Source organism: Agelaius tricolor, unplaced genomic scaffold (assembly GCF_023055355.1).
Source record: "Agelaius tricolor isolate 1412-34295 unplaced genomic scaffold, bAgeTri1.0.p SCAF_48, whole genome shotgun sequence".
NCBI lineage: Eukaryota > Metazoa > Chordata > Aves > Passeriformes > Icteridae > Agelaius > Agelaius tricolor.
Genome location: NW_027269308.1, coordinates 2336753 through 2391562, shown reverse-complemented (window position 1 = coordinate 2391562; position 54810 = coordinate 2336753). Strand labels below are relative to the sequence as shown.

Below are 54810 nucleotides of genomic sequence, written 5' to 3'. Positions count from 1 at the left end.
AGGAGGAATGGCCACCAGCAGATCTAGGCCTTGCCGTAGAGAAAATGATTCGGGAGATCAGGAGGTCCCTGTCTGAAAGATCTCCCTCTGCTCGGGTAATTCCATTGGATGGGGATCAAAGGGGCTGGACTGAGAGCTTTTGAACCTTGTGACACGGTTGAGAAGCAAAGGCTTCTTTAATTGAACTTCATTATTATTTACTTATTGAATTATTTTTGGTTAAGAAAGATTTTTAAAAGAGGGGATGAAGAAGAAACGAAGAGGTTTTACTTGCTGGGAAAGAGGAGAAGAGTGTTATGGGAATTGGCACTGAAGGCCAAGTGTCCCGTGCAGGGAGGGGCATGCCAGAGGTGCCTCTGTCCCAGCTGCAGCAGATGTGGGCTGTGCCTCTTTTGGGTGGGAAGGCCAAGGCAAAGCAAGGGCTGGGCTGCAGCTGCTGCTGCTGTTGTTAGCGTTCAAAAACACACAATCACATAAGCGATTATATGCGGTGCTTTTTATTTAAGAGCTCTGGGAATCGGGGTAGTTTCCACCCAAATCTGATTCTGACCATACATTCGAGGCGAACGTGTTTTATACTCTATCGTTATATAACTTTCATGTTAATTATTAAACTTATATTGTTCTATTGTATGCACAGATTTCAGCTAAACATAGCTTCTCATGGTTCCCCCTTAAATTTCTAACATAGTTTCTCCTGATTCTTCTTATGATTATACAATAATTATATTTACTTCCTAAACAATCATCACATCTAACAATTATATCATTTATCCTACTGCTTACGCAGGTGCAGTGATCTGAGAAAACACAAAGCCCAACATTTTCAAAGTCTATCTTTAACATTTTCCAGGGCTCCACTATCACTGTGTGAGCCCTGCCGTGCGTGTAGGCGCTCCCAGAGCCGTGGCTGGGGCTGGGCTGCAGCTGCAGCTCTCTGTCCTTTTGCAGATTATGACATGTGTTGGCCAAAGAATGTCTCTCTTTCTGTTGATGTGCTGACCCATTGCCTGCAGTACATTTGTGATTATGACTCAAGGGGGAGAGTGGGATTTTTTGGATTTACCAGTACCTTATTCTCAAGTGGCATGACTTTTGTCTTCTGTAAAGTCACAAATAGTTTAGAGAAGCATTTTATTCCATACTAAAAGGAAACATTGCAGGCTCTGAACCATCTTTAGAATCTTTAGTGTTCTGATGGATGAGCTATGGCAGAAGAGATGAATATTCTGGAACTGGTCATAGTGAGAATATCTTTGTGTCCAAAGGTAATTTGCTTCACTGTGGACATTTACTTCCTCAGTGGAATAGAAACACTACTTGGTTGTCTGGCTTTTCCTGTCTTTTGGGTTGTTTTTTTTCCCTACCCTAACGATGTACAGATTTCTGCCACTGATCCCAAATGTGATCCTGGCAATACCCAGGGTGCATAAATGTTTGCCTGGATGACACCCGTGGGGCAGCAGCAGAGGGCTCCGAGAAGCAGCACCTTGTGATGGGTTGTGTGAGCGGTTGGCTGGGGGTGCTGAGACTCCCAGGCAGAAATGTGTGCTTTGCCTGTGGGTTTGCAGCACACAGCCCTGGGCAGGGCTGGGAGCGAGCTCTGCCCTTGCTGGCAGCCGTGCTGGCAGCAAGGAGAGCCCCTGGCTTTGTGCTGGCTGATTTCTCACAGCTCTGGGATAAGGCAGGCTCAGAGCGTGGGGGCACGTCCCCTCACTTGGTGTCTTCTGGTTTGCTGTGTTCATGTTTTGTCTCAAAGGTCATTTTGGAAGAGCTTCAGTTTCACCTTGGCCCCCTGAATCCTGAGTTTAAAAGGCTTGTCATGTGAACCGTGGGGGCAGTGTTCCCTCCTCTGTGCTCCATGTCCTTTGGGAGTGGAGAAGGAGAGTTATTGTATCCCTGATATGATTCCAGCAAAATAGTCAGTGATCTTTGGGTTCCTTTCTTTCTGTTTTTCTGCTCAGGACAATGTTGGTGCTGCCCCTGATTCTTCAGGAGGGGAGCCTGTGGACAGAGCTGCAGCAGAGGAAGCTTCATCTGGCACCGAGAGCTGCAGGAACAGTTCCCAGGAGCCCCAGGAGCCTGGTAAGGACAGAGCCCACACTGATTTAGAGAGCTGTGAGATGGCTGCTCTGAGCAGGGTTGGTGCTTCCTGGTGCCTTGAGTTCAAATCCTGCACTGGCACAACCTCCCTGAGCCCTGCCCTCCACGCTTCTCCAGAGGCTCTGACACTGAGTCCTCTGCTGTGGCAAGAGAGCAGGGAATAAACCTGACCTTGTGGGAGTTGTGTCACCAAGCCGGGTGTCCCAGTTTTGTGCTGAAGTGGGTGGATAAATTTGCTGCAGGGTGCCAGGGGAGGCCAGGCTGAGCGACTCTTGAAGGAACAGGGGGAAAAAAGAGCAAAAAGTCAGGGTAGAAGTCCAAATCACTGACTAAATGTAATACCAGTCTGCTGGTATTGGGCCTGACCCACAAGAAAAACAAGGAGCACAACATCAGAGGCCAACCAATAGAAAAATCACAGTAACTCCAGTATCAGAAGGAAAAGCTGGAATGACCCCTGATTAGGGAGGCCTAAGAGGAGAGAGGGAGCACTGTGGATCCATTCCTTAGCCAAGCTGGTGCAGCCTGCAGGCCTTGTAGGGAGCTCTGTCCCTCCCAGCCCTTCCTGCCAGAGCTGATGGTCGAGTTGGAGCAGCTGCTGCTCACTGCAGAGGGCAGTTTGTAGATGCCAGGTAATGGAGCTGGTTCATGACTCAGCTCCCAGCACCTTCAGCTTCAGCCATTTCAGTGAAGACTGAGGTCTCTCTGTCAGCTCAGAGAAAGAACAAGGCTGGGCTTCCTTGTGGCAGCTGGGACTGTCTGTGTTTCAAGCTCTCCTGGGTGCCCTTTGCACTGCGGGGGCTGAGACTTTATCAAGATACTTCAGTGTTTTGAAACACACTTTTGAACACTTGGAATGGTCCCTGTTCTTTTAAGGGCAGATTGCTTCAAATTGCCAAGTGAGAGTCTGCCTTTCAGGCCATCTTGGACAGCCTCTGGTCGAAGGACAATTGCTGCCCAAGGGAAAGGTGCAGAAGGGCCAATATTGACTGAGCGTTGCCTTTGCTTCCCAGATGCCATCTGACCAACATCTCCAGGAGGGCTGCCCTGCATGGCAGGAAGAGACAGGGGAGAGCCTGTGACCATCGGGCAGGTAGAACTCCTCTGTTTGTAGATATGTTTATAGATTTCTATGGTTCTATTTATTAGTGGGTATAGTTCCATTTATAGATGATAGTGTTCTATTTATATGGACATAGCTTGATAGATCTGTATAGTTAAATGTGGATATGTATATCGTTATAGATATGATATAATTATATTTTATGATATATTTAAATTTATAGATTTTTAGAGTTAGTTTTTTATATGTGTAGAGTAAAATATTTTTATATATATATACATATGTATGAAGTTACATTTATGAATGTGTATAGTTATCTAGTAAGAGGAATAGGAATGTTTAGGTGGAGAGATGGATGGATAGATTGCTGTTTGTGTAGGCCTAGGCTGCATTTTTAGCTCTTTGCCCCCTCGGCTGCCTTTTTCACCTCTTGCTTTTGCCCCGGTGCCCCCTGTGTCCCCTGTCCCTGTGCTGGCTCCGAGCTGGCGGCCGGGCCGGGCGGAGCAGCACTTCCAGCCCCGGCTGTCCCTGGAGCGGTGGGAGCTGCCGCTGGCCCCAGGCACTGTCCCCTGAGGAGCTGCTGAAGGACGGTGAGACAGAGGGGGCTCAGGGGGCTCAGGGGGCGCTGAAGGGACGGTGACCCTGAGCTGCTGCTGGGGCTGAGGGCTGTGGGGCAGCCGAGGGCCATGGTGGCACTGAGGTGACAGGCAAGTGGCACAGGCTGGCAGGGTGGTGGGTCTCAGGGGACGGGATGGGTCAGAAGGGACTGAGGGGGGTGAGAGGACTGGGAGGGGCTGAAGAAACTGAAGGGGGCTGGGGCTTCACCGAGAGCATGGCGGGGCTGAGGGGATGGAGGGGGCCAGCAGGGAGCACAGAGGGCTCTGGGACTGCAGCTCTGCCAGGCCTTGGAAGCAATTCCAGAGCCTCCACTTTTGCCACAGCTGCCATGAAGACCTTGAGGACAGCCAGAGACTGACGGGAGCCAGCAGGGAGGAGCTGAAGGCCAGCAGCAAGAGCAGTGAACGGGGACCTGCTGCTGCCAGCCTGGAGAGAGCCCGGGTGAGGCCACAGGCCCGGGGAGGCAGGTGGGGCTGAGGGTGCCGTGGGCTGTGGCCGTGGGCACTGCCCGGCGGGGCAGGAGCAGGCCCTGCCCGTGCTGGGGCTGCTCAGCGCAGCTGCCCCGGCCGGCACAGGGGCTGTCCTTGGGCAAGGCAGCTGTGCCGGCAGGGCCGGGAGCTGTGCCGGCTCTGCCGGGGCTGCGGGACAGTCCCGCCGCGGCTGCGCTCACCACAGCCTGGCCCGCTCGGCTGCTTTCTCTTTCTGACCCCCCTGGGAGGCTCTGACATTTCCTCTTCCCTGATGGAAGTGCAGCTGCTGCCAAGGGAAACGTCCCCATACTCACTCCGTGTTCCCTTTGCTTGCCAGGTGTTCCATCTGCTGTCGCTGTCCAGGAGAGCTGCTCTGCACGGGAGGAGGAGACCGAGCGAGAGGCTTTGAAGATGGGGCAGCTGGGGTCCCTCTGCTTCGAGTGCTCTTTAAAGATACACAGACTCGAACGTAGCCACAGTTTATTATATGTGTATTTCTATATGTGGACTGCTATTTGTATGTGTTAATTTCCATGTGTATATTCTTATATTTATGTATATTTATTTTGTTATGAATGTATGCTATGTATATATATATATATATATATTTGAAATTACATATCTGTGTATAAATTTATCTATGTAGACATGGATATTGTTATATCTGTGTTAATTTCTGTTTCCTGTGGGTAAAGTTGTGTAGGTATCTCTTTTGATACAATTTTTTTTATATGGCTTTTAAAATAGGAATACTGGTATTTGTATAGGTATATGGGTCTATTTTTAAATGCATACTTATCTGTTTCTGGATGTAATTCTATTTACATATCTATGGAGATATTTTTGTATTCCTAGATGGGCTTAATCCTTGTAGCAATATGTAATAAATTAAGCTGTTAAACACCTAATTGATCTTTGTGTATAGTGCGTTGTTGTGGAGGTTGGCAATAAAGTAACTGAAGTTGGTATTTGTATATTATTACATAGAAAGGTTGTAATAATAGAATAAATTCCCGTTTTTAACCTAAATTGAGATTTGTATAGTTCTGTATTGTCGGCGTGGGTGTAGCACGTTGTAATAAATGACATTTTTCAGCTGCAATTGATTCTCGTGTATTTGTGGATCAGCAGTGCGGCTGTAGCAATCTGCAAGAAATGCCATTTGTCAGCTGCGATGGGTGTTGTGTGATTTGTGCTACCCAAAGCCATGAGCAGATGGAAATGCTGGAGGATTTTGGCCATGCAAGTCTCCGGCCATGCCCAGCACATGCCCCACCTGCACTCAGGCTGGGCAGGGGAAGCGCAGATTTGGGCTGGCAGCAGAGCCCCACCTTGGCTCAGAACTCGCTGCAGAGGCCTGCTGAGAAAATTCCGGGGCTCCACTGAGAGCAGAACTCCAAGCAGGAGCAACCCTGGCAGGAGAAATCATTCACAATGAAAAAAAGAGAGAAAATGTGGCCAAGCAGATGTGGGGATACTCTGTGAGGCTGATAAAATGCTCTGAATCACCCCTGCCTGGGCACGTCTTCTGCAAAAATGTTTTGTTAAAAACTGAACACCTCCCATGAAATACAGATTGCACTTTCCCCTTCACTTACCTTGCTGAGTGAGTGGAGACACTCTCTCCTTAGCACTGAGAATTTTTGCCCTTCAGCACCTCACATTTAATCAAAGATGGTGTACTACCACTTGGCACCATCAATGAAAACAGCCCTGCCCTCGTGGCAGCGTTTGCAAAGTCTTCCCTCCTCCTGTCCCCACATCTGACAGACGGAACCATCCCCTCCTGTCCCAACTGTGCCTGAGCTGAGTGAGGGCTCCAGGAGCTCAGGAGGCTGCAAGAGCACCGCACGTGGGAAGGTTTTGCAAAGCTTCCTAAGCACCAGTAACCTCTGGGTTTGCCAGTCTTCCCCTGCAATATTGTCCTACTCAAGAATGATCCTGGAGGACACTGTGCCTCCAGCTCACTCAAGTGAAGTTTGTTTTCTTCAAGGCTTGAAAAGAGGAAAATGAAACTTGTGGTTTTTAGAGTGAAATTTGGGGGTTGGTGCGGCTGGGTTTGCTCCACTATTTGCTGTGGAAAGTAGGGTAAAAGCTTTAAATTCCCAGCAGAAGCTGACTACCAGCCCACACAGAGCTGAATGAGGCCCAGGTGGGCTTGCTGCATGCTGGGCCAAGGGAAAAGCTGGAACAAAGTCCCCTTTTATTGCAGATGGAGTCTGTACTGGTGTCTCCAGGGCTGTCTGTGGTAAGACACAGCAATCCAGCCAGAAACTGTGGATAGGAGAGTTCCAACAGCAACCTGCTTCTCCAGGGTGAGGGACGAGGCCAGCCCAAAAGCCTGGAAGGTGCTCTGGGCACTGGAGAAGGCCAGGCTGTCCTTGTGCAGGGACGGCCTTCAAAGGGCACCTCACACCTAGTGCTGCTGACCAAGGGCAGCTGGTGGCCTTCCACAAAATGCTTCTTTTGTCCAGCTCTTGGAAAAGTTCCAGCCAGCAACAATTCCTGCTGCTCACACCAGCCCTTTCCAAGCAGGAGGAATTTCAGCAGCAGCCTGACAGCTTAGTGGCAGGAGAATAAAATAACTGAGCGTTATCAACTCTCTGTCAGAAGCCACATCCTCAGCCCCTCATCTCCTCCAGTTGTCTCAGACGTGGAGGAAGCAGCAGGAAATCTCTGATCCTGGAAGGGAAAGCAGAAGGAGGAGAGCCAGTGGCTGGTCCCTGGGGCCTTGGGAGCAGTGAGAGCCATCCAAAACAGGATCTCTGCTGGGCTGTGGAGATAAGAGTGACCAACCAGCAATGCTCTGTGCGAGACTGGAGCCAGATTACCAGAAGCAGTTACACTGATTATTGACCTCCACAATTAGAAATGCACAACAACCACTTAGGTGACTTCATCTGGCCATGATCTTTAGCTGCAATGCCAAAATCTCATCAAATATGTTGCTATCCTTTAAACAAGGAAGGAGAGCACAAATACCAACAATTCTCATCAGCCTTCTGGCTTAGAAAGACCATTTAATTTATGCTCCCTTAGCTGTCAGCCTAAACTCTGCTGTGCAAACCTTAGGTCTCTGTTGGACCTCATAAACTTCTTGAGCATCAACTTAGGTACAAACCTGCTACAAAACCCTTCAGGCACCACACTGATTTAGAGTGGCAGGACTTCACTGTTCCAGCAGAGAATTTTATTCACTTGCTCCTGCAAGTCATTTCCAGAGTGGAACTGAAATCAGTGCCTTGCTATCTGGATGTGATAGGATTTTCCTCCTGTCCCAAGAGACAACAGGGGAAAAGATTTGTTTCTATTATACCATTACATCTAAATCTTTGGTTTGAGAGCAAACGGAAAACGTTCCTTTAAGAAGTAAGTTCTGCCTGGGCTTTTTGGCATGAGGACAAACTGGGGTGTGCTGGCAGGAGCAGCACTGTCCCTGTGGGTGCAAACCCCCTGAAGGATGAACAGGCTGCTGTCACAGGGGCCACACCTGCAGCATGAAAAGCCACCGTGCCATTAACTCGATGCAAACTAAACACAAGTGACACAGCTCTGCATCCTCAGCAAGGACTTGCCTCTGCAGAGATGTTGCTGACAGACTCAGCTCTTGTGTGCAAGTGCTGTTAAATTGTCACACAAATCAACCACCCCTCCCTCTCTTGTCCTTCTTGGCGTCCGGCTGCTGAGCTGCTGCTGAGAAAGAAGAGGCAGAGTCCTTCAGGGCAAATGGGGACTTTGCAATGGGCAGAAACTTCCTCCTTCCTTTTGTTTTCAGTGACAACAGAGGGGTTTGTCTTCAGTCCCTGTGTCAGCAGGGAAATTGTGCCTGCCCGTCACACCTAGGATCTGAACAACCTGGATTTTTATTGGTGGAAAACCCACAGTGACCTGACCTTCTGCAGGAATATGGAGAGAAGAGTCAAAAGAGATTCCTGGAATGTTGCAATAAGCAGATAGTGGTCTTAAACATATATAGAGAAAAATGCATAAAAGCTCATAAAAGCATATGGAACTGATGCAAACCTAATAAAAAGTAGCATTTCATTGTAATAAAGAGTGAGGGTTGCAGACCACAGTGTGAGAAATAGCTACTCACTTTTCATAGTTTAGGAAGGTTTATTAAACCTTATCAAAAATACAACAGAAGACTGAATAAAGAAAAAAGGTTACAGCACCGGCAGCAAAAGATTTTCCTCGCCATGTGCTCAGCCCCCTCGCGCTGGAGGCTTTCCCTTTTGAACCCTTTAAGCCCTCCCAAAGTTCTGTCCATCAACCCCTTCTTCGCTGTCCAGTGGTGGAGATCTCTTCCTCAAATTCTGATTGGGGCTCAGGTGTCGCCATAGTGACAAGCCAGCCCTCCCAGATGTCCCAGCCCCAGTTTTCCCTTGATAACCAGGGCATGGGGTGCAGCATAACTATAAATCTATAAAACTTTCCTTAAGTTATATACATGATATTTGTCTATTAATTGTGAGAGTCAATCATCACATTACTCATCTGTCACAACAGGAAAGGAAGTTTCTGGTGGGAGGAACACTGGTTTTCAAGGTAGGACCAGCTGTTGAGGTTTGATTTGTTCCCTCTTTAGATTACAAGGAAGTCATGGTGTTCCAGAGTAGAAGCTGGTGCCAAAAGTTTGAGAACAGGGTGTGATAAGATCACCAGAGTATTTTATCTGTATCTAGGAAGAAGCCCTGCAGAGCTTCTCTTTGGCTTGGACTGAAAGTAGAAGTCCTGTTTTTTCCAAGAATTTTGATCTCTTGGTGTTTTGGAGAAAGAAAAAGAAAGCCCCAAACCACCTGAAGTCTGCATTGAGGTGAGGTGTATCACAGAGGGCTGAGGGCTCAGCAAGGCAAGAGCCCCTCCTGTAATTTAAACTGTTCTTTCAATAATAACAAGAATTTCTCAGGACATGTTGATTTCAGCAGGCACCAGATTCCCTCTTCTTGTTCTGGCCTTTCACATATCACTAAGGAAAGGTGAGGCTGTGTCATTCCCATTTGGATTTTTAATTCTTCAGAAGTCAAAACTGAATTCAAGTCAGGTTCATTAACACTGGAATTTACATACTTCTAAAATCTTGTAGTCTTTTATATTTGCCTGGAGATTTCAGCTTGTTCCTTGACAAGAAGAAAAGACTACATATGGTAATAATCCTTTTTTGTTATGAAACAGTTTTCAACAGAAAACAGGGAAAAATGGCATTGAACACATCATGACTTGGAAGAAAGGTGGCTGCTGCAGCAAATACTTACCAGGATAAAAAGGCATGAGCTGTCATTCTTTATGTTATTGTGTGTGAATGAAATACTGTTACTAAGCCTCTGTTTTCAAGAGTATAAAACACACAGTGCAATGAGAATCTCTATTTAATCTCCTCACCAGTACAACTTGTGCTGGATACTGAGAGCCCTGTTTAATTACTTTAATGCTTTGACCATTCCTGTCAATGTTCAAAAGCCATTAACCATAGCATTCAGTCTCTGGCAGATATTTGGTCTTTTGACCAACTTTTGACTAATTCTTTTCCTCTCTCTTTTAAAACTCACTGGGCTCAGTTAATATCAAGAGCTAGAAAGCCAAAGCCTGTGGGAAAGCACTATTTATTGTAGCAAACATCTATGTTGTCAGAAAATGTCCTTTAGATCAAATCAGAATTTCCAAGGCCTCGATCCTCTCCCTCTCTCCCTTTCTCTTTCCTTTTCCTCTTTTTTGACCTTTCCCTTCCCCTTTCTCATTCCCTCCTCACTCCTATTGTCTCTTCTTTTCACAGAGAGAGGTTTTTATGACCCGTCCCCTTCAGAGGGATTTACCAGCCCTTCATTAACTCTGCCAGATGCTGTTCTAAGGTGTTCTCTGCGTTCTCTGAGAGGCATCTCTGCACCATCCTGCCCCTGCAGATGCTCTTGCTTGGTGGCAGAGGCTGCCACAGCAGTGCCAACAGCAACTGTGCAGCCAGAGCTGCAGAATTTGTCATTGCTGGCCTGAAAGTGCCAGCCCTGGATGGAAATATCAGTAGGAGCTCACGCTCTGCCTCCCCATGCTGACAAATCCCTGGGATCCCTCCTGCTGGGCTCTGTGGCAGCACTGCCAGGGGAGGCAGAGGATGTGACAAATCCTCAGGGACCCCTCGGGCTGGCTCTGGGCAGCAGCACCTTCCCTTGGCCCATGGTCAGTTCTGCAGGCAGGTGCGGCCCCGCTCCTCAAAACACTCCTTGCTTTTTGGGGGAAATCCCTTCAGCTTCAGTCATTCAAGGCTCTGAAAGGGCCCAAAGACTCAACCCTCTTTTTCTGAAAAAGCAGATGATGGGCAGTTCTTCTGCCCATGGAATTAAAAAGAAATTCTTTTGACCCAAGTAGCCTCCAAGCACATATTTTGTGAGGGAATTACTTTGCCACACATGGTGCACTTTCCCTCTTTCACTGCTAACAAGATCCCAGTGTTTGATGCAAACAGCCCCAGAGTATTTTCATGAATAGCTCACAAAATTGCTCACAATCAACCTCTGGAGAAAAGCAAAGTGTGTTTTCTAATGTAACCAATTAGTTTGAGTTTTGAATGTTTTGCATTTGCAGCTGAGGCCCTGTAAGCAATTCTAATTGTTGTCAGTAGGTGAGGTACTTCTCAACAAAGAAATAAGTTTTACATGGCATTTCCTAATGGATAATGGTCATAAAAAAGAATGGATGTTTGGAGAGTCTGTTAGTATAATGGGGTATGTTCAAGGTGTCACACACACACACACACTACAACATCTCTTCTTTATACTTCTGTTTTATAAATACATAGGCCTAAGAATTTATAACTTTTATTTGGCTTAAAAGGTCAAAGACTCAGTAGTAAACACCTGTCTCGCCTCCTGGACCTCCGTTCTGGCCATCCAGGGCCATAGGGTGCCACTTCAAAAGGTATTTTCCAGTCAACAGTAGCAGACATAGGCCCCAAGGCACCAACCTGCCCTCTTTGTGTATCATCAGCAATAGAAATTAGTGCCTTCCAGTTCCCAAATGTCAAAATGTATGTATTTTTGCATGGAAACTATGATGACTTTTGCTGATGTTTGTAACATTTCACAGGGCCAAAGATGATTAAGATTTCTGAAGTTTTACAAAAGAGAGATGCAAATGTCACAGCAAGCATAGCAAGGATGAAGGTTTAATCAGCCTGAAAAAACCCTCTCTTGCTGAAGTCTCCATAGAATCACAGCTTGATGCAGAGTGCACGGGTACCACCTCACCCTGTCCATGGGCCATCCTGGAAATGCAGAGATGCCAGCCCCAAGTCTGGTCCTGTGCCCGTTCTTATGCACAATTGTTTCCAAAATCTGCAGCAGCATGTTAGGAAAATTAATCCACAAACACCAGAGGTTTATGTCTAAAAAAGGAGACAGAGGAGTCCTTTTACTTTATTTGAATAAAGGGAGAGGCCATGGGGCATTCCCCTGGGATCTCTCGAATTTTTGGAGGACACAGCCTCCTTTTTATCCCAATTTCCTGGCCCCATTTCCCTTCTCTCTTTCCCCACTGGCTGAGGTACTTGAGAGGGACAGACTCCCCAATATGCCTGATACTGAAGATTTCCCTCTGATGTATAACCCTTCCTTTTCATTTTTAATTCTTATGGAATGGAGGGGTTTTTCTTCCCCATTGTTTCTTTCATCTTTCAATGTCCAGTTTCATTTATCAGCAAACCTAAAGTTTATTTGTAAAAGCAAATCTCTTTTTCCATTCACCAATCAGTGGAACCCTTCCCATTGTTAGTTTTATCTCCCAGCAGACCCACAGCTTGTCTGTAAAGACAAATGCACTATTCCTCTCACTAGCTATCCCATAACTTGCCTTTCTGTGCAAACACAGAGGTTTCAGTTGCCCACCTTTCAGAGACTGGAGCCTGCCAGACCAGGTTGAGCATTCAGCAATGTCTACTTGAATTATCTGAAGTTTTCAATCCAGAAGCCCAAGCTTATGAAGTGTGATTCCTCATTTAATTTCCTATATTCAAAACTGATTTTCCAGATCTACTCATGAGATTGTTCTCAAGGTCTGCTGAGGAAATGGAATGGTTTGGAAAGCAAACTAAGGAACAAGGCACAAAAAAAAATGTTACAGGGCCAGGGAGAAAATGCTAAGGGGGGAAAAGGGCAATTGTGTTTTTATTGCACTGTTATTAGCTTGCAACTATATATATATATATATATATATATATATATATATATATATATATGAATATATAACTTGCAAGTACTGTGGGGTACTCAACAGTTTATTCAGGTTGAGAACCTAAGTCAAAAGTTTATTACTTCATTCCTGAAGCCGCACACTTGAAATTCTTCAAGTTTGTACATCCCCAGTGAATCCTGTATGCAAAATACTTGAAAACACATTCTTTATCTGAAAGGAAAAATAGATTTAGGCATCATTGCAAGCATTTTGAAAATTCATAGATTCTCAAAGTACTAGGTTAATTCCTGAGACTATTTTTATCTTTTGCTCTTGTGCTTTTTGTTGTCTTATTTCATATTCTGTTACTACCTGTAACCTACATTAATCCTATCTCACTTCAGTGCAGTAATAAAGCAAATTATTACTGCAAGGGATGAAGAATCTATTCCTCACTTTCTTGCATAAGGATGAAAATGGAACATTTCAGGGACATCAACAAGTCATTTCTCTTAATAGTACCCAAAAAAACCTGCCCCTCAAAAAAAGCAGCAAGCTTTAAACACTCCACAAATTCTGGCTGAAGTAAGAAGCTCACAAAGGGCACTAAGCCAGGGAGACGTGCACACCATCACCTCATCTGACAAAAATGAACCTGTTCCTCACCACCAGCCAGTTCATAGACCCAAACTCCATCCCCAGCCCATGTGGAAGCAGTGCCAAGGCACAGGAACCGGGAAGTGTCCCAGGATGCAGAGATAATGCTGCCAGCAGCACTGGCTCAAGCACATTGAAGTTAAGCTGCTGCTGTACAGCAGTTTCTTCAGACTGCTCGGTTCCATGGTCCTGGCTGCATTGTTCACAACAGCCACTTCAGTACAGGACCTGGTGTAGTGAAAAGTTCTGGAGTTCTCTTTCCTGTCTCGTAAATTCCTATTTCTCTTCTTCTTTAAGACACCCGCAACTTGAGACACCTCAGGAGGCAACACTTAATTGCAACCAGTTCCCAAAGTGAGCTTGTAAATTATGCTCTATGTTTACATTATCTACTATGGGGATTTCAAAACTCGAAGCTGTTATTTTTTTCAGTTAAAAATGCCTGCCAATAAAAAGCTGAAACTTGGCCAGCTTTAACTCCAGAGGAGAATACTCTCTGTCCCAGACCACCATCCAAACACACCCTTGCTTGGGTACATACAGCTCTGGTACCTTTTGGGTATCCTGAGTGCAGAATTAAAAGATCCAAGAACAGGGGTACAAATACAAGCACTTGTGTAAACAACTAGAAGCAACTAGGAAATTGTTGGGTTGTTTAAATTTTATAGGAAGAATTAACACAGCAGTAGTAGAAATCACCTTTCTACAGAAGCAGCTCTCACAACTAGCACGCTTAAGACTGCACCACAAGTAGTTACTAGGGGTGAAATCCAGTTGTTACATGCCACCAATAGCATGTGGAACTGCTGTAGGAAAATACCACAGACACATTTTCTTCTCTTTTTCTTTCAGTTCCAAAGAGAGTCATAAAACCTGTCTGGCTCCCTGGGTAGCTGTGTTAACACTAAAAATACTGACCAGCAGAAATGATTGCAATCACACTCTATTAAATGATCAATCAAAATCCAAATTATCAAAAATGAGAAAAGATTTATTTATCTTTTTCTGTGACCAAAATACGGTCCTCAAAACCACCACAGCCAAAGAGACAGCGTCGAGCCCGGGGTGGGCGCTGGGTGAACCTGGATCCCACCTCTATCGCATCGGACCCTGCCCCGTTCATTGCTCATGAGAGCCACTTCTTGCAGGGATGCTTTGTACAGTTTATTATGCCCGAGGCGAAGGAGTCCCAGTTTCTTTTGTAACTCTGCATATTCATAGTTGGTTCTTTCCCTGTGCAGAGCTGGACCATCGCCATTTCCTTGTTGATAGCCAGCGCTGATGGATCAGGGAAGTCGGGTATTCACATGGACCTTTCTGGCGACTTTGGCCATCTTGATCGATGTTATCAACAGGGCAATGATCGCTCTGAGGTGTCTTCCCATGACTGGGATAATGGTGATCATTGTGCTGGGTGCTCTATTCATAAGCTAAGTGCTGATTGTTCTCCTGCTGCCTTCAGGAATTTCGGAATCAGAATAGACGTCTGCCTCTGGGCTGCTTGTGGTAAGAGACTTGTTTGGATTTCACAATCTTGATGAAATACATGCTTTTAGAGCATGAATTATTTCCCAACATATATTACAACACCACTACAATCTTTCACAGAAGAAGGCAATCATACAGATCAGTGTATGGTCAAATTGCCCCCTAATTCTCATAAAGTCCATCTACTCTGGATACCCTTACTTTGTATTTTTGTTTCTCGGTCATCACAGAACTGAGAGCTGCAAGAAAAAGAGAAAGAAATATGAACACTCCTTGGGTAAGGGAAATACTGGACTGTCAAGAAACTAAAAATAGTTGATAGCATCTGTACCAGGCAATTTCTTTTACTCTCTACCAGTTTCCATTTCAGGCATCCTGTTAGCATGACTAAGAATTTTGCAGCTAAATGCAATGGGCTGCAATTTGAGAGGCCTACAAGGAAAAAACCTTATCAGACTTTTCTTCCCCTCAAGTGACAGGTGCAAATGACAAAATGAAAGGGCCTACAGAAATTTCAAATTTTCTAATTTTAGAAAAATATAGTATTAGCATCAGATTCCAAGGGGATAGAGATATAGGAGCAGCAAGGAAATGCTCCCAGAAACGGTTCCTAGCCTGAAGAGACAAGCTAGCCACAGGAACAGGAGAGAGCCACTTCTTTTAAAATGTGTGAATTACTGAATGCAAGAGCCATTGGCCCTTTCAGCTTCTGTTTTTAACAAAAAGTAAGCTATTAACTTGTGTTTATGAAGACTTTATTTGGACTTTAATGTTTTTGAGACAGCTTCTGAGCAAAATACAAAGAAATTACATTACATATTAGTAAATGCAGCATTTAGAATAGCAACTAAATAGTCCTATCTCATAGTTCAATGTTCAGTTCTTCATAAATTGTGATCAAGTCCATGAAATGCAGTACCTAATCCAGTTAAATGCCACCTACACCTCAGATTTGCTTGTGTAACTAATATTTTCCACTCCACTCCCTATCCCTTCTTTCCCCACAGTCCTCAAGCCCTCAGCCAGGCACAAGCCAACTTCTCACCTCAACTGCTGTTAGCAATTACCAAGCACCTGTTGGTAATTACCTGAGCACCTGCCCCACCCACAGCAGCTGTAGGTCCCTGGCTGCTGGGAGAACAGGTCTGAAGTGCAGACCCGAACACCACCAACCCCCCACCAAAAAAAAAAAAAAAATTTACAACTTTTCTAAATAATTTGAGACTAGTAAAAGATCAGGACATGGAGGGACTTGTTTATCCCCTTTAGGCCAATCAAGAAAAAGTTTATATCCTTCTCTGGAAAGGGAAGACAGGGGTTTTTCTTGAAGCAGAAGCATGTTTTATCAGCCCCCTTCCTCATTTGTCCCTGCTCCCCAGGAGGCCATTCACTAGGCATATATAGAAATATCTATGTCTGAAAACACATCTACATGAGTGCATGACTTGCCCTGGTGCAATTTAAAGCATAGATTTTATTGCACCAAGATGCAGAAATCTGTTCCAGAAGAGGCACATCTTGTGGAGCTGTAAGGACCCTGCCAGCACATCTGCTCCCAAAGCAACAATTCCTGCTCTGCAGTGGCTTAAGCAGGTTGAGATGGAAGTGTTTCTTCATCAATGCACAAACCACAACAAAGCAGTGGTGACAAGCCTTTTTTCCAAGTCTGACTGATGGTTTGGGAAGCAGGTTTGCCTGCAGAGGGCACACAGAAGCACGACACGTTTGCCTACTGTGCACCTCCAATTTCCACACCATCATATCACTCACTGCTCGGTCACTGAGCAAGCTGACAGTGTATGACAGGTTATCCATCCTGCACAGAAAGTCACAGAAAGAAGAAGAGAGGAAGAAAACACGGAAGATGACAATGCAAAAGAAGTTGAAGAAGTGTGGCAAGGATTGAGCATTAAGGGACAGAAATAAGAAGAGACCATACCCTTGAACTGTAAAATCCTGACAGGAAACTGCAAGTGCTTGCATCTATGAGTTCACCACCCGGACTTGCATGCTTCTCCACATTACCATTCTTTCAAAAATTTTGCTTCCAGGACAAGCTGCCAGGTCTCCAGTACCAGTCCTACCTCCCTTCCAGCAGTCTGCATCTGAGCAGAGAGTTGAAAATAGATCAGGGATTACCTGTTACGCTGTAAGCATTCAAGATAGCTAAAGAACTTTGAGGAAAAAGGCCATACTGAGTGCCCAGGACAAAGAGATCTTAAGAAATTGGAAGAAGGAAGTATTGATTGAGGGTCACAGTTATGTTGAGGTTTAGCCTTTCAAAGGTTTGTTGCTTTTCTACTGAAAACTGCAGGTGAGAAAGCCTAGGCAGAGAAGGGAAGGAGAAGCTGTGTAAACAAACCCATAGCTGTGTACAAGGACAGAAGAAGATTTCTTCTTCACCTGGCTGAAGAGAGTGGTTTTATTATTCGAAAAACAAAAGCCAAACTCCCCCAAGTCAAATATATATTCTCCCACTACATTTAGACATTACAACAATAAAAAAGCACTATAAAACTACTGCAGTAAATTAGTCAGTTAGGAACAATAAACAAGGCACAGTTTAATAGTATCCATATCTATCTTTGGAAAGATGAGCAATTACAATCTGCATCCCAGCTCGTGCTCAGTATTTACTACAATCTCAAATAACAATAAAGTCAAACTCAACAGATGACTGATGTTCCTACCTTCTGCTTTCCAAACAGAGTTTTAAAAGATAGTTTATTGCAAAATCAGTCTCAAGTATGTTCAAGGCCTTGGGAGCTCTCTAAGCTTAATTAACAACAGAAATAAAAACTATATCTTTATAACAAAGTTATAAAGATCACAACTTTAACATCACACATATAGAATCCATTTTAATATTTGTGTAAAGCCAAGATTATAATATTATAATTTGTATATAACAATCCATTTGTAATATTGCTGAAAGAAAGCACACTTTTCTAAATACCTACTGGCTTTGGTAACTGCTCAAGGTAATGTAGATTGGGCTGTACTACTGTTTACTCATCTTTCTGTTGCACAGAAATCTTGGATGCTTTAGTGTGTACATCTGTAATTCTGACATTTTCTGAAATGAAAGCGAGAGGAGAAATGGGCTAAATTCAGATACCTGAAGTTATGTATCAACATTTGCAGACGTAAATCAAATACCCAAGGAAAGCTTTTCTATGGGAAGAATGCCAGAGCAAGTTAAAATATGTATTGATAAGAATAATCAACACAGTAGAAATGAAGAGCATCTGCACCATAGGAGAGAGGGTATAAAATCACACTCTGCATCAAGAGAACATAATTCGTATTTCTTCACAGCCTTCTCCCTTTGCATGCCCCTCTGCAAAGTGCAAGGGGCCCCAAGGACTGAAGGAGACACAGGGAGTCAAATGGAGACACTTGCACCGATCTCACTGGGGGCTCCTGGGGAAGCAGTTTCCTTGGGAATCAAGCCCCTCTCTTCCAAGGGCACCTCCCCAAATGTGTACATTTCCTGGGGAACACCATCACACCCTTAAGTGCATGGTGCAGAGGTTCATGGACATCACAACATAACCAATATGATCCAGTGAAGCTAAAGTTATTATTCCTAAAAAGACTTTTTATAATAAATCTCTACTGTCCACGTGTCTCTAGCTAATACATGATTGGTTTATCCTAGCTGTTCACACGTCTAAAACAGAATGCTGATTGGATCATCTAATTTTTCACGCGTCTTGCTTTGGTTGTCTGGCCCACCCATGGCTCACTTTCCCAAGCTTGCTGACAAACTTGCTGAGTCCTGATGACTCTTCTTCTTGTATCTTTTTCAAGAATATACCAACCCCATTTCTGAGTATGTCCATAATTCATTCTTTGTGAACGTGTCCATTGTCCATTATTACAAGCAGGCTGGATTGTGCATCGGCTGAATATGGCCCTTGTCTTGCAAAAACTCCTCTGTTCTGTCTCTGAGCCAGCATTCGAGCCGGTTAAACAAAATCCTCCATCTCACGCTGTAAAGAATGTGGAATTAGAGTTGGAATGTGACCCTGAAATAGAAGCAGCTCAGAAACTAAGGTAGAAAAAAGTAATTCCAGAAACTATTGTAGAAGGGCCTTTTCTCTCAAATGATGGAGAGGCTTTTCCTGTAGTAACTAATGCTGCAAGTAGAGTTTGAGAACCTTTCACTTGGAAGATTTTAGAAAAGTTGAGAGTTGCAATTTCACAATTTGGTTGAAAATCCCAACTTGCACAGTCACTTCTGCAGTATATTTTTACATCTAACACATTAATTCCAGCTGATGTGCATACCCTAATAAGACTTATAATGCCACCCCATCAGCAGGTGATGTGTCATAAAAGCTGGGAGGAAAAGTGTGCTCAGGAAGCACCTAGAGTGCAGGGTGATCCTCTGTATGGTTTAACAGCACAGCAGTTACTTGGCAAGGGGCCCTGGGCTACTGGACTGCCCAGGCTAGGAGCATTGATCAAGTCCTGCAGATGAGCCAACAACTAACATATAATGCTATCCTTGCACTTCCAGATGGGTTACACACCATGTCTTTTACACAAATTCACCAAAGAAGAATGAAGACTTTGATAAATTTTTAGACAAATTGCATGAAGCTATCTCTAATAATTCTGATTTAAATTCAGACACAAAGATACAATTGTATGGACTTTGGGATTATTACTCCATTCCAAATAGCTTTCCCTTCAGTCACAAGAGCCTTCCATCTCTTCCAAAAATTGCCTGCTGAAACTCTTCTGCTCCCTTCCAAATCAGTTCACTACTCCAGCATAACTCTTGAAGCACGGACAGATGACTCTTCAACTAATTATAGTAGAAAAGAAGGGTATTTATTGCAGTGCTGGATACATGTGAACATGTTTCCAAAGACACGTGCAAGGAGTTGCAGACTCCTGCTCTCTATTTCTACAGAAAAGGTTTTACATTAGGTTTCTAAGGACCCATAATACATAATTATTACCTGCCTGCTTCATATTTTTATCAGCTGAATATCTATTACAGCTGCGCAATTGTAGTCCCTTAACTGGGTTGGTGGGATTTTGAAATGAGGGAGTGGTTGTATGGGAGGAAGAAACCTGTCTTCCTCATGGTGAACTCTTCTCCCATGGCCAGTTGGCAAGACCTTTTGACCTGCTGGTCATGGTCCAAGCCTCTTCTAACTGTTCAATTATTCTCAAGGCAAGGTATTTCTATGGTCTCTGCTCCTTCACAATTGCTTCCTCTATCCCTGTCACTCCAAGCTTTATGTTCCTAATATATTTGGTACTCTTCAACTAAGGTGCGTGATTTCTGCTAGCTGTATTACTAACTTAGCTTCTTACCTCATTTTAAAATCTTAACTAAAATATGCAATTTTCTACTATCCCAATTCTATTCCCAGCTGGCCCCTTGACTCATCTGCACTTTTCAATTACCCTAATTACATTCTCAGCTAACCCCTTGACTCACCTCAGGCACATCCCTGACTGCCTCTCTCCCAGCAGCTCAGAGCTGCATTGCACAGCGCTTGCTGTGCACCAGAGAGCACAAAGCAGGCTGGCCTGGGGAGCCTGAATATTTCTGCCAAACACTGTGCATCTCAGCCCTTTGCTCTGGCTCAGTGCAGAACTGCAGGATTGCAGGCGCTTCCTGCCAGAGCTGCGTGAGGCGCTGGCTCCTGCAGATGTGCCCTGCCAAGCTGTCCCTGCCTCACGCTGGCCTCGCTTCCCCTGGCACAAGTGCCGGGCCTGAAGGAGGCTGCCCTGTGCTCCAGCCTGCCGAGCAGCCCGGCTCCCTGCCCCGGTGCCCAGAGTGCTGCACACACTGCTGACCTTTGCCAGGAGTTGCAGGGCAGCCGGCAGGAGAGGAGGAATCCTCAGCCAGCCCAGCGGCCCTCGGCTGCCCTTGGCCTTTCCCTGCTCCTGGGCACACTCCGGACAGCCAATGCCTCCAGGCTGGGCTGTGCCCAGCACGGCTGCGCTTCCCCTCGGGAGCAGCCAGCTGCCACCTGGGCTCTGAGAGCGGAGGATTCGCCCGCTCCCAGGAACAGGCACCCAGGGCCCGGCTCTGCCTCTTGCAGCTCCAAGGGCCTCCTTCCAGCCGGCCTCTGCCGGGGCTCAGGCTGCTCCGGCCTCTGCCGGGGCTCTGCTGGGGCTCCACCCCGGGCAGGCCGGGCCCGCTCTCACCTCACAGGCGCTGACAGCTCCGCACCACAGGAGACCTTCCCAAGCACCCTCTCTGATCTTTCTGCTTTCTCACTTGAGCAAGGCTCTCCTCCCGCCAAAGACATTGCACCTAGGGATACAAATCCAAGTGGCAGCAACCCCAATGCTCTCCAGTCACAGCTGAAGGCCTGCATCTGCACAAGATGTTTGGGCTGCCTCATTCTTCCTTTGGTTTTGTCTTCAAATGCCATTGTCCTTTCTGCCTCAACTAGAAGGGTCACACATGAACCAAAATGGGCCAGTGTGCTGGCCAAGGGCAGTGTGCTCTGGAGATGATGAATGAAGAGTCTTCCCAACTTTCAAAGCACACTGCAAAAAACACCAATCACTTGTTTTAAAATTTTAAAAATTTAATAGCAATAAAATGGTTATTAAGATAGTAATAAAAGTTAGAGTAATAAGAATTCAGACAATCAGAGTTAGAACAGTAAAGGACAATAAAAACAAAGACATACAGACAGTCCTGGTGCCTCCTGGGCAATTATGCCCGGAAAGCATGCAGGCTAACAAAGGATTAGCTCTTAAAAGCAATAGCCTGTTGCATATTCATATATCTCATACATGATGCATAAATTCTTTTCAAACAAAGGGTGTTCTCTGGTTATTGTCAAGTTCTCTCCCTTAATCCAGTTGGCTCCTCAAAGTCGCGAAGGAGGTGGAAGAAAGTTGGTCTTTTCCAATAAGGACGCAAGAATTCTTCTCTTGGGGCTTTAGGTCTCCTGTTGCTGTTATCTCTGGGCAAAGAATTTCTTGATTATTCCATCCCTTTCTTGAGCTAGTTAAAAAAGTATCTTACATCACATAGCTTCTATTTTACATAATGTTATAACCTAAAACTATATTTACCACTGAAATAATTACCAATATTTTTTTATTTGGAGGTACTTAGGAATAAAAAGAGGATGTATCAGCATTGGAAGGAGGGTCAAGTCTCTAAGGAAGTATTCAAGAAGGCTGCTGGAGCATGCAGAAAAAAAAATAGGGAGGCCAAAGCTCATTTTGAACTTAGAATGGCAACTTCTGTAAAGGATAATAAAAACTGTTTTTACAAATACCTTAATGCTAGAAGGAAGGGTAAGACCAGCCTTTGTTCTTTATTGGACAAGGGAGGGAACTTAGCATCTGCAGATGAGGAGAAGGCAGAAGTGCTTAATGCCTACTTTGCCTCAGTTTTTAGTGGGAAGATGACTTGCCCTCAAGACACCGGCCCGCCTGGAATGGTTGATGGTGTCAGGGAGCAGAATGGTCCCCCCATTATCCAAGAAGAGGCAGTCAAAGAACCACTGAAATGCTTGGATGTTCATAAATCTATGGGACCAGACGGGATCCAGCCCAGGGTAATGAGAGAGTTGGCAAATGAGCTTGCCAAGCCAGTCTCCATCATTTACCAGCAGTCCTGGCTCACTGGTGAGGTTCCGGATGACTGGAAACTGCCCAATGTGACACCCATTCACAACAAGGGTGCAGAGGAGGATCCTGGTAATTATAGACCAGTCAGCCTGACCTCAGTACCTGGCAAGATAATGGAACAGTTTCTATTAAGTGCCATCACACAGAATTTACAGCATGGCCAGGGTATCAGACCCAGTCAGCATGGCTTTAGGAGGGGTAGGTGATGTTTGACCAACCTGGTCACCTTTTATGACCAGGTAACCCGCCTAGTGGATGCAGGGAAGGCAGTAGATGTTGTTTATTTGGATTTCAGCAAGGCTTTGGCACTGTCTCCCACAGCATACTCCTAGACAAGCTGGCAGCCCATGGCTTGGACGGGAGCACTCTTTGCTGGGTTAGGAACTGGCTGGATGGCCGGGCCCAGAGAGTGGTGGTGAATGGTGCTGCATCCAGCTGGCGGCCAGTCACCAGTGGTGTCCCTCAGGGCTCTGTGCTGGGGCCAGTTCTGTTTAATATTTTTATTGATGACATGGATGAGGGCTTAGAGTCATTCATTAGCAAATTTGCAGATGACACTAAGCTGGGAGCATGTGTCGATCTGTCAGAGGGACGGAGGGCTTTGCAGAGGGACTTGGAATGGTTGGATGGATGGACAGAATCCAATGGGATGAAGTTCAAAAAGTCCGAGTCCTGCACTTTGGCCACAATAACCCCCTGCAACGTTATAGGCTGGGGATGGTGTGGCTGGACAGTGCTCAGGAGGAAAGGGACCTGGGCGTGCTGGTTGACAGTCGGCTGAACATGAGCCAGCAGTGTGCCCAGGTGGCCAAGAAGGCCAATGGCATCCTGGCTAGTATCAGGAATAGTGTGGCCAGCAGGAGCAGGGAGGTCATTCTTCCCCTGTACTCGGCACTGGTGAGGCCACACCTTGAGTATTGCATCCAGTTCTGGGCCCCTCAGTTTAGGAGGGACGTTGAGATGCTTGAGCGTGTCCAAAGAAGAGCAACGAGGCTGCTGAGGGGCTTGGAACACAAGCCGTGTGAAGAACGACTGAGGCAGCTGGGGTTGTTCAGCCTGGAGAAAAGGAGACTCAGAGGTGACCTTATCACTCTCTTCAGCGTCCTGAAGGGTGACTGTGGTGAGCTGGGGGTCGGTCTCTTTCTCCGGGCAGCAACAGACAGAACAAGAGGACACAGTCTCAAGCTGCACCAAGGGAGATACAGGCTAGAATTAAGGAGGAAGTTTTTCACAGAAAGAGTGATCAAATACTGGAATCATCCACAGAGGGAGGTGGTGGAGTCACCATCCCTCGATGTGTTTAAAAAAAGACTGGATGTGGACTTGGTGCCATGATCTAGTTGAGGTGTTAGAACATGGGTTGGACTCGATGATCTTGAAGGTCTCTTCCAACCTAGAAATTCTGTGATTCTGTGAATATAGCCGGACGGGACGTACATGAGCTTGTCTGGCCTTTGCTGCTTGACCAAATAGCAGCAACTGTGGAATTTTACCCCAGAGACACTTTTGGCTGGCTGGATGCTGCAGCTGGGCGCTTGGAGGCAAGTCCAGGCATGCAGGAGTTCAGGTTTACCTTTGGTGGAGAAGCCTTAAGGCGAGGTGAAGGAAAGGAGTTGGTTCTGATGGAGGGTTTCGATCCAGAGCTTTATTCCTGGCCCACAGGCCTCTGAATCCATCAACGGCTCCAGGAGAACTCCCAACCGCATGGTTTGCTCGCCCTTTTAGCCGGGGGAGAGGGCGAGGGAAGGAACACGGGGGACCACCAGCCAGGTACGGGGCGGGGAAGTCTCAAGGGACTGAGGACACCTGGATGGCCCAATGTCCTTCCAGGAGGGGAGGGCATCTTTTGAATTCTGCCAATCACTCGCCGCCCTTCTGGAATGCCAGGATTGACAGACAGCGCTCAGCAGGGGTCAGGGTGTGGAAAGGAGGGATGATTGACACACCTGGCAGGGAATTATCAGGGAGGAACCTGGGGTATCTGAGGCAAACCATGACATCACACCGCAACATACCACACTACTGAAAAAAATACAGTACTACTGACTAAGATAACATAACACATATAGTATATTAATTTTTTTATATATATATATATATGTTCATTTTAATATCTGTGAAGAGCCTATCCTGTAATATGTACTTTTCACAACATCAAAGAAGCCATTTGCACCTTTAATAGACAGCTGACAACTCAGAAGGAAATGCTCACTTGTTCACAGGGTGAGAAAGAAAGGATTCTTCCAGATGAGTTAAAGTTTCAGAAACTTTATTTCTTTACAATCCTACTCTATAATCCTGTAGGGTGGTATTTGCAGAAAAATGGACAGGCACTAAATGAACCAGCCTAACCTCTGGAGCTAACTAAACTAACTAACCTTCTAGAACTAGGTCAGGTTTTTAATAAAGCTGCATTCAACTTTGTGGATAAAAAGGTGAAGCAGAAGAGTTGCTGACAGACAAAGGGGTAGCAACCCAAATAAAATGACCCTTACAGCATCTACCAATTAGATTAAGGAAAAGATGCGTGCTTGCCTCAGGACAAAATAGAGCTACCAGTCAAGAGATGCTGGACAAAGTGCAGCAACCAACCAAACAATGCATGTCTATAGAAACCTATAGGATAGGAACTAATTATAAACTATGTTTAGAAGCACAATAAATGGCTTGTCCTTGATTCACATTGAATTGTGCAGTCTTTTGTCTTTTCTCCACATACTCCTACTCTAAATCCTACTCTACAGTCCTACTCTAAATCCTACTCTAAGATGGCTATGGAGAAAATGGTCCTGATATGATTATAGCACTGTTTGCTTCTCCATCCTCCTCTTCATTGAGATGATGAGTGGTCTCAGGGTGGATGCAGCCTCAGCTGATGTTACAAATGGATGCTGTTCACAAAAAAACCCCCAAACCCAAAAACAAATACAAAAACAAAAAAAAGAAAACAAACAAATTAAAACAAACAAACAAACAAACAAAAAACAAACAACAAAAAGACAAAGAACAGTGAAGAGTGAACCATTACTTTCCAAGCTCAGGGCTTCACAGGCTCAATTGGGATTGCTCTGGGTCCTAAAAAGACCCAGAAAGAGGAGCAATGGCACCATCTGCTACCCAGCAGTCATGTGCAGGACCCTGCCATCACAGGCAAACCTGGCCCAGAATCCCGCTCATCCATTTATTCAGGTTTCTTTATCTTGTTGGGATCTTTGCCCTGCCAGTGCTCTAGAAATGGTGCTTTCTGTCCCTGAGTTATCTTCCTTTCAGGAAACTCCAATGACTCACATAGGTCCCTGTCTTTGAAAGACAGGCACTGTGCTAATTCCCACAGGGACAGAAAGCAATGTCTGTCTTTCCATGCCCTGCCCCTCGTGTGCTGGATGGCACCTTCCTTCCCAGCAGGGCCAGCCCAGTGGCACTGGGTCCTGCAGTTCCCTCTCTGCCACACAACCTGGCAGTAACCCTGGCGCAGTTCCCGTCTGCTTGAGCGTGCCAGGCAGCAGATGGGGCTGGGACAAGTCCCTCCCAGCTGTCCCTGTTTGCGTGCCAGAAACCTCCAAGGGTGGGCTGGGGGGCACAAACCAGGGCCCCTCAGAGGCTCACAGTGAGCCCCCACAGCCCCTCCTGCCACAGCCAAATCTCTGACTGCTCAGCTGGGACTGGCTTCCTTGGGTTCCTCCACCACCATTTCATGTCTCTGTACCCTGCATTGCTCTGCTTCAATTCTTTTGCCATTAGATAAAACTGAACACTCCACCAAATTACAAAAGAGGGCAACAGAAACAGTCAGAGGACAGAGCACCTCTCTGCTCAGGAAATGCGGAGAAGAGGTGGAGTTATTCAGTTTTGTGAAGAATAGGCCCCAGGGAGACTTTATTGCCACTTTCCAAGACTTCAGAGTAGCTTTGAAGAAAGTGGGGGACATCTTTAACAGGGTCGGTTACAATAGGATATGGACAAATATTTTTAAACACAAAGGGCATCTAATCAGAGTAGGTCTAAGGAAGAACTTGTTTACTCGGAGCATGGTGCCACCCTGGCACAGCTTGCCCCAAGAGCTTGTAGGTGCCCCATCCCTGCAACCATTCCAGCTCCGGTGGCAAAAGGGCTCTGAGCAACCTGATCTCTTTAAAGATGTCCCTGCTCATTGCAGGACACTTGCACCACAGGACCTTTACAGGGCCCTGCCAGCCCAGCCCAGTCTAGGATTCCTCACTGTTTTCATTTGAAGAGCACCAAGAGTGGAGGTGAGGAGGAAGGGGGCTCATCTGATGCCTTGGACTTGAGTGGAGGAGGAGCCCGGCCCTCAGACCCTGTTTCACCTGCAGCCCCTTCACATTTTACCTGCAGGAGCTCCTTGGCAGACCAGCGCCGCGCCTCGTCTCTCTGCAGGCAGCAGCTCAGGAAGTCACGCAGGCAAGATGAGAATAGGTTGGGCTGCTGCAGCTTTTGTCTTCCTCCTGTGGCTATCAGGAGTTGAGGCTGGGGAAAAAGGAGACACCAGGCTACACCTGCTTCTTTCCTATCTGTAACTGCTCTCCTGGGTCCCATTGATTAAGCTCCACTCTGCAGTGGCAGTTTCTGCCCTGGCAGAGACCCAGAGATGACTTTCCTTTACCAACCAAAAACCCAAACTCCGATGCAGCCACAGCTTTTCCAACATCCCACAGATCTTGCCTTGGCAGCTGATTTCATTGACTGACCTAGTTAGTGGGAACTACATCACCACAAGCACATTTCCTTCCCTGAAGATTCATACCAGCTTGAGAGGCTTTTTGGAAGAAGGACTTTGCTATACTAACTCTACTATATCCAAGGGTTAGTACATGGAAAAGTATCTCTGCAGTGCTTCTTGGTCCCTTAAGAGCAGCTGCCATAAAACAAAACTAATCAAGCTTTTTGCTTTGTTCTTGAAAACAATGGGAATTGGAAGGAAAGAAAGGAAATCCACCAGGTGCTCCTCAGGTAAGGAAACAAACATTTGGAATCTCATCTTCAACACAGACACATTAAGATGCATGCACAAATGTACTGGGATGAAAACGCCTGCTTGGACACACAGGAGCCACCTGCAGCTCTGTCTCTCAGCAGCCTGAAAATTTCTGCTTTCCTTACATGGAAAAGAAAAACTTTTCATGGTCAAATCAGAAGGAGAGGTTCCATCCCTACGGTCACCCTCTACTCATTTGGCTACTCAAGTCAATGTATTAATGGTAGGCCCATCCCAGAAAGTGCCAGGAAACAAATGGGAGGTTTTGGCAGGCTCTCCACATCACCAGGCTCTGGCTTGGTGACGTGCAGAATGTGGCTTGGGCTAGGAGAGAAACACGATCACTGAGTGTTTCAGCAGCACTGCACAAGAAGCAGAAGAGACTCTGTGGCCTTTACACCCTCATGCCCCAGTTTGAAGCATGTTTCCCAGTGAGAAGAAACTGCACAGTGGGGTAAGTTCCTCTCTAAAAACCAGTGCCCTAGCAACTTTCTTGTGTTTGGGCTTCTTTTCTTCATTTCTGGAAATGTAACACCAGTTCTGAGAGGCTTGCCTTGTGGTTTTAGGGGCATCTTCACAGACAGACAAGTGGGAACAACTTGAAACCCAAAGCAAATGTTGCCTGAGAAGAGCTGGGGAGTGTTTGCCTGTGGTGAGGTTTGAGCTGTCTGGCAATCCCTTTCCATGATGTGCAGAAACATCCAGCTGCTCCCCAGAGCTCAGTCCCTCTGGGCACGCCGGCCTCTGGAAACACCTGACGATCCCAGCCTTTCTCCTGCTCAAGAGCATCTAACCTAAGCTGAGCTCCAGTTTCTTCAGCAAGGCCAAGGATGCTCACTTCCATGCAGCTGACAGTGTCCATGGAGCTCAGCAGGTCTTTCTGATACTCCTCAGGCCAAGGAATTACAGTGTAGATTGGCAAGACATTGGCTGATCGTTATCCAGTGTGGTTCGTGTGGAACCAAGCTCTAACATGCTGACAAGTCAGAGGGACAGAGCTCATTCTGCTTTTGCAAGATGGTATTTAGAAACATAGGACACCAACTTGGAACTATTCAAACCTCAACTTGCAGAATCCATCTCAAATAGACAAAAATATGAATGGCAAGAGGCCTTGGAGTCTCCATAAAAATGCCCACCACTGTAATGATAACTCTGTGCTTGTGGCACTGAAATAGATGGTGACCAAAGAGACTTTGCTATTATCCTCTTTAACCCAAAGGAGAATTTCAAATCCAGAAATGGCAATGCACTCCCCTTGTGTACAAATAATTTTTGCGGCTTTCTTTCCTTTTCCCACATCACCAGAGGTGACAAAGAGGGTTTTATCCTGACTCTCAGCTGAGCTCAGCCACTGGCCATGGTGGGGAGCTGGAGTCCTCCCTGTCATTAGAACTGTGCAGGCCAGGGATGGCCCTGCTCCTGTGGTAAAGAAACACAGCACCGGTGTCAACTGCCCACGTTGGATCCCAGCCCAGGCACCTGCCTGCAAGCTCATCAACTTGTTAAAGTACCAAGAAACAGCCAAGGGTTTGGCAAACAATTCTAACTGCAGTCGGAGAAAAACACATCCTAAACTTATCCAGGCCACCCACACACATGACTGAACCATGTACAGATGACTTGAAAGCCTGAAAGTTTCGAAGACCCACAGCATTTGGAAAAGATGCTACAGAATGGAAGAGAAGAGCTGTGTTTCAAAAATGAGAAAGCAAGCAGAACTGCTTGGGCATTGCTTTGGTAGTAGGTTTTTTCTCTTTTTCTTTTTTGTTTACTTTTCTTTTTCCTTTTTTTTCTTATGTTTTCTATAAAATTGAAACTGGGAAGGTCTAACCTCCATTTCTCAGGATATTTATCACATGTCTACCCTCTCCACTGAAAAATTCTTGTCCTTCAGAAACAGAGTTCCAACATTGTTCAAAAAACAAGTGAGAAATGTCAGGCATGGCTGGAGGCCAAAATGGCAGGTTTCTGAACTGGTTAGGTTTCTGAACTGCCACTTCCCTTTCTGATACAACCAAAGCTACAGCAGATGCTGATGTGTTGCAGGGGCATTTTTAGAAGGAGACCTTGGTGGAAGTGGTGCCAGCAGATGGCAATGGGATTTTGTCCAATGGCACATAGAACATGGGACAGGTGAGAAAGACAGTGGGATCGGTGAGTATTTGCACCTTACCAAGACAGGAGTTGCATTCCAGTGAGGAACTTCTCGTTCCACCATTTCGATGCCCACGATTCCCAAAGACCATATGTCCACTTTGGGGCCATATGGTTGACCTGTCACCACTTCAGGCGCCAGCCACCCAGGAGTGCCGGCCACGCAGCTCCGTCTGCCCTGCTCAGGGGTGAGCTGAGCAAAGAGGCCAAAGTCAGCTGTGGAGAAAACAACAAACCATGAAAGCCAGCTCCAATTAGGAAACCAAGCAAAAGAATTCCCCACTCTCAGGCTAAGAATGGGCTGTTGAATCTCCTGGAGAACTGCGCACGCTCGATTTCCCTGGGGCTTTAGCCAAGGGAGTATGGAATTGGCCACTTCCAAAAAAACCCAGGTTTCTTAAGGCTGCTCACAGCAGTGGACTTTATGCCCCTGAAGCTTTAGATTGTAGCTCCCTCTGTCTGGAAGGGACACACACAGAGCAACGCCACTCTTGACTGCTTGTGGTTCCTTATACCTCTGTGCACGTTGCAACTGTGCCTTCAGCTCGCAGCAGGGGTCCCTGCACTGCCACCAGCACCATTTCTGGGGAGCTGGCAGTCACTCCAAGCAGCCCCACACCCACATCCCTGGAACGCTGCACCTGACCAAGAATATACTGACCCAGCTTGACAGAGCCGTCGGTTTTGAGAAGGATGTTGCAGCTCTTCACATCTTGGTGGATGACGCGGTTTGAGTGCAGAAAATGCAGTCCTTGCAGGCACTGAGCGAGAAAACAGAAACAGGAGGGCAAAAATGAGTGATGTGATTTCATCACACAAGAAAGGAAACAAAGAATCTAAAAGATTTCCTCTCCAGGGGAATGGGGAGTAATGGCAGAACAGTAATGGCCACTGAGAGGAAGAGCTTGCTGCTCCAACACTTGCAGAGCAGGACCTTTCTAAGGAAAGGCACGTCAGCTTTTGAAAGAGCAACAGCACCTGCTGTTGTAGGCTGTGCCCTGCAAACCAGCCAGGATGACTCCTGCTGCAGTGGACGTGCTTTTTCCATGCAGAGGACAAAGGAGGGGTTTTGAAAGGAAAAGTCCCTCCCTTTGGTGTGAAGCGGATCACTTTTGGGTGGGAGGCTGCATGACAAAGATTTTCTTGCTGGCCTCAGCACAGGCTTGGAAGTATCCCACCAGTCACTTTCCAGAAGCAAAGAGCATTTTGGCTGCACTACTATCCTTTTCAGCTGAGGACTGTGAGACATGAGTCTTTTTTCTTTGCTGATCATTTCAAATCCTGCCACCAGCACCTTTGCTTTTACAGGCAAGGAATGCAGTGAAGACAGACTCCAGGCAAACATTTAGAGAGGCAAGGTGGAGAACAGCAAATACAAATACAAGAGACAGAGCGAGAATACAACAGCAGGAGATAAGAGAACTGGCACTGAGTACAGGGAGTGCAGGGGCACTGGCAGGCCTTTCACTTGAGATGCTTTTACTTGCCCATAGAATAGCAGCAACACAGAAACAAAGCTTGGCACAGGAAATCACTCCAGCTCTGAGCCCCTGTTTCCCAGACAATCCTGCCCAAGCCCTTGGAAACACGGATGGGATTGCTGACCTCCCGACTGATGGCTGCCATCTCATCTTCAGACAGGTAGGTCTTGCTGATGACATTGCTCAGAGTGCCTCCATCCATGTACTCCATAACCAGCCAGAGCTCCTCACCCACAAGGCAGCTGAAAAAAGGAAACAAGGGCGTGGAGATGAATGTACATGGCTAGGTTGCTGTGTGGAAAAGACGGGTTGATTCTTCTTTTCAGGTCCCTTTGAGACAAAGACAAAATAAAGGAATAGACATTCCCTCTTGGCTGTGCATTGTTTGCCATCTGTGCAGTCTCAAGGAGAAAGGCACAGCTGTGAAAAAGGAGATGTCTTAGATGGGCAGCAAGCAAAATGTGCAGTTTAGTAACAGCCCAGATAAAAAACCTGTCACGCATGGTGTTTCTGGAAAAAAGCACCTAGTCTTCCTGGCATGCATAGCAATGGAAAACAGTGGCAACAATCCAAGGGAAATCCTTGTTAGTTTACCTGGACCTAAGAAGACACTTGAAAAAAATCAAGCTCCAAAACAAAGTGGTGGCTGTGAATATAGAGATCATTGATTTAGTAAGACACGACTCATCCGGGTTTTTGAACAATTTTCAAATACCATGTGCCAGCGAAGACTCATGCAGACAAAATGCAATCTCTTCCCATCCACTGGAGATGAAAAGAGCAGTTATAATTAGCCAATAATTACGGCTCTATTTTCTGCCAGTGACCAAAGTGGGATTTTACCTTGCATGTTTGCAATATGTGAACAAACATTCATGGGACAAAAGCACAACTCACCTGTCTAAACAATTGACCAGGTTGGGATTCCTATTCACCTTCAGGACCATGAGTTCATTGACTTTTAGTTCCTTCTTTCTCAGTCCTTGAAGATGTATTTTCTTTATGGCCACCTAAAATGACATTGAAAATCAGTAACTTGAGAGGTTGGTGGCACGAGACCACAAGGCACATGGAACGAGTGATTTTGCAATGACACAGCTGAGCTGTGCCAAACAGCCTTGTGATTAGGCACTGCAGTAATTAGGAACTGACGTTCCAACAGCCCATTTCTCTGCTCCCTTGGGAGCCAGTTACAGGACACGTGGGGCCACTGACATTTTGCCTTGACCACTTGGTAACAGCAGTGTCTCAGTTATCACCCACAAAGCTCTGACCACACTCTCTGCTGCTTTGTTTGCGACTCAGAAGAAGCAATCCATGCCTTAAAACTCTGTGGATACATCTTGGGCTATAGGCAGGGCTTAGGGCTTTCAGGGACGCCTTGCAGATCTCTCCCTGTGTGCAGTTCCCAAGTGCAGCAGGTGGCTAAGGAACTACCAGTAACTTTCAGATGTATTTATTGGCAGCCAGAAATGAGAATTCAGGACTCTGAAGTTGTAGCCCCAAAGAGCAGTGAGGTGCTCGAAGGCACCACCTTTGTTTCAGCAATGGAGAGCGAGTGAGCGCGTCCTTCTCTGAAAGGAACCGCTGCCCTCCGTGCCTTCCTTCCGGCAGCTGAGGAGGACAAAGTCCCAAATGCATTTTGCGGGCTGGCACCAGTCTGTGCTTCTTGTGCCTTTTCAGCACAGCTCTGCCCAAAGCTCCAGCCACAGCTCACACCAGAAGGGAAAGCCCTCGAGTGCAGCAGAATCTGCAGGTGCTGTTGACAGTTACCTCTCCTCCTGTGGCAGTGTCGAGTGCTTTACAAACATCTCCAAAAGTCCTAGAAACAAAAGAGAAGCAGAGAAAGGAGAAGCCATTTAGATCTTGCAGTGAAAGCCAGCCCACGCAGGAGATCTGTGCTGTAAATGCCTAAGACCTGCAGGACACTGGAAGCATGGAGATGTCTTTGACAATGCCTTCTGAGCACACTTAGAAATTCTGATCAGCACTGACAATCTAAGCCCAGTGCCTGAACACATTTGCAGCTTGTCTGACTTCACACTTGATACCTATTCCACCAGCAAAACACCTGATGCATAGTTTGGTAAAATTAACATTGCTTGGACTCACCCACTGCCAATATTTTCCAGTTCAATGTATTTTATAATAGGATTTTCCATCTTCGCCATTCTCCCTGAGGGAAACAAAATGCAAGATGTTCACTTTAAAGCAGAGATCCCAGCTTCTAGGAGATACAAAAGGCAGCCCCAGTGTCTGGGGCTCTGAGCCCTCCCTTTGTGGACAGCTGGCTAACAACAACAGGAACAGGAACTGGAACAACAAGAAAAGAACAGCAGGTCCACAGCACAAGTGGCTGGCACAGAGACTGATTTCTAGCATCCTTTGAAGTGAGAGACCTCTTGACAGCAGACACACAGGGAAGCACAGGGAGATACATTCAGAGACTGAGACCAGAAGAGAACACCTACCAAGGCAAGTAAGTTTGTCATCTAGAAACATTAAGGAGAGCTGGAACTAACAGTGCCTTTGTTTTCTTGGGAATAAACACTGTGAGATTTAGAAAAGGTTTCCTACTTGCTAAGATTAAATGCACCTGGACATCTAGAATCAATTCCTCTGAACAGATGTCAAGTTCAGAACAGGAGGAATTATTGCCAAGTGTTCCCATCTTTTCCAGCTTGCAGCAGTTTGCCAGAAGAATGCCTCTGCGTTTGTAAACCAGAGCAGCTCATGCTAGAAGCAATCCCGACGGGGCTTTCAGCATCAGGGCCCTCACCCTTTATGAGCAGGCTGAGCTCAAAGACGCCCTTGCCCGTGCCCCGCGTGAAGAACCACGCCGCTTCTCTCCACCCCGACAGCGCGGATCAGTCGCTCCCATTGCACTCGCCCTCTCGGCACCGCACACGTCCCCATCCTCCCAACTCGGCACAGCGGGCATGGGCACAGAGGACAGCAGTGCTCCTCAGGCGCCCTGTGACACAGAGAGCTGCCCAGAGGAGATGCTGACCCTCTTGTGAGTCCGGGCCGTGCGACGCAGCAGCCGGCCCAGAGAAGGGGCTGCTGCCTCAGGCAGCTCCGCGCTGCAGCAGCCGGGCAGCAGCGGGACCCTCCCAGCTAAGGAAGGCTCCAGCCTCTGCACTCCCACCAGCCCTCAGGGGCAGGGCAGCGACCACAACAAGGCTGGCAAAGCCCAAGCATGAGCACTGACAGGCACTGACTGGAAGAAGCCAGAGTGAGCCTGAGCCCCGTACAAGCTGTTGCCCCCATTCAGGACACAGCAGGATGGGCTTTGAGATCAGCCACACCGAGGCGCAGATCAGTGCCCTTTTTGTCCCAACAGGTGATGGTAGACACAGAATCCACTGGGCTCTCTTCTCAACCCTACCAGATCTTATCTGAGAGCACAGCACTGGCAGCTGTTAAGGGCAAGAAGCAGATTCATTGGGTTGTGCTGCAGAATCACAAAGGGCTTGATGTGTTCTCCTAGAGACTGATCTCAGCAGGGATTCTGCCAGTGGCTAGGACTCAAGCAGTCACAGCCTTCTGCTGATCCAGGAACAATCCCTGCTTCTGCCTTCGGCAGAGAGGGAAGCCCAGGCAAACTCCAGCCAGTCTAAGCTGCCCTCAGAGGCAGCAGGAACACCCAGAGCTCTCTCTTGCTGCCTCGGAGCAACGCCAGCACTTCTGTGACACTAAACCGAGGAGAACCCTTTGGTACAGCTATGCTGACACGTGCACACAATACACTGTCCCTCAGATAAGAAAGATACCAGACGTACTCAGTTGCTCCAGGGAGTCACCCGCCATCTCCTGTTGCTGAGCAGCAGCTGGGTCAGCACGGGAGGTGAACCAAGTGCTCAGGCTCCACTTCTTCAGCTGGAGAGCAAAGGCTCCTTGGGACGGCACTGCTGCTTCTGCAGCAGCTTCAGTGTCAGAGTCGGTGTAGATCTGAGACAAGAAATGAGTTTATGTCAGGAAGGTGTGGCAGAGATTGCCCTGAAATGCAAGAGAGATTGCCATTTGAAATGCAAGCCCTTAGGAAGCTGCTGTCAGCCACATGCAGAGCTCTTCAACTGGATTGCTTTGGATGTCCACTTGTGAAACCAAATGGTCAAAACCAAAGGCTGGTTTTACTCGAGGTCATAGCCAGTTTCTTGTTCTAAAGGATGACTGCAGCAACGACTGCTCCACTTCCTCCCAAAGACTCCTTTCCCCCTCCTAGGTCTGCAGATACATTTGCAGCTCCTCATTCTAATGTTCTACCTCCTGCCATGAAATTCTCTTTTTCTGCACCTTCCTCGGGACGTGCTCATCCTGCAGCATCTCTGGAGGGTTCAGTTCCTGGGCCTCATGCCAGCCTCGGGGCTCTTGGTTGCCCATCATTTGCTGGAACTCTCTGCAGGCTGCCAGGTAGGATGGCAACACTTCCACCTCAAGTCAAACAGAACAAAGCAGTCAGAGACTACAGCTTGTCCCCGTCAGCCAGGAGTCATTGACTGGGAAGAAAGTAAAGAAAAGGACAGGAGCAGATTCACAAGGGATACAGACAGCTTGTAGCTCGTATTCCAGATCTATGTGAGTGACCATGTTCACCTGCAAAAACACCTCAAGAAACAAGGTCACCTGGAAGAAGCCAGCAGGAGTTCATTCGGATGAGTGCTGGCTAAATGGCCAAGGGAGTAATGCCACTGTCTAGAGCATCAGCTGAGATTCAGCAGACCAGGAAGTGCCCTTCAGAGCAGCTCTGACAGAGGCCTCATCAGGATGGCCTCAGAGGCATCACCCACCCCCTGCTGCTCTGCACTGGAAAGGCAAGGAGGGCAGAAACCACCCCTTGGGTGACTGCAGTGGCTATTGCTGTTTCACTCACTTGCTTTTCTAGAGCCTTTTGTTCCTGAAGGAGGCGATTAATTTTCTCTTTGATGATTTTAATTTTTTCGTCTAGCCTCTTCTTCCTTGCCTTGATCCTAGCCTCAGTTTCCTGCAGCTGTGCCTGCACCTGTTCATCAATTTTCTGTAAACAACAACGGAAAGGACTCTCTTTCATGAGTGGAGTGGCTGCCATTCCTTCATTCACCTGTTTTTGTTGATTGCCCCTCTGCATAGGGAGATTCTTCTCCTCCTGGATGTCTTCATTCCTCCTCTTTGCTGCCATGATGTCACTCTGAGCTTCAGGCAGCTCTGCTTGTGGCTCTGCCTTGATGTTCTGTACACACAAAAGCAGAGCAAGTGACTGAGAGCTGCCATCAAGATCAGCTTTTCCCTCTTTTAGCCTCAAAATCACATTTATTCAGCCCCTTCTTTCTGCTTCCCTCCCCAGCTCTGCTTCCACTGTAACCATCCTGTCCCGGTGCTGGTCTCTGCAGATTCCAAGGCTCTGTCCTTTCAGTGCCTGTGAGACTTCCTGGCCTCCTCAGTCCCAGGAGCTCTGGTTTATGCCCCTCTTCCTGCCCTTCCCTCTGTCCCCTGGCCCGTCAGGCTTACCTGGCCATTCTCCTGTGGCTCTTCCACCTGCTGCCTGAGCTGCTCTTCCTGCTCTCGGGCAGGGAACAGCTCTCCCTGAATCTGGCATGGCATCTCAGATAAGGCAGTCTGCTCCTGCTCTTTCTCTAGAAGCACCTGCACAGAAAGCAAGAGAAGATGGGTTTCACCTTCCCGTACGACCTTTGTGGGCCAAGACTCAAAGACTGCTGGGCTCACACGCTCCCAAAGCACTGTGCTGCTGCTCTGCTGGGTCCTTCTCTGCCCGTGGGGAGGCACAGATTCCAAAGTGACCCTGGCCCTACAATCAGGGGCCATCTGGGGCTGAAGCTCCAACAGCCTCTCAGGCAGCTGACAGGGAAGGTGTGGCATTTCTCAAGGATCTGGTGAGGGCCTCCCTCTGCTTCTGCCATGTCCTCTTTGTCTTTCAGTGGTGACTGACACCCCGCCCTGTCCCACAGCTCCATCCTGGCCCTGCAGGTGGCTTCCTGGGTGAGCTCACTCCTTGTGAGAGACACTTCTGGAGTTCACATTCCCTTCAGGCCTGCACCAGCATTCCTCCTTCCTGACATCTACACTCTTGTTACAAAATGGGGTCATTCAGGAGATAAGGATGCATGCAAAGATCTCTGATGGAAGTCAGAGAACCTCTATGGCCATCTGAGTATATGAAGGAGGACCAAGGTGTTTCTTCTCCCTCTTTTGTCAACTGAGAATTCTGACCAGCAGTAACAGAGTTTCTCATAAGGCCTCATTAACAAATGCACTTACACAGCCCTGGGGATGCCAGCAAAGGAAACCATGTGTCATGTAATGCATGTATGGGCAAAGTCACCAGACCCCAACTACAGCATGGGATAGTTCCACTCCCTTAGGACATGCAAAAATTTAAAGGATAAAAAGAAGGCTTCAGGTCAGAAAAGGCTGGAGTAGGGAAACATGAGGGGAAAAAACAACCATCTCTGGAGGGGGAAACATCTCTGCCTGCTCAGGATCAGTCAATGGAACTTGTCTCTACTCCTCTCCTGAAGGGATGCCTTTAGGTGAGCTTTGCATCTTCCACTGCTTTGGAGCAGAGCCAGGAAGATTCAAATAGATAGACAGACAGATCTCACTTTTATAATCTCTCTTTACTGTACTGTGGTATTTACATTCTTTGAACACAGAGAGATATAATTCTCTCTCCTAGGTTTTTTTTAAGGGGAGGTAGTGAGAAACTTAAGAGAAGAAGAGAAAACAATTATTATCTCTACTTGCTGTTCTTGTTGTTTAGTACATGTAGAATGTGTTCTAGTGATTGTTTACTGAAAGTGATTTGTTAATTGGATTTTAGTGATAGTTGTTTAGCTTGATTAGCCAATTAGATAAAAGCTGTGTCGTGACTGTCTGGAGACAGTCACAAGTTTTTCTTTAGTAGCTTTTTAGTATAGTATCTCTTTAGTATAGTTTTAATATAGTACTAGTGTGATATAACATAGCTTAAGAAAGCATTTGTTTAACCTTCTAAATCATAGAGTCAAAGCACATTATTCACCACGTGGGGGGTCACCCTGAATCAATACTGTCCTTTCTGTCGCTACACACATCAACACTCGGTAGCAGTGCCCCGATCTGCAGCCATCCTGAACTTGCTCTCCTGTTGCTTCAGTAACCCACACTCTTGGGGAATCTGGAGCGTGTGGGTCCTTATGGAATGCAATCAGACCCAGAGCGTTGCACTGGGAACTGCACTCTTTGTGCATCTGTGCTCGGGCAAGTTCTTCTCTTGGACTCGAGCACACTGATGGTGCTAAAGTGGCTGGAATCAGAAATGCAGCCCAGCCCCTCCCAGCTCCTCTAATCTCTGAGCACCAGCTGGAATGCAAGGGCATTGATTTCCTGCTCAATTCCCAAATACAACACACACTGATTCCCTGGGCTGCCAAAAGACACGGGAGCCGTTAACCTGAAAGTGATGTGTTTCCACCAGTGCTGGAAAAGGGCAGGAAAGATTGAGAAAAAGCTCCTTTGCTCCCTGGAGAAGGAGAAATTACACAAGGCTTCTCCTTCTAGCAAACAAACAAACAAATAAACAAAATATGAAAGTGTTACCTACTCCAGTGTCTAAAGCACTTGGATGCAGTGAAGGGATGTTTGGCAGGGAAACAGCCCTTGTGCTGATCATTGGATCTATGGATCTAAGGCAGGGATCTATGGAAGTCTGCCTGAAGGTCCCTCATGAGCCCCCATTGTCCAGGCTAAAGCTCCCTCAGCACCTCCTCGCTGGCCTTGTGCTGCACCCCCTTGCCCAGCTCCCCTGTCCTTCTGTGCACGCGCTGCAGCCCCTCAAGGACTTTCTGCTTCCCAGGGCCCACAGCTGCACCCAGCACTGCAGCGGTGGCCGCAGCGCTGCCCAGCACAGGCCACGCTCGCTGCCCTGCTCCTGCTGCCCCCCTGCTGCTGACACGGCCACCGTGCCCTGGCCCTTCTTGGCCCCCTGGCCACACGCTGCCTCATCTTCAGCGGCTCAAGGCCGCCAGCCCTGCGTCCTTTTGGCCCACGCAGCTTCCCAGCCACAAAGGTGCCCATTTCACTTCAGATACAGCAGGCATCATTGCAAGGTGTACATCCTGGTTTTAGCATTACAAGACAGCAGTCAAGGACTTGCAGCTTTGCTCCCACTCCAGGCTCCAATACAGTTTTCAAAGCAAACTACACAATAGAAGGTATCAACAGACACATGCAGCGTCTGGGTTTTGCCTCAGAAGAAGGGTTCAGAACTACTCACTTTGTTTCTTTTGCCACACTAGACAAGAATGGCCCCCCCCAGCTTCATGGACAACACAGTCATCTCCTTGCAGCTTATCAAAGACCAAGAAACAGGCAGATTCAGAGCACCTATCTGCTCTGCTACTGGCTGCTCTGCCTGAAGAGGCAGAAGAGCAACCTGACAACAAAGGCACCAAAATCCCTGACTTCAAGCAGCAGCTCTACATCCCCAGCGTGTCTCTGAAATAGTCCCAAGTAAGCACACCCAAGAAGTTTGTGGGGACAAAGCACCACAAAGAGCTTGTGTGGTCAGATCAGCATTTTTTTGTGCCTGCAGCTACTTGGCCAGTCCGTGCAGGGGGACAGGTCCCTCCACGCCACAGTGTCCCCTGTGTATCTGACAAGGCTGAGCACAGTGTCTTTGACATGCTCCCTGCTCTGGGATCAGGCAGCATTCATGCTCCAGGCTGGCCCCTGTCCAAATGCCAGGAAGCTGCTGCCTAAGCATGACAGATCAAAGCCCATTGCCCAGCTGTCAGAGGCTGGGGGCAATCACCAGGTCCTGGCAGGACTCCAGCACTCAGCATCCTCAGCCAGCAACAGCAAGTGCCGGCTGGTCAGAAACTTGCAGCTCTGCCTTGCACCAAAGACAGCAGCACACACAACTGGCACTTACTGGCTCAGAATGGTCAGGCTGTGGTGTGACCACAGCTGGAGGCTGGCGCTCATCCACCTCATTTGCCTCCTCTTTGGCCTCCTCTCCATGAGCAGAGGGAGCCAGAGGAGAGACTGCTGTTGGTTCTGTGATCTGTGGACAAACAGCAGTGTGAGGGACAGAAAGTTACCTATAATTTATAACCTTATTTCTATTCAGCACTTTATTCTATTCAGCTCTATTTCTACAACCAGCTGTACTAAGGACAAATCAGAAACTTTGAGAACAATGGGATTCTAAGTCACTGCGACTGAATTTAAATGGGCTAATTCAACAGAATTGCTAATAGTTCTGAATTAAACATTATGCCCTGGCTACTATCAAGAAGCAACATTCTCTCTGCAAAATGAGCTTTTCATTCCTTGAAAGTTCTGAAATGGAAAATCAGGAAAAAGCCAGCGATGCCTTTGTTATTGCTGCTGCAGACATGGAAATGGATTTTCTTTCAGCCTACCCAGCTGGCCCTCTACACTCTGCGGCCACAGGCCAAGCTCACAGCTTGCTCTACAATTCTTAAGCACCAGGAACATGAAATGTTCCTTTCTCACTCACCTCAGGATCAGCACCTCTGAATACACGGATCATGTGATCTGGAGTGGGCAAGGGAAAATGAACAAGGGCTGTGAGAAAACTGCCTGGGCTGCTGAATCCCACAGAAGAGAAGAAGTCAACCCAAACAGAGAGTATTTTTCTTTATCAACATCCCTCCACGTGACATACTTCTTTCACACAGCCAGCAAGAGATCAGGACAATAATCTTGGTTGTGCCTACACTTCGGCCCGTTTAGCCAGTAAATGGATACAAACGTGATCAAGGAAATGCAAATTGTTCTTCAACACTCCATGCTTCTGTTCTGTTCAACAGATAAAGCAGCTCTTGTTCTCTTGTCTTTCAGGTACTTTTTTAAAAAACAGAAGTTGAATGCACTAATTCCCATTAAGTTGCTGAAAACAGTCACCCAGAAAAGCTTCCCCAAAATGCCCCTGAGCTGTGGCAGTTCTACTGTGAAACAGCACAGCAGCAGCTCCAGGGCTCAGGAGCAGACACTCATGGCTTTAGAGTTTGCACTTCACTGCAAAGGGAATCACTATTTTAGCACTCAGTCAAGGGTCAAAATAGACAGTCAAATCCTTTCATTACAAAATTTAGAATAAAAGAAGCTGTCCCTCAGTTCTGGGGAGAACTACAAAGTCTTTAGAAGGCCTTCTGAGAAGGCCTCCCAGTCTGCATTTTGGAAGTTGTCCTGCTTGATCCAGCAAACTGAGGAAATGACAGACTCTGCTGCCACAGACTCTCCCGTGGAGGGAACGGAAGCCCTGCAGGTTCCCTTGCAAATGCTGCCCCTGTGGCTACAGGCACCCCCTTTTTAGCTGAACGCCCTGACAGGAGCTTTACCAAACCACTGGCATCCTAATGCTCTTTCTCTTTCAAAATCAACCCAGTCACTAAAAAAGAGCAGGAAGACATGCAAAAGCCAGGTTAGCTTACACCCTAACCTAAATAGAGTTGAAACCTCTACTTACTTGCCAGGCTAGTCATGAAATAGGCGGAATAAACAGTGCCATACATAGTGCAAACTGCAGCAGCGAGTTGCTCAATCATTGTAGCACTGTTGTTCAAGTTTACCCCAACACTACAAAAGCCAAGACTCCTGTCAGTGTGCAGCTACACACTGACAAAGGCCACAATCAGGAGGATGCTCCTGATCTCAGCAAGCCCTAGGGCTGCTCTGGCACTGAGGCCTTCCGTGCAACAAGGCAACCTTCTGATGTCACCACGACGATGTGGCAACCATGCCCTGATATCACAAAGCAAAGTATGACAAAGCAAAGCATCACAAAGCATGTTAGTCTGTGAATTTATGCAAAGCAGTAACCAACCTCCCCTACAGCAAACACAAAATGGCCTCGGAAGTTCTCCTCTGACACAAAGCAGGACAAACTCCCCCCGTGGGCCAAACCCTGTTGTTCAAGGGATCCAAGAGGAACTCCAAGAGTGCCCCAAGCACCTACAGCCTGTACCCCAAGTGAGCATTCAGATGGGACCCAAGCAAAGGAAACCAGACCAAGAAAATGGCCCAAAGCATTGTACAGAACCAGGAGAGAAAGCACTATTGGCATAGCAGCTGAAGTAATTCCTAACAAATCACCCCATATATCTGCATGTTTATTGGATGTTCCCAGGGCTGCTGTGTATGTACATCTCTTCCCCTGCTCTGCCGTTCTTCCCCTTTGGCAGCAGTGGAACTGGCAGCATCTGCCCGCCAGCAGCAGCTGCTCCAAGCTGGGAACGCGGCTGGCGGTGCTGATTTCCAGAGGCTCCTGTGTCCCAGGGAAGCCAAGGCAGGAGCAGCTGAACGGCGCTGGCGCTGCTGCTGCTCTGTGCCAGAGAGCCCCGGCTGGGCAGGGCACGGTGCCCACTGCGCTGCGGGCTCCTTCTCCTGCCAGAGCTGGGCACACCTGGGAGCAAGGCATGGCAACCTTTGGGCAAACCAAGGGGTTTCTGGGGCTGCACTGCTCTGCACACACCCAGCTCACCTGCAGCACAGAACCTTGGTCCCCCAAAAGGTAAACAAGATGGAAACAGCTGGAAAAGATCTCATTTCAACCATTCTTTATGCTTCAATAGAAATGACCAAAATGAAAGTTACTGAGCAGGGCCCGATCCACACTGCCAGCTCAGTGTGAGAAAAGAGGCATTACTTTATTTCAGTGCTGGGTGCGTGGGGAATCACTTCCCTGAAACATGCACACCCACGTGTGTGTATCCATGGAACTAAGACATTCCTTTCATTACTTTTATTCATTACTTTGCTCAAACTCACAGGCTAAACATTCTCACAAAGTATTTGACATGTTTAAATCACTTCCCCAAAATTACTGACATTTAGAGTAGGGGTCTCTTGAGGGTCTCTGCTGGTCATGTGGTGAACATCCCATTCCTCAAATTCTCCTTCCATGGTTAAGAGCCTTCTTCTCCTTGAATGCATTGCAGCTACCTCCTCAGTAGGCCCACTGTCTTTATTCTCAAGGCTAAGATATCCACTTGCACACATTAACCACTGGTGTGAGGGAAGGTATGACTCAGCACCGCCTGTTAAAGCTTAACAAATTCACCATTTGTTGCAGGTAAACACTTCCCCAACGTCTCTCCTTCCTTCTCTGGGAATCAAACACAAGCATTTTGTGAGCACTGACCCAAGGCCGCCTCCAACCCTCCTGTCACCCACCAGCCCTTCTCTCTTCACAAACAGCAGGTCCAGCAGTGCCTTCCCTCACTGGCTCAGTCACCAGCTGTGTCACAAGTTCTCTGTCACACACTCCAGGAACATCCTGGGCTGTTTGCTCTCCGCTGCACTCTGTTGCCAGCAGACATCCCCACCCTGTTCCATAGCCCTTGCAGAACCCTGCACCTGCTATCCCCGGGCACCTGGGAAGGGGAGGCAGTCACGGAAGAGATGCACCAGCTGCACCGGGCAGGAACCAAAACCCTCTCGCGGCACAGCTGCTGGCCTGTGTCTGGCACAGCTCCGGCTGCCCCACTCCTCATGGGCTTTTGGCTGGAAATGCAATTGCACTTTCTGCCTCATGTAGAAATACCAGGGCTGCACAAACAACGGCCAGCAGGCCACATCCCAAAGGCACTGCAGCATGGAGTTGAGAAGGAAGAAGACCCTTCCCCAATTCCTAACCATACCAAAAAATACCACCATAATTGGGACTTTTAATCTTCTGAATGCAGAGTTGATTCACAGGGTGACAAGGGAATCTTCCAATGGAGTTGAAGTTTGGTAGAGTTTTTATTCTGAGTCCTACTCAGACTGTTGATTTGAAAATTTATTTTAAAATATTCTTTAAAAGGCTGTGCAGTCATATGGTTTTGTTCTAATACCAAAATGGCTAGATTTAATTACATCCAAACTGATTAGTCTGTAAAAGCTTTCCTGCAGAATAGCCACTAAACAAGAAATGAAAATCTGTGGACTGTTGACTTTGCCAAATTCTACTAAATTTATCAGACAATGAGGCATTTTTAGTTAGATCATAGAGCAAATTAATTCCTATGGATAACTTGATTTGGATAAACCTGTTGATTTCAAATTAAAATTGCTAGCATGAACTAAGTGGAAATCTGAATACTCACTTCTATGAGGTCTGAATTATTAGATAGTCATTGTTCACCATAATAACAAAAATTAACATTCTGGCTATTTTTTTTACTTATCGTCAGCTCTTCAACACTCTTTGTAACATCAGAAAGAGAGTTTGTAGCAAGGTGAACCATGGGTTGGTGGAGCATTGCAGAAGGCTCCTGTGTCAGCACTAAATATTCACATTTACCATGGCATCACTCCTTGCCTTTAATTCCAAGCTACAGCTCAGTTCCTGCAGTATAGATTCACACTTGTAGTCTGTACTTGCAGCTGGTTCTTACTTCCCTGTCCAGAAAAAAATCATGCTTGGATCTCAAATCAAAATGAAACAAGGAGAGAGTCAGGTTCTGGATAGGTATAGCAAGAACTAAGAGATTCTTTTTGCAAATATGTTGAAAAGTTGTTTGTAGATACTGCAAAAATGGCAGATTAAAGACTTGCACTCTAACTTGCAAGCTGAGGTTTGCCTGTTATTTCTGGACTGATTTCTTGAGGCCAGACACTGAACCTAATCAGTAAGAAAATCAAAACCACAGGAGTAGTTTGGAGAATATTGTAAATTATTCTGTCATGATGCTTTTTGCCTAAAAGTTCTGGCCATCATCCGATTGGAGTAATTAGAGGAGATCGAAGCCATCATTCTGTGCCTGTGCACACAGTTCCTTCCCAGGAGCAATCCATGAAGCAACGCTGACGAATCCACACCAGCAGCTGTTGCCACACAGTCATGAAGCAGAGAATATGTATTTCTGCTACACTTGGACAGCTGAAGATGCCTCTGCTGAGCTAATTTTAGTGACTGCTCACCACAGATGAGACCTTGTGGTCAGTCTCCAACAAGTCAGGGCAGTTAATATTCTGCCTAAATGAAGTAAGTCTAGCAATACATAGGCCATGGAGCCTGAGGAAAGCCAGCAGCTGTGGGAGATTTAATTTGTTTCCGTATCTTTCTTTTTACTAATTTATTGCAGTCAATTATTTAAAGAATGGAAACTTTTGGCATACCATTGGCTGGAAGGTTGGTCAATCTTCCATTCATGACTCCTCTGAAAGCATCACCCCAGTGTTTTTATCAGTAACTCTTCCATTATTATGGCTCACACAGCATTTCCTGCAGCTCTTCCTGGAGTCAGGGAAAGGCACCAGGAGAAGGGGGAGAAAGCTGTGTGCAGAGACTGTGTCAGATAAAGAGACATTTGTTTCCTCTTATTTGACTGAATGGCTGCAGGAACCTCGCTAGCACTGCTAGCACTGCTGGCAAGGTGGCCTTTTGCAGGGCTGGGCAGAGTTTGGGGCCCGGGGTCCCTCCTCTCCGTGGGACACCAGGGTAAGCAGCCCCTGTGCCAGCCAGGAGCAGAGGTTCTGTGACTCTGCCCTGGGCACAGGGACCTGCCACTGTCCTGAGCTCCTGCCGCGGGTCCTCTGGGGCAGGTCCTGCTCTGCAGGGATGATGGGCGCAGCTGGGGGGTGGCTGCAATGGGGGGTGGCTTCCAGTGTGCTCTGTTGGTCTGCCACACTGCAGCCAACAGAGCTTCTGGAAGGAGCCTCCTCTTGTGAGCTGCTGGAGCTGGAGCTGGCGCTGGCCACAGAGCCGCTGCTCTCATCCCTGACAGGACCAGAGCACAGCAGCCTCTGGGCCTCCTTGCTGCACAATGACAGTGAGGAGGCCATGGACCAGAGGGTCAGTATGAATGACTCAGTTTCCTGATAAACTGTGCTAAGAAAACCCTGCATCCCTCCTGCCAGATCTAAGACACTCCAAGAAATCTGTTGGCACATTGTTTGCATTTTGAACAATTGTCTTATGAGTGCTTTTGATTGTTTTTGTCATTTTGTGTTGATTCAGTTGATCCTTCAGAGAAGCTTTCCTAATAATATAAAACACGGGGAATTGTGGAGACCCTGGGGGGCCATTCCCTGGTCTAGGGAGACACGAGAAGCTTCCCTCAAAAAGCTGTTAGAGCCCATTGGCTCCTTCCCCTGTTCCTGTGTCTGCTCCTGTGTTCCTGAGCCACACCTTCCCTATTCCCTGAGTGCCCCCCTTATCTTTGTACTGCCCCGAGATCAGGGTCAGCCCCCAGGCCCCTGTGGAGACAAAGTGAGACCCTCTGTGCGTGGGTGCTGGGACCTGAACATCTCCCTGCACAGCTGAATAAAACATCTGTGGAGATGATGCAAAGGTCCTTTTTGCTTCTTTACCCTGGACTATGCTAGCAGCAATTCAGATTGCTACAGAGGACAAGCTGCAGTACTGGCACCAAGATTTTGGCAACTTGACCATAGGCACAGAGGGCGTGCAGGATGCTGCTCTATGAATTCTTTAACCAGCCATCTCTGGTGCTGGCATATTCCCTCCAGCTTCTGGTGCAGCCAGGGCCACCTTTGGTCCAGTAGATGACATTGTTATTTGAAAAATTCGGCCCACACCTTGGGCAGGAGGCCATCCACAGGCTCTGGTCCTGCAGGCCCCTGCTCAGCTGGGGACAGTGTTCCCCGTGGGGAAGATGGAGCAGCCATCTCAGGGTCTTGGGGGCTGTTTTCAGCAAGGTGGCCAGGCTCTCTCCCTGCTGGACTCTAGCAATTGTTTGGGGGAGCTGATGGCAAATTGTATGTAGTCCTGTTCATCCTACTCAGAAAACCTGACAGCTTCTATCATTCTTCTGCAGAGTGGGCACGCTGGATTTCTCTTTGCCCACTGCAGGATGCAGCCCAGGCAGAACTGGTGGTGACAGGGCAGAGAAAAATTCACAGTCTTCTTAGTGACCTGGCAGATGGGGCAGCTCCATTCTGTCCCCATGGCCATGTCTGTCTGTCACAGCAGGAGGGAGGAGCTGAGGACCATGAGCTGCTCTCATTTGCAATCTTGCTTGGCGAGAGCCCAAGCTCAGCCAGAGGGCTCCAGGCTCTGTCAGTGCCCAAACATAAGCAGAAAGGGATGTTGTATCACAATCCATTCCTTGGTGAAGGAGGTCCATAGCAGCCTCAAGAGGCACCTCAGACACTCAACAGTCAAGGCAGTGACATATGGACAGGACACAGATGGCAGTTCATGGCTGGGAGAGCATTCGTAGACATATCCAAGGACAAATTTCCCAGGAACGCTCCACAGCTCTGGGATCTGCACATCGGCTCTGTCAGAGGCTTCAGCAGAACAACCAAAGTCCTAAAAAGCAGCTTCCAGACACTTTTCCTACCATCCTGCCTGAGTAGCTGGGTTGCTTGCTGCAAAACACTCTTTTTCTCCTCTTCCCCAATGCCTGTAGACACTTGCAGCCAAAATAAAAAGCTCCTGGCCCTCTGTGTGATGTGATAATACAGTTTTTATATTTCCATGCTGGGATGAAAGAAAGCTGTGCTGTGGGTCAGGAGAGGCCAGGACCCACTTGGCCTTCCTGCAGGCTGAGGCAGTCCCAGCAGACATCCTGCTGCTTTTTTGGGGAATGTGTGAGGTGGAGTGGAGGGGGTGACAGAGAGGCTGAGATTGTGGAGTGGAAACTCAGCTCCAGAGTGGCAGTGCAGACTCTCCCTGCTGAATGCCTGCTGGGGCTGACAAAGAAGGAAAATGCCCCAATAACAGCCCGGTGGCACTGTGTCTCAGGGACAGGTACAGGGAGGGGACAAGAAACAGCAGCATGGCCCGGTCTCACAGCTTCTAGGAAGCAGTGACAGAGGGGCCTCATGGGCCAGAGATTTCAGAAAGGCTGTCTTCTTAAATGGCCACTCTGAAACCCCTCTCTTTGCCTCTTGGGTTTGTGAATGCTTTTGACAGCCACAGCATCCTGGGGCAACGCGTTCCACGATTTCATTAAATACTCCTTGAAAAGCTCCTCTCATTGTTCAACTGAGCTGCCAGCCTGGTCATTTCAGAGGCTGCTGCCTTGGTGGAGAGAAAAATCAATCTTCTGCCTTTCAGGGAGCTGAAGGAGAAGGGACTCTTCAGCATCCAACACCTGGCTGGGTCCCATTCAGAGGTCCTGCTTTGTAGACTTCGTGAGGTTTGCTTGGCACTTACCAGCGAGGTGAGAACATTGCTCTGAATTGTCCCCCATACTTGATACACAGTGAGTAGAGTAGGGATGAGCTTGTTCATCTCCATGTGTGCTCAGGGTCTGCCTTCATTTCTGGTTTTAGACCTGAGATTTCCAATGTCTCTCAGCTATCTGCAGGATCTGTGGGCACATGCAGCTGTATTTACTGGCAGGTCGGGTATCTGACACTCATCTTTGAGTGTGGTGCCTTTATAATGCAATGTGCAAATGCAGAAACTGAGACACTAATGCTGTTATTTGCCAGAGTCCCAACCTCTGCCCAAGTTGTAATTCAACAGTGCAAATGAATCTGTAGAGCTGAGCCTGTGTTTTCTGTTTCCTGGCTGAGTGCTTCAACTGCTGGTGTTGCTTTTTTGCTTTTTTGAACAGGAGCACCTGACTCTTTTATCTTTATCACTTGTGCCTTTATGATTTGAAAGCAGCTCTTGCTTTGATTTTCTAGTAAAAGGGCCTAAAATCAAAGCTGTGGACATTTTAGAAGGGTCAAGTAGAACACTTAATGAAATTTTTATTTTAGGCCTGCAGTGAGCAGGTCTGAGGCCAGAAATTGGTGCCAGAGTAAGTGCCTTTCTGTGCTTGTGCTCTCCTGCTCTCCCTGTACTTGTATGTTCCTCTGGACACAGTGGGATGTGTTGTCATTTCCTGGGACTTCTGTTGAAGGCAACTGGTTTTCTTTCCAAGGTGATTCTTATGTTTCCCCTCATGATTTCCCCAGGTGACCAACCTCCGTTCCAAGGTGTCCTACTCTGCCATTGTCACTCTGGGAGAGCTCTTTGTGACCTTGAAGAAGGACATGGACTCTGAGGTGGATGAGGTTGCTCGGGTCCTTCTCCAGATGGTGTCCAACTCCCCAGAATTTGTTCGGAAAGCAGCCAGTCAGACCCTGGGGATCATGGTGGAGAATGTGACTCCTGCACGAGCAATGACTGCTCTCATGGACATGGGAGTCAAGTAGGTTCTTCTTCTTTTAGTGATGTTCTTCACCTTCGTGTGCGTGGGAGGGAGAAGGGATGAGACAGAGAATGGGAATGGTGGGAGGGAAGGGTCCTGTATCCTGCATCTTCTGTGGACTCAGTGACTTGATTCTCTGACCAACCTCACTTCTTTCCTCTTGTCACCTATTTCTGCCCTCCTGCAGCCTATCAGTTCTCAGAATCACAGAACTGTAGAATATGGGGAGTTGGAAGGGGCCCATCAGGACCATCGAGTCCAGCTCCTGGCCTTGCCCAGAACAGCCCAAGGGTCACACCAAGTGCCTGAGATTGTTGTCCAAATGCTTCTTCAACCCTGCCAGGCTTGGTGCTGTGACCACTGCCCTGGGGAGCCTGTTCCAGTGCCCAACCATCCTCTGGGTGAAAAACCCTTTTTCCTGATACCCAAAGTAAAGCTCCTCTGACCCAGCTTCCTGCTGCTTCCTGGAGTTCTCCCAGCCTGTCAGATTTTCCTAGATGTGGTGATCAGTGGGGAAGTGAAAGTGCCTGCAAAGGCCAAGGATAGAGCCTTGTGCTTTTGTGGGAAGAGGGACAATTGCAATTGCAGCTGTGAGCAGTGTTTGGTATTTCACAGCACTAACCACAGAGGCCCTGGGAAAACTATGGCTCCTCATGATGCCATTAACTTGAGAAATGAGGAGGGTCCTTGCTGGGGCGTGGAGCACATGGGGGATAATCTGCTGGGTGTGGCCCAGCCTGCACAGCAGGTGCAGCTCCTGCCAAAGAAGCCTTGTATGACTGTCCTGGCCTTAGAGCTCTACTTTCTATTCAAACTGATGTTTCATGTTAGCCTTGAGATGATGAATCACTTTACAGGCACCTTCACAGGCTGACTGCCATGGGACAGTTGAAGCAAATGCTGCCTTAAATGTTGGTGCTGGGCCTGATAGCTCCCAAGAGACACTCCCTAGAACAGGACAACCTGGCTAAACTGCCTGCCACCCTTTCCTCAGCTTTGGAATAGGGTAAAACATTCAGATGGATCCGTTGCCAAGCCCCACAGAAGAAACAGGCTGCATTGCTGGATATTCTGCAACTTCACGGCCCACAATGTGTTTTCCCTGCATTTGTTGTTTTCCAAAGGTCTGCAGATTTGGGGATAAATGGGTGGAAAGAGCCTCAATCCTGCTGCAGCTCTGTGTACTGGGTGCCCTCTGATGGTCAGCATGAATTGTCCTTAATCTCTAAATTATTCATATGTCATCTATTTCTTGAATCTTTCTCCGAGTAAATACTGTGAAAGAAATTGAGGATCAGACAGTGCAGGGAGACTGAATTCCTCCCTCTTCCGTGCAGGCAGGCCTTGTGTACAATGCTAACTTTGTGTTTACCTGAGGACAGAACCTTCTGCAGGTGTCTGAAGGTGCAGGGAGAGCCCAGGCTCCTTCCCCCAGCAAGGGCAGGGAGCAGGCTCTGGCCAAGGCCTGTGCTGCTGCTGCTCCTGGTCCCTGTGGCCCAGGGTTTGCTCTCTCCTCCCCAGCAGCCGCCCCGCCCCGGTGCGGCAGTGTGCGGCCCAACTCCTCCTGTCCCTGATGCAGACAATTGGAGTCACCAAGCTCGCAGGCACAGCCTGGGCTGAGAGGCTGGCACACGTGGCAGGGAAGCTTGCTCAGGACTATCACAAGGACACAAGGTAATGATCTTCATTTCACCTCCTAAAACAGGAAAACCCTTTTGTGTCTGGCTATAAAGGTGAAACCACACAAGAGTGGAAACTAAAGGGAATATGAAGTTACCTCATGGTGTGAATAAAGGTCGTAGAATCATGGAATATGCTGAGTTGGAAGGGACCCATCAGGGTCATGGAGTCCATCCCCTGGCCATGTGCAGTGACCCCAAGAGTCACTCCATGTGCTTGAGAGCATTGTCCAAACACTTCCTGAGCTCTGTCAGCCTTGGTGCTGTGACCACTGCTCTGGGCTGCCTGGGCAAATGGCTGTACTGGGAAACCTGAGGTTGGCCAGCAAAAAGGAGCATTGCCAACTTTTTCCTGTGGCTTGAAGGATTCTTTACTGAGATCAAAAGAGCTCAGATCAGCCAGTCCAACAGTCTTGTTTGGCCTTAGGTGCACAACACAAAGCCAAAGTGTTGGCTAATGTTCATCACTGAAGGATCCCAAAAATCCATTTCTCATTAACTTCAGACTTTCCTAGAAATATTTCAGGGGTCTTTAGCCAACATATTCAGTCTTTCTAAACCTGTTCTGCAGATTTCTAGAATGCTGTTATCTGTGCCTCAGTGAGCTCCACATTTCTTCTTGAAGAAAACTGTGGTTTCCTAGTGGCAAAATCAACCCAAACCACCTAAATCTCCTTCCTTTGGGGATTAAATTCCCATGAATAGCTGCCAAGAACACCAGAGCAACTAGCTGTCCCTGTGCATACACATAGTATAGAATAATCAAGAGGATGCATGAGGTGTTTTGTCCTGGCTTCCCTGCCAGTTAAAGAAAGGCAAATTATTGTGCAATGGCAGCAAGACACTGCTAAGAGGCTCTTACAACAAAGCAGATGTGTTTTGCTTGTTCCCTGGGATCCTTTGATGCCACAGAAGCACACCCCCAGTTTCAGAGTGAAATGGTATTTTTCTGTTGCTCCACATTCTCCTCCAGCCTCTTGTGTTCAGCTGACAGCACTGTGCAGTGTCAAGTGAGGTAAATCTCCCTCTTTGCTGAGTAGGTAATGTCTTCTCATGCAGGGATTGCACCTGATGAGTTTAAGGTATCAGCCTCTTCTGTTAACACTCTTCCTGTGTTTGTTCCCTTTTTTTTCATTTCCTTCCTGCCTTCCTTCCTTAGGCATTATGGACAGGAGATGGTGAAGATGTTGCTCACTCATCAACAATTTAAAATGCTTCTGGAACAATCTCTTTCCCCCCGTGACCTGGAAGATATTCTGACAAGAATTAAGAAGGAAGTAAGTGCTTGGCAGGAGAAATGTCTCCTTTGTGCAAGTATTGCCACTGCTAATATGAGATCAAACATACCCAATCTGTCTTTAGCTCATTCATCTTCTGCTGAATCATTTTGCTCCTGGGAATGAGTTGTTGATCCTCAGCCTGTTCATCAGCAGGCCACAAAGGAACTGATATTATTAGGGACAAAGTGGGGTTTTGAATATTTTCAATATTGGTCACAAAGAGGGAAGGGAAAGAGGAGAAAATGGGTTTACATTTAAGAGTAACCCCCACCATGCTCTCCCTACTCTGCCCCCTGTAAAGCAATTAAGTGAGAATTGTGCTTCTGAAGATAACAGAGTCTTTGCAAAGGACACTGGAAGTAGTAGCGCCAAGAAAATTTCCAAATTTACAAAAGATGTCCAAGTCAATCCTAGTTACTACAATGACTGTCTGTCTTTTGGGAATGCTGCCCTGCTGTCAAGCCCTGTGGAGCTGGAAGGAGCTTGGTGAATTCAGCAGCATCCAGTGGAAAATCCTTTGTTTGTTTGATGGGGGGGATTTTATTTTTTTTATTGACATTTCAGAAGGGAGCCTGCCTTTGTGCAGGCACAGGGAGAGTGAGTGTTGAACCAAATCAACTTCCAACACAATGGGCCAACCCCCAAAGAGTCCAGTTTGTTCGGCTGCTTCCTTCACAAACACTCATTGCCTGCCACTTTGCATTATTCCCATTTATGCTCAAGACAAAGGAATTTGGGATTTTAGACTGCTGCTCAGTCTGGTAGCACCCATAACCTGCCTTGGGCTATTGAAAACAAAGAGTTGGCATCACTCAATCTCTGCTCTGTTTCCATCTGTAAGTTAGGAAATGTTTCCCTAAGCCTTGGTAGCAGTGATCCTGGTTCTAACTTGTGTTTTCAACAGGGAATTTCCTGTTTTATATTCTAAAGATGGATGGGGTTTCTCTATGTCTTTGTAGGGCATGGCAAACCAGAAGGCTGAAGGCCCATCTGTCAAGGAGCCGGTGAAGGAGAGGAACGGTGGCTCAAAGAAGCCCCAGGCCACATTGTCTTCTAGCAAACGGTACTGAGCACTTTTGTCAGATGAGACAAAGCACATGACAAGCTTTACATGTCTCTTCCTCAGGAAAATCTTCCTGGAAGACATGACCAGTGCCACAGATTGTTTCCTTTCCCTACAAATGCTCTAGGATAAAAAATGTCGACTTCTGCATTGTGCTGAACACAACTTCTCTGGAGGGGTTTCCACAAAAATGGAGAGACAAAAAGACACCCATTGGTTGCAGCTCAGACGATGCAGTGCAGTGGCAAGGGCAGTGTTGTGGAGGCTGGGAGAGGGCCAAGTTTCTGCTGCCTGACTTGGGACAAGTAAATTCAACCAGGGCTTTTTTTCCATCTGAGTGGAGTCTTTTTCAGATGGGTGTTTTGATGAGAAATCTCAGTCTGGATGCAAGATGCCATTCCACAAAGATGCAGTTCTCATCCATGGGGTTTGGCCTGGCTGAATCATGGTTTTCTTCCCCTCAAACAGTACCAAGTTTGAGTAGTAAGGAGCAAGGCAATTTCTGAACAACTTCAGTCAACAGGTGTCTGAATGTGGACTTTTTGTCTTGATATTCCTGTCCTTCATGTAACGTGCTTGATGGACAGCATGTTTGGTTTATTTCCCCCTGTGCTGCAATCAGCATTTAAGACAGGAATTTGCTCCTTGCTGTCTCTTCATGCCACTGGCAGAGCTACTTGTACCTGTTCTCCTCTGATAGCAGAGGGGATTTCTTTAGCTCTGTCCTGCTCAGCAGAGGCAGGAAAGTGACCACATGCCTCAGTAGCACAGCTAGCATCTTCCTGTGCTCATGGAAGAGACAGGTTGATCAGGAGAATTGTTCCCAGTGGGGTTGTTAAGCTGTGCATCTAGTCTCTAGGGAAGCAAATGAAATGTGAGTGTAGTTCTGGCATGTCAGGCTTCTCTTTTTATCTCTGTTACTGATTTTCTGAATCCTTCAAATATGGCCCTGTTTATCTGTTCAGATGCATCTGAGCTGCTTTTCCAGATTGTCATGCCTGGTTGTAGAGACACTTCTCCAGAGTGATGAGTTTCCTTATTGTAAGACACACACGTCCCATATGAGGAGGCATTTAAACTTGGAAGTAGTGTCTCTCTTTCTCCACAAAGCAATGTGACCTGTGTGCCCTGGCAGCCATCTGAAGATAGATCAGATGCATCTCATCCTTGGTTTTCCTGAGTGAGCAGTGCTGAGAATGTCACTTGCAGATTGTCTGCCATAATGATTGTCATGAGGTCCATGTTGTTCTTCAGAGCCTGATGATTTTCCAGCTTGAAATCACATAATTGGGAAAGCTGCTCAAGATGTTTTGCTCACAATTAACTGAAGGTATTGTCTGTGGCTGCAGCTCTCTCCACAGAGAGCAGCAGGCACAACTTTCCCAGGCATTGTCCTGGGGAAGGCTGTGAGAAGATCAGAGAAAAGAATGAGAAACAATTCTTAGCTGCACTTGCTGCACCTCTTGTTGTGAACATGTGGAATGTGTTATGGAGATTTGTTTACCAAAGGGTAGTTTCTTAATTGGCCACTTAATTAGTCAATTGGATTCAATTGACTAATCTGGTCTGTCTGTATCTGACTGTCTGTAAGGGTGATGAGTTTCAGTACAGTATAGTATAGTATAGTATAGTATAGTATAGTATAGTATAGTATAGTATAGTATAGTATAGTATAGTACAGTATAATAAAGTGATTGATCAGCCTCAGCCTTCTGGAATCATGGAGGCAATGCTAATTATTTCCTCGACAGGGATGCCATGCTATGATAATGATCACCACCAGGTCCTCATTTGGTTTTATTTTCCAGGGTGAAATCTCCCTCTGATGGGCACCTCCTACACCGTGCAAAAGCCCAGGTCACGTCACCTCC

General features: G+C 47.2%; 1 pseudogene; it reads right to left on the bottom strand.

The window, feature by feature from the left end:
* Nucleotides 1–24527: 24527 nt before the first annotated feature.
* On the bottom strand, nucleotides 24528–44956 carry LOC139604252 (serine/threonine-protein kinase PAK 3-like; annotated as a pseudogene).
* Nucleotides 44957–54810: the final 9854 nt, after the last annotated feature.